This window comes from Oncorhynchus tshawytscha, linkage group LG07 (assembly GCF_018296145.1).
Source record: "Oncorhynchus tshawytscha isolate Ot180627B linkage group LG07, Otsh_v2.0, whole genome shotgun sequence".
Taxonomy (NCBI): Eukaryota; Metazoa; Chordata; class Actinopteri; order Salmoniformes; family Salmonidae; genus Oncorhynchus; species Oncorhynchus tshawytscha.
In genome coordinates this window covers 49,118,342-49,189,279 of record NC_056435.1, presented here as the reverse complement: position 1 = coordinate 49,189,279, position 70,938 = coordinate 49,118,342, and the positions used below count along the sequence as shown (strand labels likewise).

Below are 70,938 nucleotides of genomic sequence, written 5' to 3'. Positions count from 1 at the left end.
AAATATTATAGCCAGACAATAAATGTACCATTTCAGCAAAGATGCAACCCAAACTCCAGATGTCAACAGCTGTAGAGTAGTATTTGCAGCCCAAGAGAATTTCTGGAGCTCGGTACCATAGAGTTACCACCTGAGAAATGTTAATACATGTTAGTTTCCCTATCATGGGCTCAAAAATGATGAGATGCTCACAGGATTATAACACAAGTGAAACACTAATATTGCTAGACATTGACCATCTAAAAACCACACAGCAAAATACAGTGTGGTGTATGTATATTGTGTATGCCTCACCTCATGAGTGTAGGTGCGGACAGGCACACCGAAGGCCCTAGCCAGGCCGAAGTCAGCAAGCTTGATCTCCCCCTGGGCATTGATGAGCAGGTTCTGGGGCTTCAGATCCCGATGGAGAACCCTGTGGGAGTGACAGAAGGCCAGGCCCTGTAGCAGCTGGAACAGGTAACTCTGCAAACACACCATAATTAGATTCATAGGGAGACAGAGTCACACAACCTGATATGAAAACAATATGGTAGCCTTTCAGGTGACAAAATGTATGTAGCACTGCCATACAAAATCCAGAACAGAGTTATGCTACAACCTGGTAAAAAACAAAACCACAACATTACACATACAGAAACATTGTGTTAGTTGGTAAACAATCAAACAATTGCCATACATGTACTTTTTACTTGGGTTTTTCACCTTGATAACAATGCACAGTAGTTAGATGATATGCCCACCTGACAAAGACCCAAGTGGAATAGAAACATGTCTCAAATCACAGTGGGGGCACTGTTGTCCTGTATGGCTCAATTAAAGCATAGCACTTGCAATGTCAGGGTTGTGCATTCAATTCCTGGAGCCACCCAGAAAAAAAAGCTATGCTGGCGTGACTAAGTTGCTTTGGATAAAAGTGTCTGCTAAATGCATCACCTATTGTTTTTTTGGTCAGTCTAAACCAATTGCATGTGCAGTGCAGTCTGAATACCTTGACAAGTGGCAAAGCGATACCAGAGACAGAGGAGGAGTCCATGAACTTCTTGAGGTCCTGATGTAGGAACTCAAAAACCAGGTACAGTTTGTTCTCTGTGTGGATGACATCACGGAGCCTGTCGGTGTGAAAGTACAGAGATGTCAATGTAAGCACAATTTAACAGAGAAAGCTGGTGTTTAACATAAGTAGCTCAATGGTACATACTCAACAATATTTGGGTGGCTGAGCTCTTTGAGGAGTGATATCTCTCGGATGGCAGTGCTTGGTACACCCTCTGTTTCCCTAAGAAGGCATAATATCACACTATCATCCCATTCCTCACAAAGTCAGCCAAATTAATTTGAACATTGCATGGGGTCCATCCATTGTGTAATGTGTATAACATGGTGCAGTTAATAATACCTTTTTTTCTACATGTGTCTGGATGTGATTTCTAGTTCTAAATAGCTGGATCTACTTATGATAACGTTACAGTCCATGTGACCAATGCCATATGATAGCAATAGCTGTGAAGACAGTGACTTGTTTTGTCGTACAAAGCTTTAAAAGCTAACTAAGCTATCCAGGTAGTTAGCTATAAACTAGCATAACATGGGCTACTTTCAAGACTCACTGGTTATCAATTCAGGTCAAGTAACTAGGTAGCGACGGAGGAGCCAGCTACTTGCCAAGGTGACAATTAGCTGGCTAACGATAGCCAGCTAACCTAGCTGTCAGTCAGACACCACTTACGTGTCTAGTCTGATTTTCTTGAGGGCAACGGTCTCTCCAGTGACTTTGTTCTTTGCCTTGTACACCACTCCGTACGTCCCTTCGCCAATCTTTTCCACTTTCTGAAATGATTCCATGTCACACAAGTTCTGTTTTGGTTAGCTAGCTAGAGAGCTATCATCTAATACAAACCGCTGTATTTTTTAAAACAAAGAAAAACGTTAGCTAACAGCAGTAGCTGCCTCAAATTCAAGCTAACGTTAGAATGCGAACTAACTAAACTTTTGTGAATAAATCTGCAACTTTGTAACGTTGCCGCCAACGTGTTTCGCCAGGAACAACTTGGAGCGGGAGCCCATCAGGATTATCACACGATAAATAAAAGGAATCAGTTAAGCGGGTTGCAACACGTTCGACTCGAAACAAAAGTAACAGAACCCGCCAGTTCCCGCGTTGTTAATGCCACGCCTTGGATGAACTAGAGAACCGCCCAATTTTCAATATACGACCAATCACTGACAGCCCAATGATCAAAATATTACAACTGAGACGCACATTCAGGAAAGAAACAAACGATGAATGGATGGAACATTGGACCAAAGACAGTGCAGTATGAAGTTTGGCAGAAACTGCTTCTCCAATAGAAATACCCGATCACTCTTGTAGTAGACGATGTCATGGTGACGTTGGCTAGCTAAACTCATGAACAGAAACACTTAATCGGGTTTACACGTTCAATTCATTGTTGTAAATACGTATGCTTCCAATAACAAGTCAGGAAACGGTGTCTAACGCCCGTCTCGCGCCAAACTGCGCATGTGCAGGCCGTCAACACAAAGGCACTCCTTCGATATTAAGGTTGTGCCTTTAGATTTTGAGAAAATTAACAACTAATGAATGATGTTTCATGTCTCTCATCGACTTCTCAAGTCCCGGCCTGGTCTGTTTGGTCTCTTTCTTGAGCATTCCCGGAAGTCTTACGATGTTGCGCCTCTGGGTTTGGAAACTCTGTGATTGGACCCTGTTTTTCAGTGAGAGTCAGCTGGGTTTGTGCCATAGAGATCATATTAAATTACTAGAGAGGATATGTCACGATCCCTCAAAGTTCCAGAATGGGGCGAAAATGGGAGCTATCTTAGTCAGGGAGAAGTCCAAAACCAGTCTAATTGGAATGAATGGCAGTAGAGGCATAGGTAATGCATTTCCTGCATTTACTTGTCCAGCGAAATAAAAGGCATGTGATGTATCAGAATTTGTGTAATAGAATTATAGCCAAACTAAAATATAGTAATATAATAATTAATACAGTTTATACAGGCTTTCTACACATTTTCTGTACAAATAGCCTCTAAAATATGTGCAAACAGACCATTAATGTCTCCGATTTAGTTTTCTTGGGGTGTGTTCATAAATTCACTCTGGACTGCCAGAGTGCACGCAGAGTGCGGTCTGGGCTTTAGAAAATGTAATTACGTTTTTTTGCAGACTTTACTGACACCTGTCATACTCAACAGGTGTTGCACCTTCATAAATTCATTGGTTATTCTGCGCTCTGGCACGCTCAGACGAGAGTGGTCTGAAATCGGAGTAGACAGCAGAGTGAATTTAAGAATGCACCCTAGGAAAGCTGTGAATGCTTTTATATGATACAATATCAGTACATGTTGCATTTACAACTTTTCTGCATTGATTGAATGGAATTTGGCATATTGGCAGTTAATTAGAAACATGTATGGAATAATTTCTCTAAAATTGTCTGGCTAGCTAGCTAACTCACACACAGTGCAGATACATTCTTCACATTCATTGTTTTACACAATATCTTATCACAGCACTGGCAAAAAAATTACATTTGTCTTATTCATTGCTTTAACACACTACCCTGATGTCCTAGCCGTGTCTGAATCCTGGCTTAGGAAGGCCACCAAAAATCCTGAAATTTCCACCCCCAACTACAACATTTTCCATCAAGATAGAACTGCCAAAGGGGGCAGAGATAGCCTGCAGAGTTCTGTCATACTATCCAGGTCTGTGCCCAAACCGTTCAAGCTAATACTTTTGAAAATCCACCTTTCCAGAAATAAATCTCTCACTGTTGCTGCTTGTTATAGACCCCCCTCCGCCCCCAGCTGTGCCCTGGACACCATATATGAATTGATTGCCCCCATCTATCTTCAGTTTGTACTGTTAGGTGACCTAAACTGGGATATGTTTAGCACCCCGACCGTCCTACAATCTAAACTAGATGCCCTGAATCTCACACAAATTATCAAGGAACCTACCAGGTACAACCCTAAATCCGTAAACATGGGCACCCTCATATATATCATCCTGATCAACTTGCCCTCTAAATACACCTCTGCTGTCTTCAACCAGGATCTCAGCGTTGCCTGCGCCCATAATAGGCCAAACGACAACCCCTCATCACTGTCAAACACTCCCTAAAACACTTCAGCGAGCAGGCCTTTCTAATCGACCTGGCCCGGGTATCCTGGAAGGATATTGACCTCATCTCGTCAATAGAGGTGCCTGGATGTTCTTTAAAAGTGCTTTCCTCACCACCTTAAAAAAGCATGCCCCATTCAAAAAATGTCGAACCAAGAACAGATATAGCCCTTGGTTCACTCCAGACTTGATTGCCCTTGGCCAGCACAAAAACATCCTGTGGCTTACTGCGAAGGGGCATCGAATAGCCCCCGCGATATGCAACTTTTCAGGGAAGTTAGGAACCAATATACACAGTCAGTTAGGAAAGCTAAGGCTAGCTTTTTCAAACAGAAATGTACATCCTGTAGCACTAATTCCCCTCAAAATATGGGACACTGTAAAGTCCATGGAGAATAAGAGCATCTCATCCGAGCTGCCAACTGCACTGAGGCTAGAAAACACTGTCACCACCGATAAATCTACGATAATCAAGAATTTCAATAAGCATTTTTCTACGGTTGGCCATGCTTTCCACCTAGCTACCCCTACCCCAGCCAACAGCTCTGCACCCCCCGCAGCAACTTGCCCAAGCCCCCCTCTCCGCTTCTCCTTCACCCAAATGCAGATAGCTAATGCTCTGAAAGAACTGCAAAATCTGGATCGCTACAAATCAGCTGGGCTAGACAATCTGGACCCTCTCTTTCTAAAATTATTCACTGAAATTGTTGCAACCCCTATTACTAACCTGTTCAACCTCTCTTTCGTATCGTTCGAGATCCCTAAAGATTGGAAAGCTGCCGCAGTCATCCCCCTCTTCAAAGGGGGAGACACTCTAGACCCAAACTGTTACAGACCTATATCCATCCTGCCCTGCCTTTCTAAAGTCTTCAAAAGCCAAGTGAACAAACAGATCACTGACCATTTCGAATCCCACCATACCTTCTCCGCTATGCAATCTAGTTTCCAAGCTGGTCACGGGTGCACCTCAGCCATGCTCAAGGTCCTAAACGATATCATAACCGCCATCGATAAAAGACAGTACTGTGCAGCCGTCTTCATCGACCTGGTCAAGGCTTTCGACTCTGTCAATCACCGTATTCTTATCGGCAGACTCAACAGCCTTGATTTCTCTAATGACTGCCTCGCCTGGTTCACTAACTACTCTCAGATAGAGTTCAGTGTGTCAAATCGGAGGGCCTGTTGTCCAGACCCCTGGCAGTCTCTATGGGGGTGCCACAGGGTTCAATTCTTGGGCCGCTCTTGCCGCGGGTGATTCTTTGATCCACCTCTACGCAGACGACACCATTTTGTATACATCTGGCTCTTCTCTAGACACTGTGTTAACAAACCTCCAAACGAGCTTCAACTCCATACATCCCTCCTTCCACTCCAACTGCTCTTAAATGCTAGTCAAACTAAATGTATGCTCTTCAACTGATCGCTTCCCGCACCCGCCCGACCGACTAGCATCACTACTCTGGACAGTTCTGACTTGGAATATGTGGACAACTATAAATACCTAGGCGTCTGGCTAGACTGTAAACTCTCCTTCCAGACTCACTTTAAGCATCTCCAATCCAAAGTTAAATCTAGAATCTGCTTCCTATTTCGCAACAAAGCATCCTTCTCTCATGCTGCCAAACATACCCTCGTAAAACTGACTATCCAACCGATCCTTGACGTCGGCTATGCAATTTACAAAGTAACCTCCAACACTCTTCTCAGAAATTGGATGCAGTCTATCACAGTGCCATCGGTTTTGTCACCAAAGCCACATATACTACCCACCACTGCGACCTGTATGCTCTCGTTGGCTGGTCCTCGCTACATATTCGTTGCCAAACCCACTGGCTCCAGGTCATCTATAAGTCTTTGCTAGGTAAAGCTCCACCTTATCTCAGCTCTGCAGGTACATTTCACTGGTCATCCCCAAACCAACACCTCCTTTGGCCGCCTTTCCTTCCAGTTCTCTGCTGCCAATGACTGGAACGAATTGCAAAAATGACTGAAGCTGGAGACTTATATCTCCCTCACTAACTTTAAGCGTCAGCTGTCAGAGCAGCTTATACCCATCACTGTACTTGTACACAGCCTATCTGTAAATAGCACACCCAACTACCTCATCCCCATACTGTTATTTTTATTCTTTCTTTTTTGCACCCCGATATCTCTACTTGCACGTCATCGACTGCAATTCTATCACTCTAGCGTTAATGTTAAATTGTAATTATTTCTCCACTATGGCCTATTTATTGCCTTACATCCCTAACCTTACTACATTTGCACACACTGTACCTAGATTTTTCTATTGTGTTTTTGACTGTACATTTGTTTATCCCACGTGTAACTCTGTGTTGTTGTTTTTGTCGCACTCCTTTGCTTGATCAACAAATCAAATCAAATCAAATTTATTTATATTGCCCTTCGTACATCAGCTGATATCTCAAAGTGCTGTACAGAAACCCAGCCTAAAACCCCAAACAGCAAGCAATGCAGGTGTAGAAGCACAGTGGCTAGGAAAAACTCCCTAGAAAGGCCAAAACCTAGGAAGAAACCTAGAGAGGAACCAGGCTATGTGGGGTGGCCAGTCCTCTTCTGGCTGTGCTGGGTGGAGATAAAACAGAACATGGCCAAGATGTTCTAATGTTCATAAATGACCAGCATGGTACAATAATAATAAGGCAGAACAGTTGAAACTGGAGCAGCAGCATGGCCAGGTGGACTGGGGACAGCAAGGAGTCATCATGTCAGGTAGTCCTGGGGCATGGTCCTAGGGCTCAGGTCCTCCGAGAGAGAGAAAGAAAGAGAGAAAGAGAGAATTAGAGAGAGCACACTTAAATTCACACAGGACACCGAATAGGACAGGAGAAGTACTCCAGATATAACAAGCTGATCCTAGCCCCCCAACACATAAAATACTGCAGCATAAATACTGGAGGCTGAGACAGGAGGGGTCAAGAGACACTGTGGCCCCATCCGAGGACACCCCCTGACAGGGACAAACAGGAAGGATATAACCCCACCCACTCTGCCAAAGCACAGCCCCCACACCACTAGAGGGATATCTTCAACCACCAACTTACCATCCTGAGACAAGGCTGAGTATAGCCCACAAAGATCTCCGCCACGGCACAACCCAAGGGGGGGGGGCGCCAACCCAGACAGGATGACCACATCACTGACTCAACCCACTCAGGTGACGCATCCCTCCCAGGGACGGTATGAGAGAGCCCCAGTAAGCCAGTGACTCAGCCCCTGTAATAGGGTTAGAGGCAGAGAATCCCAGTGGAAAGAGGGGAACCGGCCAGGCAGAGACAGCAAGGGTGGTTCGTTGATCCAGAGCCTTTCCGTTCACCTTCCCACTTCTGGGCCATACTACACTCAATCATATGACCCACTGAAGAGATCTTCAGAGTCTTCAGTAAAGACTTAAAGGTTGAGACCGAGTTTGCGTCTCTGACATGGGTAGGCAGACCGTTCCATAAAAATGAAGTTCTATAGGAGAAAGCCCTGCCTCCAGCTGTTTGCTTAGAAATTCCAGGGACAATTAGGAGGCCTGCGTCTTGTGACCGTAGCGTACGTGTAGGTATGTACGGCATGACCAAATCAGAGAGATAGGTAGGAGCAAGCCCATGTAATGCTTTGTAGGTTAGCAGTAAAACCTTGAAATCAGCCCTTGCTTTGACAGGAAGCCTGTGTAGGGAGGCTAGCACTGGAGTAATATGATCAAATTCTTTGGTTCTAATCAGGATTCTAGCAGCCGTATTTAACACTAACTGAAGTTTATTTAGTGCTTTATCCGGGTAGCTGGAAAGTAGAGCATTACAGTAGTCTAACCTAGAAGTGACAAAAGCATGGATTAATTTTTCAGCATAATTTTTGGACAGAAAGTTTTTGATTTTTGCAATGTTACGTAGAAGGAAAAAAGCTGTCCTTGAAATGGTCTTGATATGTTCTTCAAAAGAGAGATCAGGGTCCAGAGTAACGCAGAGGTCCTTCACAGTTTTATTTGAGACGACTGTACAACCATTAAGATTAATTGTCAGATTCAACAGAAGATCTCTTTGTTTCTTGGGACCTAGAACAAGCATCTCTGTTTTGTCCGAGTTTAAAAGTAGAACGTTTGCAGCCATCCACTTCCTTATGTCTGAAACACATGCTTCTAGCGAGGGCAATGTTTCATTTAAATGTACAGCTGTGTGTCATCCGCATAGCAGTGAAAGTTAACATTATGTTTTCGAATGACATCCCCAAGAGGTAAAATATATAGTGAAAACAATAGTGGTCCTAAAACGGAACCTTGAGGAACACCGAAATTTACAGTTGACTTGTCAGAGGACAAACCATTCACAGAGACAAACTGTTATCTTTCCAACTGATAGATCTTAACCTAGGCCAGAACCTGTCCGTGTAGACCAATTTGGGTTTCCAATCTCTCCAAAAGAATGTGGTGATCGATGGTATCAAAAGCAGCACTAAGGTCTAGGAGCACGAGGACAGATGCAGAGCCTCGGTCTGATGCCATTAAAAGGTCATTTACCACCTTCACAAGTGCAGTCTCAGTGCTATGATGGGGTCTAAAACCAGACTGAAGCATTTCGTATACATTGTTTGTCTTCAGGAAGGCAGTGAGTTGCTGCGCAACAGCCTTTTCTAACATTTTTGAGAGGAATGGAAGATTCGATATAGGCCTTTTTTAGTTTTTTATATTTTCTGGGTCAAGGTTTGGCTTTTTCAAGAGAGGCTTTATTACTGCCACTTTTAGTGAGTTTGGTACACATCCGGTGGATAGAGAGCTGTTTGTTATTGTAAGGGTTTTCTTCTGGTGAAAGAGGGGCGGACCAAAACGCAGCGTGGTGGTTATTCATGTTTTTAATAAAGACGACTATACATGAACAGACTATACAAAACAAGAAACGTGAAAACCTAAACATTCCTATCTGGTGCAAACACAGAGACAGGAACAATCACCCACAAGACCCAACACAAAACAGGCTACCTAAATATGGTTCCCAATCAGAGACAATGACTAACACCTGCCTCTGATTGAGAACCATATCAGGCCAAACATAGAAATAGACAAACCAGACACACAACATAGAATGCCCACCCAGCTCACGTCCTGACCAACACTAAAACAAGGAAAACACATACGAACGATGGACAGAACGTGACAATTATGTTCAACATAGGAGGACCAAGCACAGGAAGCAGCTCTTTCAGTAGTTTAGTTGGAATAGGGTCCAGTATGCAGCTTGAAGGTTTAGAGGCCAGGATTATTTTCATCATTGTGTCAAGAGATATAGTACTAAAACACTTGAGCGTCTCTCTTGATCCTAGGTCTTGGCAGAGTTGTGCAGACTCAGGACAACTGAGCTTTGAAGGAATACGCAGATTTAAAGAGGAGTCCGTAATTTGCTTTCTAATAATCATGATATTTTCCTCAAAGAAGTTCATGTATTTATCACTGCTGAAGTGAAAGCCATCCTCTCTTGGGGAATGTTGCTTTTTAGTTAGCTTTGTGACAGTATCAAAAAGGAATTTCGGATTGTTCTTATTTTCCTCAATTAAGTTAGAAAAATAGGATGATCGAGCAGCAGTAAGGGCTCTTCGGTACTGCACGGTACTGTCTTTCCAAGCTAGTCGGAAGACTTCTAGTTTGGTGTGGCGCCATTTCCGTTCCAATTTTCTGGGAGCTTGCTTCAGAGCTCGGGTATTTTCTGTGTACCAGGGAGCTAGTTTCTTATGAGAAATGTTTTTAGTTTTTAGGGGTGCAACTGCATCTAGGGTATTGCGCAAGGTTAAATTGAGTTCCTCAGTTAGGTGGTTAACTGATTTTTGTCCTCTGGCGTCCTTGGGTAGACAGAGGGAATCTGGAAGGACATCAAGGAATCTTTGTGTTGTCTGTGAATTTATAGCACGACTTTTGATGTTCCTTGGTTGGGGTCTGAGCAGATTATTTGTTGCAATTGCAAACGTAATAAAATGGTGGTCCGATAGTCCAGGACTATGAGGAAAAACAATAAGATCCACAACATTTATTCCATGGGACAAAACTAGGTCCAGAGTATGACTGTGACAGTGAGTGGGTCCAGAGACATGTTGGACAAAACCCACTGAGTCGATGATGGCTCCGAAAGCCTTTTGGAGTGGGTCTGTGGACTTTTCCATGTGAATATTAAAATCACCAAAGATTAGAATATTATCTGCTATGACTACAAGGTCCGATAGGAATTCAGGGAACTCAATGAGGAACGCTGTATATGGCCCAGGAGGCCTGTAATCAGTAGCTATAAAAAGTGATTGAGTAGGCTGCATAGATTTCATGACTAGAAGCTCAAAAGACAAAAACGTCATTTTTTTTGTGTAAATTTAAATTTGCTATCGTAAATGTTAGCAACACCTCCTCCTTTGCGGGATGCACGGGGGATATGGTCACTAGTGTAGCCAGGAGGTGAGGCCTCATTTAACACAGTAAATTCATCAGGCTTAACCATGTTTCAGTCAGGCCAATCACATCAAGATTATGATCAGTGATTAGTTCATTGACTATAATTGCCTTTGAAGTAAGGGATCTAACATTAAGTAGCCCTATTTTGAGATGTGAGGTATCATGATCTCTTTCAATAATGACAGGAATGGAGGAGGTCTTTATCCTAGTGAGATTGCTAAGGCGAACACCACCATGTTTAGTTTTGCCCAACCTAGGTCGAGGCACAGACACGGTCTCAATGGTGATAGCTGAGCTGACTACACTGACTGTGCTAGTGGCAGACTCCACTATGCTGGCAGGCTGGCTAACAGCCTGCTGCCTGTCCTGCACCCATTTCATTGTGGAGCTAGAGGAGTTAGAGCCCTGTCTATGTTGGTAGATTAGATGAGAGCACCCCTCCAGCTAGGATGGAGTCCATCACTCCTGAGCAGGTCAGACTTGGTCCTGTTTGTGGGCGAGTCCCAGAAAGAGGGCCAATTATCTACAAATTCTATCTTTTGGGAGGGGCAGAAAACAGTTTTCAACCAGCGATTGAGTTGTGAGACTCTGCTGTAGAGCTCATCACTCCCCCTAACTGGGAGGGGGCCAGAGACAATTACTCGATGCCGACACATCTTTCTAGCTGATTTACACGCAGAAGCTATGTTGCGCTTGGTGATCTCTGACTGTTTCATCCTAACATCGTTGGTGCCGACGTGGATAACAATATCTTTATCTTGGTCAGGTCGCAGTTGTAAATGAGAACTTGTTCTCAACTGGACTACCTGGTCAAATAAAGGTGAAATAAAAATAAATAAATAAATAAAAACCATGGTTGACCAACTCGCTGACCAACATGGCTGACCTTTGGACCATCTTAATAAGGTTCATATCCATTCTAATTCCTAATTATATGATTTATACTGTGTTCATAACCAAGTAAGAAGCTGGTAATTACCAGTTGTGAAGTTCAAAATCAAATCACATGTTATTTGTCACAACAGGTGTAGGCTTTACTGTGAAATACTCACTTATGAGCCCTAAAGTAGTAACACAAGAGGAATGGAATACACAAGAATTAAGCAAGAATTAAAATACATAAGAATTAATCACTGTGCAGGAGTACATGGTATATAAGATAGATGTGTACATAAAGGCAGGGGTAAAGTTCCTCCCCCAATTGGTAGTTGGGGAGCTTAACCTGGAAGCCAACTGCAAACAATGTTCGGAGGAAACACTGTACTGCTGGCGACCTAAGTCAGCATGCATGCCCTGCCCGCCACAAGGAGTCGCTAGAGCACGATGGGACAAGGACATCCCAGTCAGCCATACCCTCCCCTAACAATGCTAGTCCAATTGTGCACCACCTCAAGGGTCTCCTGGTCGAGGCCGGCTGCAACACAGCCCGGGATCAAACCCGGGTCTGTTGTGATGCTTCTAGCACTGCGATGCAGTGCCTTAGACCGCTGCACCACTCGGGAGGCCAGGATAGATAATAATAAGAGTAAAATAAAGAACAGAGAAGCAGCTTTTTATGATGAGTGTGAAAGTATGTGTGTGTGGCGCGTGCTACATTTGCACACACTGTACATAGATTTTTCTATTGTGTTATTGACTGTACATTTGTTTATCCCATGTGTAACTCTGTGTTGTTGTTTTTGTAGCACTCCTTTGCTTTATCTTGGCGTGTGTGTGTGTGTGCTTATGTAGTGTATGTGTGTGTGTTTGTGTGTGTGGGTTTGTATGAAGTGTTAGTTTTGTGTGTGTGTGTGAGTGAGTGTATATACAGTTTAGTCTTGTAAATGTGCATAGAGTCAGTGCAAGAACGGGTCAATGCAGATCGTCCAGGTAAGCATTATTGCTTGGGGGTAGAAGCTGTCTCAGAGCCTGTTTGTCCAAGAGCCGATGCTCCGGTACCGTTTGCCGGACAGTAGCAGAGTCTGTCTTGGATCGCTGAAGTTCTTGGCAGTTTTTCAGGCATTCCTCTGACACCGCCTGATATAGAGGTCTTGGATGGCAGGGTGCTCAGCCCCAGTGATATACTGGGCCGTCCGCACCACACTCTGTATCGCTTTGCGGTCAAGGGCGGTGCAGTTGCCAAGTGGTGATGCAGCTAGTCAAGATGCTGCCAATGGTGCAGCTATATAACTTTTTGAGGATCGGAAGGCAAATGCCAAATCTTTTCAGCCTCCTGAGGGGTAAGAGGTGCTGTCGTGTCCTCTTTACGACTGCGCGGGTGTGTGTGGACCACATTAAGTCCTTAGTAGCCTATGCCGATTCCCCAACAACCGGATGTTCCAGTTTTCAGGGGAACTAGAAAGAGAGCCTGTGAGGTGACTTTTGCTTTTGGACATGAACAAGGTGACACCACTCTTAGCTCCTCCATTCTTTCCCCCTCGTCAAGACCAGTATGTAGGGGGGGATCTAGTTTCAGGCATTTATTTTACTTCTGCTATATTAGGTTAAGTCCTCAGTGATGTGGATGCAAGGAACCTCCAATACTCCCTGTTCAACCCGCTCCACTATAGCCCTCTCAATGTGGATGGGGGTGTGCTCTCCCCCCTATTTCCTGTAGTCCTCGATCAGCTCCTAAATCTGACTGACGTTGAGGGAGAGGTTGTACACTGCCAGGTCTCTGACCTCCTCCCAGTAGACCGTCTCATCACCATCGGTAATCAGGCCTACCACCATCGTGTCATCAGCAAACTTGATGATGGTGTCGGAGTCGTGCATGGCCATGCAGTTGTAGTTGAACAGGGAGTATTGGAGGGGACTAAGCACACACACCTGAGGGGCCCCCATGTTGAGGGTCAGCGTGGCGAAGGTGTTGTTGCCTACCCTCATCACCTGGGGCTGGCCCATCAGGACGTCCAGGATCCAGTTGCAGAGGGAAATGTTCAGTCCCAGTGTTCCAAGCTTGATGATGAGCTTGGAGGGGACTATGGTGTTGAACACTGATCTGAAGTCTATGAACAGCATTCTCACATAGCTATTTATACTCTTGTCCTGGTGGGAGAGAGCAGTGGGAAGTGCAATTGAGATTGCTTAATTTGTGAATCTGTTGGGGCAGTATGCAAATTGGAGTGGGTCCAGGGTGTCTGGGATGATGGTGTTGATGTGTGTCATGGCCAGCCTTTCAAAGCACTTCATAATTACAGCTGTGAGTGCTAAGGTACAATAGTCATGTGAGCAGGTTACTTTGGCGTTCTTGGGAACAGGGACAATGGTGGTCAGCTTGAAACATGTTGGGATTACAGTCTGGGACGTGCTTTGAACTTGTTGTGAAACGCAGATTGGCTAATGGCAAACAAGCTGCGTCAACCATGAACTAAAACTACAGCTTTCATGCTTGTAAACACATTATAGTGTTCAAAAAACATATTAATAGATATATCTTTGTATAGATAATGCTGTGTTATTTTTATCTGCCGGAAATTCTGTTATCGAGGTAATTTCCTGAGTAGTTGACGTCAGAGTTCAGCATGTGGGAGAAGTAAGAGCTCAGGGATGATAGACGTTAGTAATTATAAATTGGAGGGTCGTTCAACTGGATTTTTCAGTCATATGTGGTAAATACCACCTTCCCACTTGGTTATGAATGCAGCATTAGGCTTTTGAAAAGCTTCTTTACAGTCTGTCAGTCTGGCATTTCTGTGAAAAGTAAACATTTAAGGCGCCTATAATCACCTCCAGTTGAGATTCATATGTTGATTTTCCCTCAAGACATTTGTAAGTTACTGCTTTCAAGGAAGTAGCTAATGCTATATACTCTTCTGTGAACCTGTCCCATCTGCCTGTCCTACATCTGGCTGCTGCTTATGTCATCATTCCATTGGAAACTGGTAAATAATGATTGAATTGCCCTCCTCTTGCTCTCACAGGTTACTTTGTGACAATTGTCTGCACTCTGAGACATGTTGACTCATTATTCCTCTAGACTTTCACGCACAACCTTATTCCAATGATCAAACAAAAAGTCTCACGCTTTTTCCTGTTGATTTGATCCTATTTATGTTCAAATTCCAGACATGCCTCAGGTGTTGTTTGCTCATCCCCTTTGTTCTCCCAGAGTGGATCAACCTTTTGTCCTGTGTGTGTGTGTGTATGTGTGTGTGTGTGTGTCTGTCTGTCTGTCTGTCTGTGTGTGTGTGTGTGTGTGTGTGTGTGTCTGTCTGTCTGTCTGTGTGTTTGTGTGTGTGTGTGAGAGAGAGAGAGAGAGAGTGAGAGATAGTTAACAGTTACGGCCAGCAATGTGTGACCTGCATACAAAATTCTGGCCTACATCTAGTGCTGAATTTCATGTGCTGAAAATGAACCATTGTAGCCTTCATTTGTGTGTAAATGGTAATACTGTAACTGGAAAAAGCCAGGTTAGAGACAGTTTAATGCCTCTTCAGTTGAATGTGTCTTCAGAAACATTATTTTACCAAATTGAGAAAAACGTTTTTCTCACATCATAAACACACAGCTAGTTTCATTCTGGTTTGTGTGGGCTTTGTCTAAGCCAGTGTTCTATGGTGGCATCTTTACTGTGCTGTGCTGTGCTGTGCTGTGCAGTGTGGTCGGTCAGGTGCTCTGTGGGAAGAATTTAGTGAGCCATTAGCAATGTTGTTAGCACATGAGGGGTCACATGTAGTGCAGCTTGAACAATCTCACCACCAACCGTAAGGCAACTCAAATGGTAAGATCTGTCAGATCTGTCAGCTACATACATATTTCCCATTGAATGCACCTTGTGTAAAAAATAACACGTGGCTTCTATTTTAATCACCCCTTTTCTCTGTAAAATGAGAACTTCCAAGTATCAAGGATTTAAGAATGCAGAGGCCTACTCATACCTGTGTCCATACATAACTGAAGAATTTGTTGATTTGTTTTTTAACCTGATTTGAGTATATATTGAGTTGCATGCATGTTATTTTGTTTTATGGTGTTTTAGTACATTTGGTATTTTTCTTTATTGTATTGGAAGAATTGTACTCACTCAACCTTTAAACCTTTGAGCATACTGTAACAAAACAAGGGAGTAGCACGAGGTTCCAAGACAGGATTTGATCCCAGTACCCTAAGGTCCAGAGCCAGACACGTTACCACTGCTCCTAGAAAGCTAGCTCCCTTAGGATAATCGTGCTTATCAATCCCAGGGTCATTACAATACTATGTTTTCCCACACAAACCAAGGTTATGGTATTTTCATTGTGATCCGGTGTTCTCAACCATTGAGACCTTTGTATTTTTACCTCATTAGCTCAATAATGTCTCAGGGTTGTTTGACTGAAATGCTCTGGAATGCAGAAGAAGGACAATGAGCTTCCACAGTAATATAGAGCAAGCACGAGTGTTTCCCAGCGTGTGTGGACTGCTACGAGCGTAGATACTTTGACTTGGTATGAGGCTTAGGGCACTGAAAAGAGGATATGGGGAAAGAGAGGAGTAAAAGGATGCTATTGATTTGCCATCCCCACGCACTCATCTTGTGACCCCCATGCACACAGCATGGTTGGTCGGACGTCAGGGCAGGGATGCATGACTACAGCTGAGAGAATTCTTCCAGGCCTTCACATAAGGAACAGACATTACATACAGTACAGTAAATTACATTTGTTTAAAATCTCTGTCAGAATATGATAGATGGTGGTCATATTTAAAACGTGATATTGATGAGAAAAGTTATTAACTGAAGCGAAGTTAGATTAAGTGACATTAAAGCGTATGGTATAATGGTGGAGTCATGGAATCTGGCAGAAAATTGTCTTCCCAACATGTCTGGGGAAAATCATCAAAGGAACAAGTGTCAACTTTTGCATAGGAATTGCAAGATTAGAACAAACACATGAATGTAAACTTTAAACGGTCAGATAAGTAACGGTCAGATAAGTAACGGTCAGATAAGTAACAGTCAGATAAGTAACAGTCAGATAAGTAACGGTCAGATAAGTAACAGTCAGATAAGTAACGGTCAGATAAGTAACAGTCAGATAAGTAACGGTCAGATAAGTAACAGTCAGATAAGTAACGGTCAGATAAGTAACAGTCAGATAAGTAACGGTCAGATAAGTAACGGTCAGATAAGTAACGGTCAGATAAGTAACGGTCAGATAAGTAACGGTCAGATAAGTAACGGTCAGATAAGTAACGGTCAGATAAGTAACGGTCAGATAAGTAACATAAGAGTACAGAGGAAAAGTCTGTTGTTCCTTCATGGTCCTTTTTTTGTTCTCTTCTCCTGGTTACATGGCCAGTGGCCCAGCTTTTGACAGTTCCTATTGGGTATAAGGAACACCAATCCACCTCCAACAATTGTATTATGCTTAACAATACCTAACTATGACCTCATATCAAGGACACTACAGAATGGGTTACGTCCTAAAGAGTACACTCTTTCACTACTCGACAGAAATGTAAAAACATTGGATTGGTGTAGGAATGGGCTAGATAGTTTCAATATACAAGTTATTTCCTTTCAAATCCATGAAGGAATGTGAACCAAGTGTACACTTCGGGAGAAAGGAGAGATTATTGGGACACACAAATTCATTCAATTTCCTAAAGAGAGACCTTTGACCTTTGCAAACTCCATATGCTAGGACAACATCAGCAAAAAAACAGCCAGTCTGCTCAGTGCTCACAGGCTGTAGCAGAAAAGGATGTTCCAGCACTCAGGTAACGTGTGCCATAGGCCCCTCAGTTGCTGTGTATCCTCAGACAACACTCCAACACACTCATCATCCTTACTTTGTGAGCTATTGATTTTTTTTACACCACAACCACTAGGCCACTAATTCCAGAAGGTTCCCACTATCTGATGAAAATGGGAAACCTAAAGTTCTGTACTTGTTAGAGAAAATAATTTTTCCAAAATCTGATAATTTCTTCAGTTCTTCAAAATAAATGAAAGTGCGTCGTCAGTGGGAAGATGGCATTACTGATGATATTTTTAAATGCTTGTGGAAATATGTTTTCTGGATGGATGGTATCACTAAATTAAGGTTAATCCCTTTAGCTACTGTAACTATCCAGTTAAACATGTGAAAACATAATAGCATTGCTAACAAAGTGTGTGTCTGTCTATTCATGCAGTTGATTAGAGTGGGAGGGGCTGGTTTGAAGACTTCCTATGATGTCAGAGGTGAGAGGCAAGTTTATGGTAATTTATGGTCCAAGACTCTTTTATAGGGAATCGGACATCCTACCACAAATCTCTCCGGGTGGTGTGTTGTTGGGTTTTTAAGACTAGGACGAAGGTTAGGAACTGGGCAAAGAAGGACACACACAACCACGCACAATGAAGACTGTACTGATAGTACTAGTGTTGGCTCTCTTGTCAGCAGCTTTAGGAGCAAGTGAGTATATGGATTATTTTCTGCATGAAAATATCTACTTGATAAAACACAGGTTTCTTCATCCCATCTTTCTTGAATTATGTGCAGTGTTGGAGGAGAGATGGGGCTGAGGTGGGACAGATTGAAATAATGGAAGAGATTATCATTGAGCCTTGCTAAGTACTCACTGAGTAATTAGAAATAATTTAGAATGTCCACAGCTTTCCAGCTGCGTGTGAAATGACATTTGTGCTAACAATCCCCTTTAGTAGTGACATGTTTGTGTTGTTCTATATTTCCCCAAATATAAACTAATTGCATTTTTTGTATTCCATAAACTCGTACATTTGACTAATCAATACGTACAATATAACTTGTCTGATGATCCGTCAATCATCATGTTATTAATAAGAAACAATAATTAATTGTATAGTTGTTTAAACACTAATGGAACTTGGACAGGCTCAACTAACGTAATTATTCAGTAATAGTGAATAACAGTGGTCTCTCTCATATCGTTCAATTCTGTAATATCTTCAACTTAGTTTGAATGGTTTCTTTTATTCTCAGGGTCTGTGTAGAAACCTGAGCTCTAAAGCCGGAATTTTGGAACACTGTAGGATTAATAATAATCTATGCATTACTCCTCTATACACTGCATATATACTCTACAAATATCTGCATATAGTAAAGCGTTTCAATACCTGGTGAATATACAGGACTACCAGTGTCTGAAATTACAACATTTTCAAAGAGTATACCAGTACAATCTTCTACGTAATAACATCATTTGTGCAAAGAATTCCATAATGAAGATCCTGAGTAAATGCACACTAAGTTTTGACATGAGCTCATCATACAGTTCATTTTGGTATCACATATTACCAACAATTTGGTAGAACATTTGGTAATAATCATTCATCTCACCCCAGCAAGATTTCAAACACGGTGTTATATACAGTAAAATAGCATGTCCAAAAACGACTGACATAGTGTGACACAGATTACATGCTCGCAGTCAAGGATAGCGCAATCACATGCCAAGTTGTCTGCACTCCAAGCCCTAAAACTCTAATGTGTATCCTGGAGTTTCAAAAGGGGACACTTTATCTCAGCTCTCAACAATAAAATAGATTAACTATATTTTCCCCAGAGGGAACATCAATACTAATGTTCGAATTTCATTATCAATCATGCAGTTCAAAGTGTATTATTTTTTATCTAAGTTTATCTAGCAATGTGTTGCATCTGATGGATATCAAACCAAATCACAAACTGTAATTAACTTGGTAGGAGATATTGGTGTTTTCATCAGAAATCAGTTTGAAGTGTGACGATCTGATTAATGACTGCACACGATAATGGTATTATGGCTTGTCATTATGAATTAGAGCTTTTGGAATTTGCATTCCTGAGGTTGTTGAAGCTGAGTGTGACTGAACAGTATCATATGGGGAATACAAGGGGCTCACAATAACGGAAGATAATGTAGGTGTTGAGGTTTCCTAAATTCGTAACAAACTCGTGCACGCACGCACGCATGCGCGCGCGCACACACACACACACACACACACACACACACACACACACACACACACACACACACAGGAACAACAGTAGGAGAATAAGGCCGCCCTGATGTCTGAGCTCCACAGAGGCTCCCCTCATTTCAGCAGTTGGGATTACAGCTGCCTGCGCTCAGCTGACAGTCACATGAAAGGGATTGAGGGGGATTGCAGGGTCCGTGTGACTCACACCACCTGGAACCCCCACCTCGCCCCCCTTCCATAACCATCAAAGAAATACCTGAACTACTCACCACCGCTATCTACATGTCAAACTATTATTTTTGTCCTTCTTTCAGTAAAATGTTGGTAAATGTCTTTGTACACACCCCATCATACGCCCATATCCCAAACTGTAGTGTTATGATAATAACTTTTCCTCTACCCAGGGTAGGCAACAGGGCAGAGAACACTTCCCCGTATAATCATGTGGTCATAAAATAGAATAGCCACGGCTGTATTTTAGTAAGGAAGGGTCAGATACTGTAGATTTGGAGAACAGTAGAAATTGTCAACATTTTCAATAAGCATTTGTGTCGGTCTGAGTAGTAGATCTTCGCATGACATTCACCAAAAGACATTATAAAAATAAATGTTTTTTAATTAGCCTGGTAGGTAATGAGTTCTGGGTGCCAGGATCCTGATCCTGACCAATATCTAGACAAAGTCCTCCTAAAAGAGCATTTTCAACCTCAGATTTACATCTAGATTTAGTAGTGCAGTGGTCAACTGGTCTTACAAACAGATTTTCCGTTAGCGTTTTTGCTGATTCCTATTGGCAATACCTCATAATACCTACTGGAGATGCTAAATAACTGATAAAATCTCAATAATATGATTCATATGAATGGATAACATCTCATGTAGTAGTAGAAGTTCACTATGTCAAAGTCTGATCAACAAAAACAATTAGGAGAACGAGAGGAAAATTACCCTAAAACTAAAAACCCTTTTCTTTTTTTCAGAGCCTAAAACACGCTTTACACGCTACCGCTCATGGAACTCAGGAATATATCCAGTGTGGAAAGATGGGGACTCCCGATACAGAGACTGTTGGACTGGTGGGTTCTCACTTTATTGCACTTTTTTATAGATCAATCACTTAATATAGAAACATTAACCACTTTCTATTGATGTATTCATCACGTTCTGTCACCAGGTGGAGAAGTTACATTCGATGTGAAAAATGATGCACCCACCCTGACTGGTGCAAAGGCAACCTTTAACATCAACCTTCGCTTCCCATCAAACCAGACAGTGCTTCCTGATGGACAGGTGGTGTGGGCGCGTAACTGCACTGTCAATGGTGAGCTCTTCTTCCAAATTCAACCACTATACCATACCCCACTGACCCCACAGTTTTGTTGTTGGTCCTATAGGCCTACAGTCTTTTTCTGGTGTCCCTAACCTTTTATGTTGAACTGGGTGCGGTGTGCCTCTGCTACAGGAACACAGTACCGCCAAGGCCAGGCTGTGTATCCCGACCAGGTCTCTGGTCCTTCAGGAGAGTACAGCGGAGTCTTCCCTGATGGCACCCCCTTCACTGGGACCGCAGACAGGAAACCACACTATGTGTTTGTGTGGAAGACATGGGGTAAGGACAGCTCTTTCATTTACAGACATTCATGTGAGAAAATGCTAACACAATAACACAATGATTTCTGGTATTTACAGAGCTGTGCACAGTGTGCACTGTGAAATCATTCCTTTCATAAGAGGGTTGAAAGGACTAATGAAGCAGCTAATGTTCTTGGGAGTTTTGTCAACACAAGATTTGATCATCAGTCCGTTCATTTTTATAAGCGCTGCTAATTTTTCTAACTACTGCTGCTTTGTATCCCAGGACGTTACTGGCAGGTGGCGGATGGGACCTCCTCCTCTCTCACCATCGGCACAGACAATGTGCCCCTAGGCTCTTACAACATGGAAGTAGTCATCTACCACTGCCGTGGCAAGGACAAGTTCATCCCTCTGGGCTATGCCTCCACAACCTTCTCCATCACAGGTGGGCAGCTGGAACCACAAAATCTTATTTAAACCAAAATTCAATGAACCCTAATTTGACTTCAATTGATCATTTGAAATAATTTGAATTGACTCTCACAAACCTTCACAGCATTGATGTCACAACGCCTTTGCTTTGTGCCTCCCCAGACCAGATCCCCTTCGCAGTGTCACTGACTCAAATTAACGATGTGAACGAGGCTGACCAGAGCTTCATCCAGAATCGGGCCATTGCCTTTAGCATCAACCTCCACGACCCCAGCCAGTACCTCAGCGCCTCAGACGTCACTTTTAACTGGGACTTTGGTGACAACAGTGGCACCCTCATCTCCAGGGAGCACCAAGTCACACATACATACCTCAACACCGGCACATACAGGCCTCAGGTGGTCCTGATGGCAAGCATCCCCAACGGCTGTGACACACCTGCAGACCCCACCGCTGCCAGCCCCACTGGTGAGAGACATCGATTTTCTATTTTACAGCGAATCCATTTATTGGGTCCAATCTTCCCTTTACAAAAGTCAATGCTTATTCAGTGTATATAACAGTCATAACTGTTGCCTTTCTTCTTGTGTTTTCAACCAGTGATGCCTATGGATCCCTCCGGTGCTCCTGCCGTTGTTATGGTGGTCTCTACCCCAAGGGCAGCTCCAGCTGACATCGCCCTGGATGTGCCTGCCTCTGAAGTTGCCCCTGCTGAGGCTGCCGACACAGCTGCAGCTGACGCTGATGCCACAGACACAGATGCAACTGCAGCCGAAAACCCAGCCATAGCTGAAAGCACAGACTCAGCCGCAGCCGGAACTGCAGTCGAAGCCGGTGCCACAGCTGAAGCAGCACCCACAGCTGACGACGCAGCCGCAGAGGGAGTCGAGGTGGTTGCCTCAGCAGCAGATGCTCCAGCCGTCATCCCAGCAACAGAGGACCCTGCCTCTGTCCCTGCAGTAGAAGCCGATGCCACAGCAGAAGACACGGCTGCTGCAGCCATTGAGGTCCCTGCCCCTGTGCCAGCTGTGGAGGGAGCCACAGCTGCCTCCGTCACCCCAGCAACTGAAGAGGCAGCTGCTGTTGATACTGATGCAGCTGCCGAAACAGCAGTGGTAGATGCGACGGCTGCAGATGTGCCCGCCATCAACGCTGCTGCTTCAGTTGCTCCAGTTGCAGAGGCAGAAGAGGCCACAGTGGACCTGACGGCCACAGTCCTCCCAGAGGTCCCAGCTGTAGCCACCGTTACACCCGTGGAGGAGGCAACCGTAGTTGCCGATGCTGAGGTGGTGGCTGAGGTTGCGGCTGCAACAGAGGTGGCCCAGGTCGAGACGGTGGCCCCTGCTGCTAATGTCATTGTTCTTGCCGCCACGGAGGCTGCAGCTGTGGTGGAGGTGGTGCCAGCTGAACTTGCTCTTGAGGCCGAGGCAGAGCTAGAGGCAGAGGTCGTAGAGACAGTGAATGAGGTTGCAGCTGATGCCACTGCAGGTAATCAGTTACTTAGTTACTTAGTCATTCTGTATAGAAACAAAAACATGATTTTAGCCATTTCATAATATTATTAACATACTGTATTTTTGTTCCTCTTCAGCGCCAGCAGCAGTGACTGCTCCAGTGGAGAGTGAGGTAGCAGCAGAGGCTGAGATAGAGGCAGGCACAGAGACACAGGTGGCACTTGTTGTGGCTAAAAGACAGGCTCCTGAACTTACAGAGGCTGACAACTGTATGATATACCGCTACGGCTCCTTCTCGACCGCTGTGGACGTTGTCCGTAAGTCCACATATGTCCAGATACTGTAGTCACAATTGAGATGTAAAATGCAGGTGATGGTTGCTAATAATGATCTCTCAATCGATCTCATTTCTCAGAGGGTATTGAGAGTGTGGAGATCACCCAGGTGGCCAACGTGGTGTCTCTGGCCACTGAGGTTGTGCAGAATGCTGTGGACCTGACCATCACCTGCCAGGGGAGGTGAGTAGCCAACTAGCAGTGGAAACAGGACCCAAGGGACCGTGCACATTCCTATTGAAATGAGTATTTTGAACATTGCCATCACCTGCACTTTATATCTCCACCTTCTCTTTACATATTACATAGCCTGCCCAATGAAGTGTGCACCATCATCTCGGACGAAGACTGCATCACGCCTGTGGAGACCATCTGTAGCAACGTGACACCCTCCCCAGATTGTCAGATGATCCTTCGCCAGTTCTTCAACGACTCTGGAGTGTTCTGCATCAACGTGTCCCTGACCAATGATGTTAGTCTGGCTGTGGCCAGTGCTAAAGTTAGTGTGACTGTGGGTGAGTGAAATTAACGAACATGTACATAAAACTTCATGAACTGTAAAATCCTTTCCTTTTGACATTTCACTGATCGTGGAGTGTACCATACCTTCCTCGAAATGTGTTGTGGTTGCAGGCTCCAACTCCTCCTCAGCAGGCACTGTGGCCGCAGTTCTGGGTGTCATGGTCCTTGTCTGTGTTGCTGGTGCCATTGCTTTGACCTACAAGTGAGTGAAAGACAGTTCTAACCACCGTAAAAGTCAACAAAGTCACACACTTCCTGGTTCCAAATTGATAATTGATTTTTGATCCATAAAAACTAGTGGTCCACTGAAGATAATTCCACATTATATCCCATACCATTTCTATCTAAATAAATTATTCATTTTGAAATATTATGTGCGGTTTTATACAATATAATGCACATCGTATTTTTTAACTGTAGCATGAATGCCAGCTAACTTGTGTTTTTCAACCAGGCGGTTTAACCAATACCGTCCACTGAGGGAGGACTCAACTGGCGGCAGCATGGGAAGCTCTGGAAACACGTCTGTGCCGATGCTGCTGTGGAACCTTCTGAGCCGACAGTCACCAGGAGAAAGAAGCCCACTGCTTCAGGGAAGGGTGGTGTGAAAACTCATAACCATCTGCACTGATAAAGCACACACTCATGCATGCATGTTAACACTTAAATATCACTCAGACACACATATCCACTCAGTAACTCTGAAATACGCATATACATGTTAACACATTGCAGACTCAGACACACACAGCCACCCTAATGCAGAGACAAAATGCAACAAGAACAAGCAGTTGTATTCTGTATTGTTACACTGAAAGCAACTTTAATAAAAAACTATAATGTATTAGAAATGTATACATTTTCAACACAGAACAAAAAAGAAACCCCAAAAGCCAAAATAATGTGTTTGTTTCTGCCGTTGCATCACTTGTGACAAAATATTATATTTATTTTGACCCACATACTTTTTTATTTAAGAAAAGAAAAACTGATGAACGTTTACAAAAATGTAGCAATTTATGCTGTGCTTTTTCTGTTATTACTCACTCTTCCTTAGAATGTAATCATAATGACTGCCTCTTGTAACCTTCCAACACATTCATTTTCTTTGTTAACTGGTCTAATTTGAATTTCCCCAAAAATTACAGCACTGTGATATAACATATATAATGTCACCCCAAAAATAAGCATTAAAATGTAAATTATGTAAGAATCTTCAACCACCGGTATACCTTCACATTTTCCTAGTCCTATCTAAGCTTGCATTCTTGCTTTTGTCCTCCATGCCCTTACTAAACTAGCACTGATTTTCCTGTCCAAAGATCAAGAAATGTAAGCGCGTTGAGTGGTTTATTATTGATGTGAGTCTTGATGTCTATTCAGAATTGAACTGTTTTGGGTGTTATTGTTACATTGCCACCAATAAAGAGGAGGAACCCATTCCTGAAGCAGAACAGAGGTTTGGCCACAGGGTGGCATAGTAAAAGTACTGTAGCATTGAAAGGAATTGAGTGAAGTCTAAGGAAAATAGAGGTATTGAAGGAAAGTCCATGCAAATTATAGAGCTCTAATTGTCACCACAATCAATACTAAAGCTGTCGCTTCTTATTGTAAACCAGTTGATGTCAGAAGTAAGATATGATTTACATGATTAAATCTAAAGAATAAGCTATTGCTTTTACGTTATGTATTTCAGATAAAAAATGATATAAAAAGAACCATGGGGAAAATGCAATGATGTGTCGGTTTGAGATAAATAAAAAGAAAGGCACAACTCTATTCCATTAAAATGTTCATTTAATTTACTTTTGATTCTGTTGACATTGCTCAACATTTCTGTTGACATTTTCTGTAGAACTATGTAACAATATGTATGTATGTACATGGTTATTCCTCTGCAATAATAATAATCATAATTTATTATTGGGAAATACTGTGATAAGTCCTGGTGAGTAGCTGATGAAGATCCATTGAATTTAGTTGAAAATGTAAAAAAAATAATGTAAGTAATGTATTATATATCAAAGTCAGAAGAGGACAGAAAGTTGCAGTGTAAAACTGTAAAAAGTAAAACCATTGCAACACCATAACATTCCCTGAACACAACTACAGCATATTTCCTTAACCATTTTCGGTGCCAACGAACATCATGGCATTTACATTTTAGTCATTTAGCAGACCCTCTTTTCCAGAGCAATTAGGGTTAAGCGCCTTGCTCAAGGGCTCATTGACACATTTTCTTTCACCTGGTTGCTCTTAATCGCTAGGCTACCTGCCGCCCTATCATTGATGTGTGACAGTGCTTGCTAGCAATTTCCAACACTAATAAGGAAAGTTGAGCCATATTAACTTGTAACCAGTGATAAACTTGCTTGTGATTTGACTAGGGCGGCAGAGTAGCCTAGTGGTTAGTAACCGAAAGGTTGCAAGTTCGAATCCCTGACCAGGTACAAATCTGTCGTTCTGCACCTGAACAAGGCAATTAACCCACTGTTCCTTTTATTTTTTTATTTCACCTTTATTTAACCAGGTAGGCTAGTTGAGAACAAGTTCTCATTTGCAACTGCGACCTGGCCAAGATAAAGCATAGCAGTGTGAACAGACAACACAGAGTTACACATGGAGTAAACAATTAACAAGTCAATAACACAGTAGAAAAAAGGCCGTCATTGTAAATAAGAATTTGTTCTTAACTGACTTGCCTAGTTAAATAAAGGTAAAATAAAAAGGGTGAATCAATTCACTTTAATACTCCTCTCCCTCCTCCTCTCCCTCTCCCTCAATGGAATCGACACCCACCTCTTCATAATCTTTCTCCAGGGCAGCCATGTCCTCCCTGGCCTCAGAGAACTCTCCCTCCTCCATACCCTCACCTACATACCAGTGCACAAAAGCACGCTTGGCGTACATCAGGTCAAACTTGTGGTCAAGACGGGCCCAGGCCTCTGCCACTGCAGTGGTGTTGCTAAGCATGCACACTGCCCTCTGGACCTTGGCCAGATCTCCACCAGGTACCACAGTTGGTGGCTGGTAGTTGATACCAACCTTGAAACCAGTTGGGCACCAGTCTACAAACTGGATGGAGCGTTTTGTTTTGATGGTGGCAATGGCAGCATTGACATCTTTGGGCACAACGTCGCCACGGTACAGCAGACAGCAGGCCATGTACTTGCCGTGACGTGGGTCACATTTCACCATCTGATTTGCTGGCTCAAAGCAAGCATTTGTGATCTCAGACACTGAGAGCTGCTCATGGTAAGCCTTCTCTGCCGAGATCACTGGGGCATAGGTGGCCAGCGGGAAGTGGATACGGGGGTAGGGCACCAAGTTGGTCTGGAACTCTGTCAGATCAACATTGAGGGCACCATCGAATCGGAGGGATGCAGTGATGGAGGACACAATCTGACTGATCAACCTGTTAAGATTAGTGTAGGAGGGACGCTCGATATCAAGGTTCCTACGGCAGATGTCATAGATGGCCTCATTGTCTACCATGAAAGCACAATCAGAGTGCTCCAGGGTGGTGTGGGTGGTCAGGATGGCGTTGTAGGGCTCAACAACGGCTGTGGACACCTGGGGAGCTGGGTAGATGGAGAACTCAAGTTTGGACTTCTTGCCGTAGTCAACAGACAAGCGCTCCATCAACAGGGAGGTGAAACCAGAACCGGTGCCACCTCCGAAGCTGTGGAAGACCAGGAAGCCCTGGAGGCCAGTGCACTGGTCAGCCTGGAGAGAGAGGGAGGAGAGATGTTTCAGATCCTTATGGTTGGATAAAGATAGAGAATGTACAGAGATGCAGAGTGTATGTTAATAAGAGTGTCACCAGTTTGCGGGTCCTGTCCAGAACAAAGTCAATAATCTCTTTGCCGATGGTGTAATGCCCACGGGCGTAGTTGTTGGCTGCATCCTCCTTCCCAGTGATCAGCTGCTCAGGGTGGAAGAGCTGGCGGTAAGTTCCTGTGCGCACCTCATCTGGAGAAATAAATAGTTGTTAGCTTTTCCCAAGACTAAGGAGATAGACCAATGTTAACAGAATGTCATTGTTTCAAGACAAAGTGATCTTACCGATGACAGTGGGTTCCAGATCTACAAACACAGCCCTGGGGACGTGCTTGCCAGCTCCAGTCTCACTGAAGAAAGTGTTGAAGGAGTCGTCTCCTCCTCCAATGGTCTTGTCACTGGGCATCTGACCGTCCGGCTGGATCCCGTGCTCCAGACAGTAGAGCTCCCAGCAGGCATTGCCAATCTGGACACCAGCCTGACCCACGTGGATGGAGATACACTCACGCTAGAGAAAGAGGAGAGAGAGCAATTGAATTGGATCCCACTGCACACAATCAAGGTAAATGTTAATGATGTCACCAAAGCGTTCTCATGTGTATTTATAGCATCAAAATAGTATCCACTCTCCAAAATGTCTAATCCAATGCAAATTAGATTCTTGCACTCTTTTCATTTAGTATATTACTAATTTATTAGGATCCCCATTAGCTTTTGCTAAAGCGGAAGCTACTCTTCCTGAAGGGTGAACTGAAATTCAGTAAGGTTGCATTTTTACGCACTGCAGCTATTCCACACAATCATCCCCACTGTTCTGAGAGCATAAATGGCATTCAGAAAGTGGGAAAAATGGGAATTGTGCCATTTAAAGGTACTGCCCTGAGACTGAAGTCTGCAGGAGAGGGAGGATCAAAAGCTGCAGTATGGGCTGAACCATGATGAATCACGCAACCATCCCCCCTCCTCCCTCACACTCCTCCCCTTCCCCTCCTCCCTCCAGCTACACCCTACTGTTCCCAAGGGATTTTCTTGCATATCTCCGTTGCTAAGCTACTGGGCACTGACAGGAAACCGTTTGTGGTTTTGCAAAGGGGTGGTGGTTTGTGCACTTTCCATAAAAAAATTATGATTTAGATTTGTCTATAATGTTCATACACCTAGGGACACTCAACAGCTATGGCGCTCTATAATATCTATAGGTCATTGTACAGAACTACCTGCAGATATTTTCACCAATCCGTAGGCTATTTGATTTTGCTCTAGGGCAAATCACTCACATCTCATGTTGCAAAATGGAATACACTACAGTTTCTACAGTGCATAGATTTAACAGTAATGCCATTATAGAAATAGTAGCCTTTTATGTGCAGGGAGTACAATTCAACCGGCGACTGTTATATCAAATTTGCTTCTCTCTGGTTGGAAAGAAGCTGCCTGGAGAGCTAATCTAAACATGAACATGGAAAGACCAGGGTGCAGCGGGCTACAATGGCCTATACACAAATCCATGCGAAAAAGACCACCTCAGAGAAAGATCTTAACCCTTAGCCCTCCCCCTGTCAGGTGTCATTCTGGAGACCATATGCACCAGCAGAAATTAAGGATGAAAAAGCTCCCCACCAGCCCCCATTGATTAACTAATAAGGTCCACCTAAGTCTGTTATTTTCCTATATAGGCTACTTCCCTCCGAAAATAAAGAGTTAGATAATTTTAAATGGCCATTGGAACGTCAATATTGATTAAACTGTTCCACAGTAACTGTAATAGTTTGGTAACGTTGGTTTGTTTCTAGAACTGTTCGGTATATTTGATCAATGTGATCCCTTTTCTGCCTATTTCATTCTCATTGCCTTGTATCGCTTTAAGGCTAATGTATGCGCACCATTGGAAATTTGAGGGAGGCCAACAGAATGTGTAAACATCCACCGGTGCCTTCTAGTCAAAATCAAATTAACGCATCAAATTTACATAGAGTAGTTTATAGCACACCGCATATTATAGACTATAGCCTAACATTGATGGCTATAGTACTAGATATTAAACTACCAGAATGTGTCAAAATGCTAACTATCAGAATAAATCTCTTCTCAACGTAATAGTCTACATTTCAAGGTGGGCGCGCCTCACACGATCATGAAAATGCAGTCTATCAAGGCGACAAAGGTTTGGTTGATGAGATCTGGAATGTTGTTTTATCCCCGGTTCGTTAAAGTCAAACTTGAACTTAGTAGTATTTTATAATAGCAAATTATATTCAAATTACAATTAAGGCTAAGATAATTCGTCTGTATCGTCCTCGGTCCGTAGCCCGCCAAAGGTAACTGGAATCAATTCACGTCAATCACCCGAGCTTTCTTTTTCGCAAAGCACAATGTAACGTATTTTTCAATTGAATCGACATGAGCATCTTCACTACATGAATTTGTAATAAACATACAATTGAAAATAAGGTTCTATAGGCAATAGTGTGTTTCTTCGACAGTTTGAAGCATATCCTATCATATTATGGTGGTCAAATACATCAGTGACCACTTATTTCAGCCACAATATGAATGTAGCCATATACTCTATGAAACAAAATGTTAGGCAATGTAACGAGATTGATGGAGTGGATGAGTAGCTAGCACCACCATGAGTAAAATGAGAGATGAACACACAACATAAATAAATAAACAGACAACTTTCTAAATGTAAACTGTACTCACCATTTTTTAATGATAGATATGAGTTTTAGAGAAAAATAAAAAAAAGTTTAAATAATTTTCTATTTGGTTGAGAGAGAAGTTACTTTATCCGACAGTAAAGAGTCGATGTAGTAACTGATCTTAAACACTGTGGCGCGCTAGTATTTGTAGAATCGCAAGGGGGCTGAGCCAGCAGCATTAATAAATTAGGAAGAGGAGAGGATCTCGACAGCGTGCATGGTGAGAGAGATGCAAGCAGCAGACAGCCTTGTGAAAACAGTGCATTGGTCCTGTTTGTTGTTTTCACAAGATTTTGCCACATCATTTATTGCAGTGAAAGGAGTACCATTTGGAGTATGGTCAGCATATACAGTACCTTCAGAAACTATTCACCGGTTTTTACTTTTTCCACAGTTTGTTGTGTTACAGCCTTAATTTAAAATTGATTAAATTGAGATGTGTTGGTCACTGGCCAACACACCACCTAATGTCAAAGTGGAATTATGTTTTTGAAATTTTTACAAATTAATTTAAAAAATGTAAGCTAAAATGTCTTGAGTCAATAAGTATCCATCCCCTTTGTAATGACATGTCTAAATAAGTTGCATGGACTCACTCCCTCATCTCTATACAATTATCTGTAAGGTCCCTGAGTCGAGCAGTGAATTTCAAACACAGATTCAACCACAAAGACCAGGGAGGTTTTTCAATGCCTCACAAAGAAGGGCAACTATTGGTAGATGGGTAAAAATACATTGAATATCCATTTGAGTATGGTGAAATGATTAATTACACTTTGGTTGGTGTATCAATACACAGTCACTACAAAGATACAGGCATCCTTCCTAACTCAGTTACCAGAGTGGAAGGAGGCCTTTGGTGACTTTAAAACAGTTACAGAGTTTAACAGCTGTGAAAGAAGAAAACTGATAATGGATCAACAACATTGTAGTTACTCCTCAAGACTAACCCAATTGACAGAGTAAAAATAAGTAAGCCTGTACAGAATAAAAATATTCCAAAACATGCATCCTGTTAAAACATGCATCCTGTAAAAACATGCATCCTGTAAAATCCTAGAGGAAACCCTAGTTCAGTCTGCTTTCCAACAGACACTGGGTTACAAATTCACCTTTCAGCAGGACAATAACCTTAAACACAAGGCCAAATATACACTGGAGTTGCTTACGAAGAAGACAGTGAATGTTCCTGAGTGGCCAAGTTACAGTTTTGACTTAAATCTACTTGAAAATCTATGGCAATACCAGAAAATGGTTGTCTAGCAATGATCAACAACCAATTTGTCAAGAGCTTTGAGGAGCTTAATGGCAAATGTTGAACAATCAAGGTACCCAGAAAAACTCACAGCTGTAATCGCTACCAAAGGTGCTTCTACAAAGTATTGACTCAGGTGTGTGAACAAATGTATTGAACATGTATTTCATTTTCAATACATTTGCAAAAAATGATAAAAACATGTTTTCACTTTGTCATTACTGGGTATAGTTTGTAGATGGGTGAGGGGAATAAAGCAGTTACATCTATTTTGAATTAAGGCTGTAACCTAATGCTGAAAGAAAGAAATCATATTTCTCCACTCCTGTTCCCAATACAAAATAAACATTTGCTGTATAATTTTACTGCAAGAAATGCATAATACTGAGGGATTTATTATTATATAGTTATTATATTATGCTACACGTGAGAGGTTCTAGGCCTACTGTCTGTGTCCAGATTTCAGTTAATATTCCATTTAACCCATATGAACTTAAATTAGGAATATTCTGTTTATTCATGGATACAGGGATACTCTTGAGCGGGATATCAAAGGTGCATGTAAACAGCTTATCCCAAATAAGATTTTAAGCGGGATATGAGCTGCTATCCGGAATACTGTGTGTATGTAAACGTGGTCATTGACTAGGGTCTGGTTTCAATGATGGACTCTTTTGGCATAGAGGAACTACGTAACTGCCTATGTCGATAAGGGAAAATGTTTTATTCCGGTTACTCTTCCACCAAATCACGAGGCAGACATGTCAGAACCAATGTTGCTGGCAAAACCCTTGCAGAAGTTTTAATTAAGTTAGTTGGAAGCTACTTGCAAAATACCCTCATTAAAAATAAGCTTTATGGTCTCCATCTTCCTAGATACTATTTTGTATTTTATTCAAGCGAATAAAGTAGTGACGTAGGCAGTGATGTAGTTCTTCTATGCCAAAAGAGTCCATCATAGAAACCAGAGACTAGTCACTGTTGCCTGGGATCGGGTTTTCGAGACTAGCCTTTAAGCATCTTGCTGCAGAGTTAAGTAGGCTATATGGGTAAACGTAAATAACCAAGGGAAACCCAGCTTTTCTGGATCCCTGCTAAGCCATTAGAGAGCACCACATTCAACATTCAGGTTCTACTAGCAGATGTTACCAATTGCCCATTGTCTGCCACACACCCTGCAGAGCCTCACACAAAGCCATGCATAAACATCACTAGCCCACATTCACCATTATCACTCAGCTTGGTTTTTATATTGCCATGTGGATTGACTTCTGTCATATTTAGTGCCACCATAAATGCAGAGTTTCTCTTTGTTCAGCATTTATACACATACTAGGGCGGCACACAATTGGCCCAGTGTGGTCCGGGTTAGAGTTGTCACGGCCGGCAAATGACGTAGACCAAAGCGCAGCAAGGTGAGCGTACATATTCCTTTTTATTAGGATGATGCCGCCAAAAACAATAAACAATACAAAAACAACTGTGAAGCTTAAGGGCTATGTGCCACAAACAAAGTTAACTACCCACAAAGACAGGTGGGGAAAAAGTGCTGCCTAAGTATGGTTCCCAATCAGAGACAATGACAGACAGCTGTCCCTGATTGAGAACCATACAGGCCAAAACAAGGAAATACAAAACATAGAAAATAGAACATAGAATGCCCACCCCACATCACACCCTGACCTAACCAAATAGAGAAATAAAACGTCTCTCTAAGGTCAGGGCGTGACAAGACTTTGGCCGGGGTAGGCCGTCATTGTAAATAATATTTTTTTCTTAACTGGCTTGCCTAGTTAAATAAAGGTAAAAAAAACTGTTCCTGTCATATTCTCCCATAGATTATCATCAAAGCCTTGTGGTGGCAATAGATTAATTGTATAGGTCTCCTCATGTTTCAGGAGTAAAATATATATATATATTTTTCCCCCTCATAACAGCATACTTCCTGACGATAAATAAGATTGTCATGCACCTGCTAACATACACTAAGAGCAGTTAGGCTATTTATTTATTCATGCTCGACATCTTGATATTTTTTTTACAGGGTTTCATCTATGTTTTGGACAATCCTAAAGGGGAGGAAAGTGTAAGTGCTCCATCTGTCTGTAATTGCTGAGTTGGGATGGCATGCAAGTCAGGCAGATGGGCAGGGAGGGGCAGTCAGGACAATCTGATGCAGCTGTCTCTTTCAAACACAGCCCCCATCTCCTCCTTAATCCCTTTGCCCTCAGACCAATATTGTTGAAATGATGTGTGTGTGTGTGTGTGTGTGTGTGTGTGTGTGTGTGTGTGTGTGTGTGTGTGTGTGTGTGTGTGTGTGTGTGTGTGTGTGTGTGTGTGTGTGTGTGTGTGTGTGTGTGTGTGTGTGTGTCAATGGGTATTCCGGACACAGGGAGAGGAAAAGAAGTGACAAACAGCTGGGACAGGGAGAGGAGAAGGAAGACAGCTGAGGGGCCATGTGTTTGCTGGTAACTGAACACAGTGACACATCACCGGTCACTCGATCCACTGCAGAGGAGTGACGTCATTGCTGCAAAACCTTGAACAAAGAGGGGCGGAGGCTGGCTGCCTGGCAGACTAGGGGGGAAGCGGGGGTTAGAAGGAGGAGGTTGGTGCAGCCAAATCCATACTCTATTGTAATAGATGTAATGAACTCTGGCACTTCTAAATGTTCGGCCCTTAACATTTCTGTCAAGCATCTACACAACTTCTCATCTTTTCCATTTTTATTTTTATTTCGATAGAATTTTATTTTGTGACACTTTTTGCATTTTAAATATGCATATGTGAAATTGTCATGAATGGAAAAATAGGTATTTTGTGAGATTTTATACTGGTTTGCATCCTCTCCATCTCAATGAATTGACTGTGTTTGAATGACATCCAATTTAAACTCTTAAAATAAAGAAAGTCGCACACTCCATGTATAAACTCCCAGCAATTGAATGGCTATTTACGAACATTTGGGCATCACTGTGCCTTCCTCAGGGTCTGGGTGATGCCGAAACGTTAGTAAATACCCATTAAATTGCTGGGAGTTTATACATGGAGTGTGCGACTTTCTTTATTTTGATAGTTTATAGTTTATTTGACGTTAGTCAGCACCTCCACCAAACTATTATTTTGGGTGCGCGCCAGCTCATGTTTTTTGAATGACATCTAATGACAGAGGCAATATATAGGTCTAATGTAGTGCTAGATAGCCTACTCAGCATTTTAGCACAGGGCTGTATTGTTGACACAGAATTTAGTTCAGCACCCAAAGCTCAAGGAGATGTGGGACTAAATACTTCATTGACTTACAAAATAGAGTGCATGTGGCGCATGCAGTCTGTGTGTTTTGAAGGGGTAGATTTGATCATTCAGCACCAGTTTTTTTACATGTTATTTATCTCACATAGGCATATGCCCAGTGTCATGCAGCATAAGGCCCTCTATAAAAGGTGTGTCCATTGCTGCTATTTAGACCTCAGTAATGGCTTGTGAGACTACAGCACATAATGCTAACCCTGAATGTTTTTCCTCGACACTAAAACAATCATGTTCACATAATTAAATAATTGGTCAATACCAATTCACTTTATCTCACTCTCATTGAGTTATATTTGATCTACAGTGTGTATTACATAGGCCTGTTTCATTTCGACTTCCAAATTATAGTAATATAGTAATACAACTAAAAACAAGGTAATTATCTGCGAACATGGTTTGTATTTTGTCCGCGATTCTGGAGTGGACTGTGCCTGTGTGTCGCTGCCTGACTCATTCAATGAGAAAGCACCCCCCTCCTCCTCCCGCAATGGCCCGCGCCCTTCTCTGCTGCTTCTGGAAGAGAAGAGTGCACTCACTCACTGTACATCTTTTCGACGCCGCTATCATTTCTTTCCTCATAAAGGAATCAAAATGGTGAGCTGTTAATTTTGTTATAAAAAATAGTTGTAAATAATTGTTTTGCACACTTGGGTATAAAAATGGTGAGATGTTCTATAATGAGACAGTGGTTACATTTGCAATGAAATATTCGAAATGTTGATTATGGGCGGCTAGAAAGAATTCATTGGTATTGTAGGTCGTGCATGTTCTAGCATTCTTACAAGAAATGCGCGTTTAGTAGTAGAGAGTTTGATATTTTCCTAAGTTTCTGATGTTGTGTTTTGTTGAAAGATGGTTTTTAGGGTTCAAACCCACGTTTTTTATAGGAACATCCTAAATGAATCGAAAGGCATCTCTAACAAACTGCTCTGCGACACAAAGCAAGCCACTCCCTAAGAAAATTTGGTAAGGGTGTGAATTCAGTCATACAAAAGCAAAAGCATGTTTTGGCCAAATACAAACAGTTAATTTAGGCCTATGTGAAGGGATACAGTTGCAATAGAATTATGATAGGCTACTATGTGTAATTTATCAGATAAATAGTATTTTATAGAACAATTCTAAAATGTAAGATAAATTAATTTAAGGTAAATATGTATTATGGTGTAGAATATTATTTTCACTTACTTTAATTATTCATTTTGGACTCAGTGAGGTAAGCTAACATATGCCACACCATTTTAGCACACTGTAAATATATTGTTTGTCTCTCGGCATGTGATTGTCTGTGCAGAATGGCACCAAATCTGACTTGGCATTTCAAAAATGTATTTTTTTATGATATCAGCAGTTATGGCCCTAGGTGCTAGGCTATGATATTAAGAGTGACTGTGTAAAACACATTCTGACTTCAATGGCCAGTTTCCTGGACTCAGATTAAGCCTAGCCCTGGATTACTAAAGGTGGTCAATGGAGAATCTCCCTTGAAATACGTTTTTGTCCAGGACTAAAATGAATCTCTTTCCAGGAAATCGGACCAAAATAACATACTCAGACTTCAAAGGTCTCATTATGACTGGTTGTGATTTCCTATAAATTAATTTGGAAATTAATTGGAAAGTCATTTATTTTTTTAATGATTGATATACTTGTTTATTTTTTCAACCAGCGTGAGTGTATATCAGTTCAAGTAGGTCAGGCTGGAGTCCAGATGGGCAATGCATGCTGGGAACTCTACTGTCTGGAGCACGGGATCCAGATGCCCAGTGACAAGACCATCGGAGGAGAGGACGACTCCTTCAACACCTTCTTCAGTGAGACTGGAGCTGGCAAGCACGTCCCCAGGGCTGTGTTTGTAGATCTGGAGCCACTGTCATTGGTACGATCACTTTGTCTTGAAAAAATGATGATGACACTGCTATCTCAGTCTTGACTTCTTCAGCTAACAGGTCTTTCTTTGTTCCAGATGAGGTGCGCAAAGGAACTTACCGTCAGCTCTTCCACCCTGAGCAGCTGATCACTGGGAAGGAGGATGCAGCCAACAACTACGCCTGTGGGCATTACACCGTGATGCCTTATCTTACAGTCCGTATATTTATTATTGTTATCCAACCATGATGATCTGAAACATCTCTCCTCCCTCTCTCTCCAGGCTGACCAGTGCATTGGCCTCCAGGGCTTCCTGGTCTTCCACAGCTTCGGAGGTGGCACCGGTTCTGGTTTCACCTCCCTGTTGATGGAGCGCTTGTCTGTTGACTACGGCAAGAAGTCCAAACTTGAGTTCTCCATTTCTCCAGCTCCTCAGGTGTCCACAGCCATTGTTGAGCCCTACAATCCTGACCACCCACACCACCCTGAGGCACTCTGATTGTGCTTTCATGGTAGACAATGAGGCCATCTATGACATCTGCCGCAGGAACCTTGATATCGAGCGTCCCTCCTACACTAATCTTAACAGGTTGATCAGTCAGATTGTGTCCTCCATCACTGCTTCCCTCTGATTCGATGGTGCCTTCAATGTTGATCTGACAGAGTTCCCAGACCAACTTGGTGCCCTACCCCCTTATCCACACCGTATCCACCCCTGGCCACCTATGCCCCAGTGATCTCGGCAGAGAAGGCTTACCATGAGCAGCTCTCAGTGTCTGAGATCACAAATGTTTGCTTTGAGCCAGCAAATCAGATGGTGAAATGTGACCCACGTCACGGCAAGTACATGGCCTGCTGTCTGCTGTACCGTGGCGACGTTGTGCCCAAAGATGTCAATGCTGCCATTGCCACCATCAAAACAAAACGCTCCATCCAGTTTGTAGACTGGTGCCCAACTGGTTTCAAGGTTGGTATCAACTACCAGCCACCAACTGTGGTACCTGGTGGAGATCTGGCCAAGGTCCAGAGGGCAGTGTGCATGCTTAGCAACACCACTGCAGTGGCAGAGGCCTGGGCCCGTCTTGACCACAAGTTTGACCTGATGTACGCAAAGCGTGCTTTTGTGCACTGGTACGTAGGTGAGGGTATGGAGGAGGGAGAGTTCTCTGAGGCCAGGGAGGACATGGCTGCCCTGGAGAAAGATTATGAAGAGGTGGGCATCGACTCCATTGAGGGAGAGGGAGAGGAGGAGGGAGAGGAGTATTAAATATTTCTTAATTCCTATGCCAAATTCACACATCACTAGGTGAACCAGAGCTAAGAATGACTTAATTATTTTTGTCTATAATTCTGCCTTGAACAACCAGCATCATGAAGTAGCAGGGTGGTAAGGTGTAGCCCACAAGTCTTTTAAAATGTGCTCACTCACAAAGGCTGATGTCCTTGCTTCATCTGTGCATTTGGCGAGTGCCCAATAAAATCATCAACGAAGGTTATTCTGTTTCTTTGTTATTAATCCTGTAACAATGTTATGAATCACATCCAGATAAGTGAGCACGGAGTAAATTGATAACAGTATGTTCATATACCCAAGGAAAATACTTATTTTGCTAACGTTACTTTTATCTAGACTATACAGTATGTCTGTCTCTGTAATGTCCAATTATTTATTTTGCTTGCAGTATGTGGCAAAGCTCAGTTTTCATACTGATGAGACATTTGAAATGTTATATTCGCCTTAGCAGGAAATTTGACCAATTGTTATCCTTAGCAGTTTGCTAAGCTAGTTGGACTGGTGCAAGGCTTTATAAACAATATATTCACAATCAAAAACTATGGCTCTCTCCTGTGGTTTGGCATGGTTGTAGTATCTGCTGTTTCATGAGTAGGCCTACACTGTACCAGAAATACTCTACTGACAGATCACTGTCCATTTTTTGGCATATATTTCAAAAACAGTGATGCTATCCATTTTTCATGCCTTATGTAATCTAGCATTTTTAGGGCAAGGCCTATTCATTCTATGACCATTTATGGAGATCATGATAGTATTTCTTGTAAGCAGGTGTAGCACAAAACAACATGTTACATTTTCATTTCTAATATTATTTTTTATTTAATTTTTTATTTAACCTTTTTTTAACTAGGCAAGTCAGACGGCCTACACCGACCAAACCCGGCCAAAATATCATGCCTTCTGCTTCTGTTCTTCATGAATCACTGTGTAATAGCCCCCTTTAATGACTCAGCAAAGTGGCTGGTGTGCGTATGTGTGTGTATGTGTGGTGGAGCTAATGGCACATCCATTCATCTTTGGACTGAAAGATTGTGTAAAACCCACTTTAATGTTGCCATCAATGTTGGTATCTAATGTGTCCACTGTAGCTATTGCACTAAATGTTTGAGGTATTATACATCTTTGAATATAGAGGAAAAAACCTATAGGCTACAGCCTACTCCAGTTTTCCATGACATACCAGGTTACATTTTCTTATAGCCTACCAAACCAATAGGCTAATATTAGAAGTGCCTAAAACAGCCTAGGCCTATATTCATTCCTTTTCCCCAAAGTCTTGAGTCTTACATAAGCACCTATCCCAAGTGTCTTGTCTCAAAGAAGCTAGGGCAAAGTAAGTGTTTTCTGAGACCAGTAAAATGACAACAGTGTCCTCCAAATTACAGGCTACAAAGTCACCATAGAAAGATTCTCAGCTGCAAAATTACTAGCCATTAGCAAAAGCAGTTCCACAAAATATTTTAAAAAATATCTCAAAATATCTCAAAAATTAAATGTAAAGCAAAAACATAAGATAAATAAATCGAAGGATGGTGTAAAAATATGTTGGTTATTGTGTTAAGATTACTTTGTTATCGTTTTCAGTTATCTTATATCTAAAATAGTTTTAGAATATCGCTCTTGACTGTGTGACAGTAGCCTACTTTGTCATGCAATGGGAATTTGCTTATCCTAACTGCCTTGAACTTTGGTTGTAGCCTACATTATAAACCTAACGGATGCCTTCTTTCGTGTCATTGGCATCCACGTACGCCTACGTGTTCAAATGGTCCAATAGAACGATCAAGAACGCCTCTTTTAGCCTGATGGGTGGTAAATTTGTGTCCAAAGCCCGCCCGAATGTGGTGGACCGTCATAAGCAGTATAAAAAGCCCCACCCTGTCGCATTGCTTAAACTTCTCACATTAGACTCCTAAAGGTCCCTCTGTGAGAGTTGGTCGTAAATCTACGGTTTCTTATTTTATCTTTACTGCTCTTTTAAACACCTAATCTTAGACATGGTAAGTTTGAATATGAAAATGACTGAAATTATGATGTACTTTAAATGTGGTGTCATCATCGCGTAATACAATTTATGTTATGAAATACCAATCAAACATGACACCGTGAAACTTGCCTATATCTTTTAATGTCTTAAGAAACCGTTCTTTTGTATGATTATATTTGGGGGAATTCAGTGACCATCAGACATGATCCGATTTGACACGTATAGACGGCATAAAAATGCCATAATATTATTGTCTTTGTGTTAGCATATCAAAGTGACCTTTAACATATGTCGATTAAGTCTTCGTTAATTTCTACTGCTGCGCCACAGCTTCAGAGGCCTTCTATTCCTTATGTAGGGCGGCGCTTATTCTTCCTTCTCCTATCGCCTCGCTCGTTGACCATAGCGTTCTTGCTTTGTTACATTGTTGCATTGCGGAAAGTGGCACGCGGTCAACTAAAAGAGCAGGGCGGTTTCATTGTGTCAATGCGGTCATGGTCACAATCATAACTCTAGGCTACAGTGTAAAATCGGAAATCATCTCACAATTAGATGACTTAATCATGTGATTTACACAATCTCGCATTTTATAGATTAACGCCCGTGAAAGTTCTTGCGGTGGGAAATGTTATGAGCAGTACGAATTTATTCGAATGCCAGGGCGGGCAGGTGTCTGAACATTATACCAGAATAATCTGTGGAAATCAGACCACGTGTTTGCCCATGTTGTGTAGAGAAAGGAAAGTACGGCCTGATGTAGCCTATTTTATGATTCTAATCCATTTATGGGCCTATAGTAAACCCCCTATAGTCCAAATACCTGTATTACACATTTTATTTTGGTATTTCGTTTTGTAGAAGGCAGTACGAATTCAAATGCTATATTTGCCTCGATCTGCATCTCCATTGCTGCGATTTTTATTACACTTTCTTTTCTGCCCGTGGAAAATAACATCGTTACAATTGTGCCATATCATGGATTTTATACTCCTCCCTATACATCGCTAATCTTTGACATAATGACTCTAAATTGCATTTGCAACGAGGATTACCACAGACGACAGCAATAATCGCTCCCATTGTCAAGCGCACCGAATGGTGACTTCTTGTTAAAAGGATGACAAGCAGAGCAAGGACTTTGCCATAGCCTATAACACTGAAATCATTAGGAAATTCTTCGTCATTGTTTGGTTAGGCCAAATGTATATATTTAAATCCATTATTAGAGTGTGGTTGTAGCCTATGAAATACACTAATGGTCTGGAAGTGTCTCCTTAAATTTCTCAGTCTAAAGCTTGATTCAATTCAGAGGACCTGTTATCACTCAAGGCTAAACCCTTCAGTGATTCAGGGCTGTGAGTAGGCTATTCTACTCCAACACCTACTGCCTGCAAGTCATGTTCTTGCTCTGACACCAACAGGAGCAGGCCTTTATCCCCCATAGCTGCATGTAATCAGTGAGTCAGGTGACCTGGGTATGCTGGTGTTAGAGCCAAAGCTATGCATAACTTGAAAACACAGATGCACATAGGCCCACAGTCAAAATGGTGAATTCATGAAAAGGTGTTTCTCTTTCTATTAACTGAAATGCTTCTGTAGGGAAAAACTACCAATATCTCAGTACTCAATTTGACATGATTTTACCTTTTCCCACAGCGTGAGTGTATCTCTGTCCACGTGGGCCAGGCTGGTGTCCAGATCGGCAATGCATGCTGGGAGCTGTACTGTCTTGAGCATGGGATCCAGCCCGATGGCAAGATGCCCAGTGACAAGACAATTGGAGGAGGAGACGACTCCTTCAACACCTTCTTCAGTGAGACTGGAGCTGGAAAGCATGTCCCCAGGGCTGTGTTTGTAGATCTGGAGCCCACTGTCATCGGTAAGATTACTTTGTCTTGAAACAATGACGTTCTGTTACCATTGGGCGATCTCAGTGGTCTTAAACCTTTTCTTGCCTAGTGCCACCCAGCCAGGCAAATCGCCATCCCCATCAAATGTTAGCAATTTAAAAAATGTTAATGTCTTGTCATCAGGTGAATGACTGGCAAGGAGAATTTTAAAATGAATAGATTTGGGTTGTTTATATTAATTGACCTCCCTACGTTATAATTGGAAGTGTAAACTAAACTCTAACATTGTAGTTACCTTTCCAGCTAATAGACAGACATTTTTGTGTTTGCAAAGAAAGCTTACCAGTGGCACTTGCTGCGACTGGTACTCGTGGGTGCTTTGTCAAAGCCTATGGCACACACTTCAGTGAGTGTGTAATTCGCTCCAATGGGTGGAATTGACTCAATATTAGGAATTGAAGAAAAAAGTTGAAATCGTTAGAAAGATATTCTATTTTCCTGTAGTCATGTAATTAAAAATCTGTCTATTCTGTTGCTAGCAATATTCATAAAAACAATTAAATTAATTCCTATATATTTGTGGACCTACTGCAGTTTCTTTGCAGACCTATAGGGGGCCACTGACTCCCGGCTGAATACCCTTGATCTATCTCTTTATAGTCTTGGGAGAAGCTAACAGATATCTTTCTCCAGATGAGGTGCGTTCTGGAACTTACCGCCAGCTCTTCCACCCTGAGCAGCTGATCACTGGGAAGGAGGATGCAGCCAACAACTACGCCCGTGGGCATTACACCATCGGCAAAGAGATTATTGACTTGGTACTGGACAGGATCCGCAAACTGGTGAGAATCTCCAATAACCTTTTTTAGTGGTCTTGTACATCCTGCATACTTATTGTCTTCAATAATTACCTAAAATGTAAAATCTTCTCTCCTCCCTCTCTCTCCAGGCTGACCAGTGCACTGGCCTCCAGGGCTTCCTGGTCTTCCACAGCTTCGGAGGTGGCACCGGTTCTGGTTTCACCTCCCTGTTGATGGAGCGCTTGTCTGTTGACTACGGCAAGAAGTCCAAACTTGAGTTCTCCATCTACCCAGCTCCCCAGGTGTCCACAGCCGTTGTTGAGCCCTACAACGCCATCCTGACCACCCACACCACCCTGGAGCACTCTGATTGTGCTTTCATGGTAGACAATGAGGCCATCTATGACATCTGCCGTAGGAACCTTGATATCGAGCGTCCCTCCTACACTAATCTTAACAGGTTGATCAGTCAGATTGTGTCCTCCATCACTGCATCCCTCCGATTCGATGGTGCCCTCAATGTTGATCTGACAGAGTTCCAGACCAACTTGGTGCCCTACCCCCGTATCCACTTCCCGCTGGCCACCTATGCCCCAGTGATCTCGGCAGAGAAGGCTTACCATGAGCAGCTGACTGTTTCAGAGATCACAAACGCCTGTTTTGAGCCATGTAATCAGATGGTGAAATGTGACCCACGTCACGGCAAGTACATGGCCTGCTGTCTGCTGTACCGTGGCGACGTTGTGCCCAAAGATGTCAATGCTGCCATTGCCACCATCAAAACAAAACGCTCCATCCAGTTTGTAGACTGGTGCCCAACTGGTTTCAAGGTTGGTATCAACTACCAGCCACCAACTGTGGTACCTGGTGGAGATCTGGCCAAGGTCCAGAGGGCAGTGTGCATGCTTAGCAACACCACTGCAGTGGCAGAGGCCTGGGCCCGTCTTGACCACAAGTTTGACCTGATGTATGCCAAGCGTGCTTTTGTGCACTGGTACGTAGGTGAGGGTATGGAGGAGGGAGAGTTCTCTGAGGCCAGGGAGGACATGGCTGCCCTGGAGAAAGATTATGAAGAGGTGGGAGCAGATAGTGTGGAGGGGGAGGATGAGGGAGAAGAATACTAAACTATTAGGATAAGGAATTTTCAGCCTGTCAACACATTCAACCTTTTTCTTCAACATTCCTTCTAAAACCATTTTTTTGCTGTCCCTTTGTAACCTTGACTTTTAAATGTTGCTCTCTCCTTTAAGCAATAAAAGTCCATTTTAAATGTTTGGAAATGTGTTTGTGTTTATTGACCTGTGTATATTAAGTAATGTCTATAATACAAAATACAGCACTTGCTATGACTGCTCTGCTGTGTTGGCTATCGCAGCTTGCCCTGAATGAGGCTTAACGTTGGTGACCGTTTCTTATCTCATCAATTATGCAAATATAGTCAGAGTACAACTGAAAGTACCAGTGTATAGAAATGTGGGACAACACAATGAGTCTTGATCCCCTTCAATAAAATGACTGTTCTTGATTGAATTGACATTTGAAGCACTGGTTATAAAAGTTACATTTTTTGTGATACCCTTCATAAACATATTGACATATTACTGTTTTAAAATACAATTTCATTAACCATATTTGCTCAACCTTAAATTCAAACAGCATAGACACAACTTCAAATTCACTGAGTTCAGGCCGGTCTTCTCCCCAAGCAGAGCATGGAATTGGACAGCTGTAGCAGGGACCAGGGTCGTTGGTATTGTGTCAACTCCTCTCAAAGGGGCCTTATGGAGAATCTTTTTTGCTCAGAGGGTCTGAAGTCCCTGTGGTGGTTGGAAATTATTCAACTTGTGGCTCTCTACTCTTGTAATTAGCCATTGAAAGTCTGACCACATTTTAATATTCCAGACAGCAGTTGTGTGATCATGTACAAATATGGAGTCATCTGTGTATAAAATAACAATGGGGTCTCCCTACAACCATGGAATTTTCTTACCAATGGCTTACGATGCTGTTGTAACGCATTAATACTTTATGAATGATTTCAGATTTTTTTGTTCTAACTTTCAGACTTTAATGAACTTCAAGCTTGACTGAGGTTAGATATGCAGGGGGAGAATGTCAACCTACTGAGCGCATGTTGCCTCTAATGCCACCATGTGCTTCATGCCAAATTTCATGCTGTCATTACCTACCTGGTCTGACCTGTGTAGCCAGTGCTGCAGCCTTAGGTGAGTTGCTAGACACACGTCTTTGAAATGGCCGCTGCTTTGTACACGTCTGCTGGGAGGAGGTACTAATACAGGAAATATGAGGTCTGTACATTGGATGGTGACTGTGTCCTAGATTTTGCATCAGATAAGATAGCTTTGGTGTGTGTCTATACAAGTGTGTGCTTGTGTGTGTGTGAAGGGAGGCGATGCAGATAGACTCACGACACAGGAAACCTCAGCAGTGGTCATATGTGAATATTGGTCATTACATGACAGTAATTGCTGCAGTGTGTAGTCTTCCATTAAGGAAAGACAGAGGTATGGAGAGAGGAAGCAAAACAGCAAGTTCATTTATTATAAGGCAGGTTGATTCGATTGTGGTGCAAAGCCCAACAACAGGAAATTAATTACAGAGAAAGTCAGACACGGCAAGGACTATGTTTGGTTCAGATTTGGACCAATCATAGACATCCATGTTTCATGTTTGGACAGCACAGTACGGTTAGGGCTAGGCGAAATGTCCAAAATATCATATCACAGTATTTTACATTTTTTTTATGGTATGACGGTATTTTATGTTTTTGAATAAAAAAAGTTCAAAATGTGCTTTATGAGTAGTGTGTGAATCTACAGTGGCAACACATACTGTACATTCTAATTGATTTCAATGGGTCTTTCTCTATTCTAATTGTTTTATGCTGTTCAATTCAACTTCAACCAACATTGTTGCATGTCAAATCAAATCAAACGTATTGGTCACATACACATATTAGCAAATGTTATTGCGGGTGTAGCGAAATTATTTTATTCCTAGCTCCAACAGTGCAGTAGTATCTAACAATTCACAATACAAAAATATAAAAGTAAAATAATGAAATTAAGAAATATATAAATATTAGGACGAGCAATGTCGGAGTGGTATTGACAAAAATACAGTAGAATAGAATAAAGTATATACTGTACATATGAAATGAGTAAAGCAGTAAGTAAACATTATTAAAGTGACTAGTGTTCCATTATTAAAGTGGCCAGTGATTCCATGTCTATGTATATAGGGCAGCAGCCTCTAAGGTGCAGGGTTGAGTAACCAGGTGGTAGCCGGCTAGTGATGGCTATTTAACAGTTTGATGGCCTTGAGATAGAAGCTGTTTTTCAGTCTCTCGGTCCCAGCTTTGATGCACCTGTACTGACCTCGCCTTCTGGATGATAGCGGGTGAACAGGCCATGGTTGTCACTGACAATCTTTTTAGCCTTCCTGTGACATCGGGTGCTGTAGGTGTCCTGGAGGGCAGGTAGTGTGCCCCTGGTGTGCCCAGCCGTTGCGGGCGGTGCAGTTGCCATACCAGGCAATGATACAGCCCGACAGGATGCTCTCAATTGTGCATCTGAAAAAATTCTGATGGTCTTAAGGGCCAAGCCGAATTGCGCCTTCTTCACCACACTGTCTGTGTGGGTGGACCATTTCAGATTGTCAGTGATGTGTACGCCAAGGAACTTGAAGCTTTCCACCTCCACTGAGGTCCCATGGATGTGGATACGGGTGTGCACCCTCCGCTGTTTCCTGATGTCCCCGATCAGCTCCTTTGTTTTGTTGACATTGAGGGAGAGGTTATTTGCCTGGCACCACACCCAGAGGGCCCTCACCTCCTCCCTGTAGGCTTTCTCATCATTGTTGGTAATCAGGCCTACTGTTGTGTCATCTGCAAACCTGATGATTGAGTTGGAGGTGTGCATGGCCACACAGTCATGGTGAACAGGGAGTACAGGAGGGGGCTGAACACACACACGTGTGGGGCCCCTGTGTTGAGTATCAGCGAAGTGGAGGTGTTGTTTCCTACCTTCACCACCTGGGGGCGGCCCGTCAGGAAGTCCAGGACCCAGTTGCGCAGGGCAGGGTTCAGACCCAGGGCCCCAAGCTTAATGATGAGCTTGGAGGGTACTATGGTGTTGAAGGCTGAGCTATATTCAATGAACAGCATTCTGACATAGGTATTCTTCTTGTCCAGATGGGATAGGGCAGTGTGCAGTGCGATGGCAATTGCATCGTCTGTGGATCTATTGGGGCGGAAAGCAAATTGAAGTGGGTCTAGGGTGTCAAGTAAGGTGAAGGTGATATGATCCTTAATAACTAGACTTTCAAAGCACTTCATGATGGCAGAAGTGAGTGCTACGGGGCGATAGTCATTTAGCTCAGTTATCCTTTGCTTTCGTGGGTACAGGAACAATGGTGTACATCTTGAAGCAAGTGGGGACAGCAGACTGGGATAGGGAGAGATTGAATATGTTTGTAAACACTCCAGCCAGCTTGTCTGCACATGCTCTGTGGATGCGGCTAGGGATGCCGTCTTGCGAGGATTAACACGCTAAAATGTCTTACTAAGGTGTTTAGCTTGTCTGTGAGCAAGATGTCGGTGTCCGCGACGTGGCTCGTTTTCCCTTTGTAATCCGTGATTGTCTGTAGACCCTGCCACATAAGTCTCGTGTCTGAGCCGTTGAATTGCGACTCCACTGTCTCTGTACTGACGTTTTGCATATGCTGCATTGACCACGCAGACTGAAGGCAAGTGTCTTGTGGTCAAGCAACAACAAATGCGCTCCTTCAGTGACAGTGGGCAGTGCTAGGCCTGTGTGGAAAGCGGCATGGAGAGAGAGAGAGAGAGAGCGGAGAGGGATGACTCAAGTAGCTGTCTAAACTATAAAAATTGACATTACACATGGCATATCACATTTAACATTCAAATACTGTTATAGAAGTTAAAGTAAAAACCCAAACCTGTCCGTGCATCAACAGCGGTGTATAGTAAAATATGGTATACCACCCAGTCCTAAGTACGGTAGAGTGCAGCAGAGTACAGTACATTACATAATACTGTACACAGTACCTTAAAGAAAAGTAGAGTATAGTACAGTACGATACAGTACAGGGGACTACAATACAGTAGAGCACAGTAGAACACAGCAAAATAAATAAAAGTAAAGTATAGTGTGATGTATTGTACCCTACTTTACTCTAATATACTTTACTCTACTGAACTATACTAAACTGCACTGCATTGTACTGAACTCTACTGAATTAAACTCTACTGTACTCTACTGTACTAAACTATTCTGAATAAAACTCTACTATCCTGCACCGTATCATGCCATACCATACCGTACTGTACTTTACTGTACTGTGCTCTACTGTGCTGTTCAAACTTGTGAAACATCGCGTAGACATCTATGATCATTTCAGATTTGTCTATGGTCTGCACCGACCAAATGTTGACTTTCAAATAATACCCAGCATGCTTTGCAAGTGTCTAAGGGACTGCATCTCAGTGCAAGAGCATCACTACAGTACCTGGTTCGAATCCAGGCTGTATCACATCCGGCCGTGATTGGGAGTCCCCTAGGGCGGCGCACAATTGCCCCAGCGTCGTCTGGGTTTGGCTGGAGTATGTTGTCATTGTAAATAAGAATTCGTTCTTAACTATATTTGCCTAGTTAAATAAAAGTTACATTTAAAAACAAATAATAATAATTTTACATTTACATTTTGGTCACTCAGCAGACGCTCTTATCCGGAGCGACTTACAGTCAGTGCATTCAACTAAGATAGATAAAACAGCATATCACAGTCATAGCAAGAAAAAAATCTGTAACCATTACTGAGAATGTTATTGTAGTTGAAATGGTCTGTTGGTTTATTCTGTCGGTTAGACTTCATTAACATCATTGCTGCCAGTTTCAAAGCTTTTGAAAAAGCTAACAGTAAATGCATGTGACAGAAGTTGTCAATATTGTTCCAATCTTCAGTTGGCTTCTCGCCTATATTAAGAGGCTTGAAAGTTATTAATTTGATATAATGCTTATTTCATTGAGAATGTACACTCTCCGTGTTCGGGCGACATTCGGGGGTCGACGTCACCGGTCTTCTAGCCACCGTCGATCCACCTTTAATTTTCCATTTATTTTGTCTTGTTTTCCCGCACACCTGGTTTGCATTCCCTCATTACTCGTCTTGCATATAACCCTCTGTTTCCCCCCATGTCTGTGTGTGGAATTGTAATATGTAAATGTATGTGTACTCCAGGCTGGTTTGCGCCGGGTTATTGTAACCCGTGTGTGTTTAGTTTTCTGAGTGCCGTGTTTTGTTCGCCTCAATAAAGGGCTCCGTTTGCTACCCATTTCTGCTCTCCTGCGCCTGACTTCCCTGCAGCCAGTTACACACTCCTTTACAGAATTCCACACCTGAATTATGGAGTCAGCAGGAGCAGGTACCCCTGGTAGCAGAGTCGAGGAGCACTTCCAGGAGCACGCAGCGATGCTTCACCATCTCGGCGCCGCCATGGATCGCGTCGTTCAAACGATGGGCCGCTGGGAGAGACAGAGAGTCCCTCCAGCGCTCCCACCAGCACAACAGGGGTCTCCACTACTCACTCCCTCTGCACCCGGTTCCAGTGGGATTTGTCTCGCACTTCCCAGGGAGTAAGGATGGGACGGCCGCACGCTGCCAGGGTTTCCTGCTGCAGCTGGATTTATACCCAGCTCCCTCGGCTCCCCCTCGTCTTGTGCCTGGAGCTGGGAGGTGTGGGGAGAAGGAGATGCGCTGGACAGGGAGACCGGAGGAGGTTCCTTCCGCCTGAGGCGTGCACCATCTGTGGCTGCAGGAGACAGGGCCCTGATCACACTGCTGGTTTCGGTGTCGGGGCCTGGTTCCTCCTGGGGATAACCTGTCTGAGGCAGGTGCAGGCCGGAGGAGCACTCTCTGTGGCTGCAGAGGTCACCTGCTGGTCGGTGTGAGGCAGCAGGCGGCACCATTCTCACCCAGAGCACTCTGTTGCACACCTGTTTTTGCACGTTACTTTTCCTGAGTTCCCAGCATTAGGCACTCTTCAATTCAGGCATCGGCTGAGAATTTCATAGACAGATCATTCGCCCATAGTTTAGGGATCCCAATTGTTCCAGTGGCTATGCCCTTCCCAGTTCACGCCTTAGACAGTTGGCCAATAGAGTCAGGGATAATTAGGGAGGCCACCACTCTCCTGGGCATGGTGACGCAGGGGGGTCACAGGGAGAGAATCAGTCTCTTCCACATTAACTCTCCTGCCTTTCCCATGGTGCTAGGCCTACCCTGGTTAGCTTGTCATGACCCCACTTTCATGGCAACAGAGGGCTCTCATGGGGTGGTCGCGAGAGTGCTCGGGGAGGTGTTTAGGGGTTTCCGTTGATGCTACTACGGTGGAAAGTCGAGACCAGGTCTCCACCGTGTGCATTCCCCTCGAATATTCCGATTTGGTTCTCGCCTTCTCCAAGAGGAAGGTGACTCAATTATCACCGTCGGGGGGATTGTGCGATAAACCTCCAGATAGACGCCGCACTTCCTAGGAGTCACGTGTATCCCCTGTCACAGGTGGAGACGGCGGCTCTGGAGACATATGTCTCTGAATCTTTGCGTCAGGGGTACATTCGGTCCTCCACTTCACCCGCCTCCTCAAGTTTATTTTATGTGAAGAAGGAGGGAGGTCTGTGCCTGTGTATTGACTATTGAGCCCTAAATCAGATCACTGTGAAGTACAGTTACCCGCTACCTCTCATAGCCACAGCGATTGAGTCAATGCACGGGGCGCGGTTCTTCACAAAACTAGATCTCAGGAGCACTTAACACCTGGTGCGTATCCAGGAGGGAGACGAGTGGAAGACAGCGTTCAGTACCACCTCAGGGCATTGTGAGTACCTCGTCATGCCGTACGGGTTGATGAATGCTCCATCAGTCTTCCAAGCCTTTGTGGACAAGATTTTTTGGGACCTGCATGGGCAGGGTTTAGTGGTGTATATCGATGACATTCTGATATACTCCGCTGCACGCTCCGAGCATGTGTCCTTGGTGCGCAAGGTGTTTGGTTGACTGTTGGAGCATGACCTGTATGACAAGGTTGAGAAATTCCTGTTCTTCCAGCAGTCCGTCTCCTTCCTAGGATACCACATTTCCACCTCAGGGGTGGAGATGGAGAGTGACCGCATTTCAGCTGTGCGTAATTGGCCGACTCCCACCACGGTAAAGGAGGTACAGTGGTTTCTAGGGTTTGCCAATTACTACCGGAGGTTTATCCGGGGTTTTGGTCAGGTAGCGGCTCCCATTACCTCACTGCTAAAGGGGGGTCTGGTTCGGTTGCAGTGGTCACCTGAGGCAGATAGAGCTTTTGGTCACCTAAGGGCTCTCTTTACCTCGGCGCCCGTGCTGGCCCATCCAGATCCCTCTTTGGGGTTCACGGTGGAGGTGGGATAGGAGCTGTGCTCTATCAGCGCTCGGGCACGCCACCGAAGCTCCGCCCCTGTGCATTCTTCTCGAAGAAGCTCAGCCCGGCGGAGCGAAACTATGATGTGGGGGGACCAGGAGCTGTTGGCTGTCGTCAAGACGTTGAAAACATGGAGACATTGGCTTGAGGGGGCTAAACACCCTTTTCTCATCTGGACTGAACACAGCAACCTGGAGCACATCCAGGCAGCGAGGAGACTGAACCCTCGCCAGGCAAGGTAGGCCATGTTTTTCACCCGTTTTGTTTTCAACCTTTCTTACAGACCAGGATTCCAGAATGTGAAGGCAGATGCACTGTCCCGGCTGTAGGACACACAGGAGCGGCCCATGGATCCTACCTCCATACTCCCGGCCTCCTGCTCCTGCTCCCCTCCAGTATCCCGCTGGGCGTCTGTACATTCCGTCTGCAGTCCGTGACCGGCTGATCTATTGAGCTCACACGTCACCCTCCTCTGGTCATCCAGGGATCGGTCGGACAGTGCGCTGTTTGAGTGGGAAGTACTGGTGGTCCACCTTGGCTAAGGACATGAAGGTTTATGTTTCCTCCTGCTCGGTGTACGTCCAGTGTAAGGCTCCTAGGCACCTGCCCAGAGGTAAGCTACACCGATCTTCTTACCGATCTCCCCCCTCACAGGGTAACACCATGATCCTGGTCGTTGTGGACCGTTTCTCTAAGTCCTGCCGTCTCCTCCCTCTGCCCGGTCTCCCTATGGCCCTAAAGACTGCGGAGGCCTTGTTTACGCACGTCTTCTGGCACTACGGGGTGCTGATCTGATCGAGGTCCACAGTTCACTTCGAGGGTCTGGGGGTCTCGATCAGCCTTACCTCGAGAGTAATGGGCAGGTGGAGAGAGTGAACCAGGATGTGGGCAGGTTTCTGCGTTCTTATTGACAGGACTGGCGGGGGAGTGGGCGGCGTTCGTGCCCTGGGCCGAGATGGCTCAGAACTCGTTCCGCCACTCCTCCACTAACCTCTCCCCCTTCCAGTGCGTACTGGGGTACCAGCCTGTTCTGGCGCCTTGGCATCAGACTCAGACAGAGGCTCCTGTGGTGGACGACTAGTTCAGGCCGCGGAGGAGACATGGGACGCCGTCCATGTTTACCTCCTGCGGGCCGTGTTTTGTTCACCTCAATAAAGGGCTCTGTTTGCTACCCATTTCTGCTCTCCTGCGCCTGACTTCCCAGTTATGCCAGTTATGCACTCCATTACAGTCCTACAGTTGACAGTGCATGTCAGAGCAAATACCAAGCCATGAGCTCAAAGGATTTGTCCGTAGAACTTCAAGATAAGACTGTGTCGAAGAACAGATTCGGGGGAAGGGTAGAAAAAAAATGTCTGCAGCATTGAAGGTCCCCAAGAACACAGTAGCATCCATCATTCTTAAATGGAAGAAGTTTGGAACCACTCCTAGAGTTGACAGGCCAGCGAAACTGAGCAATCTGGGGAGAAGGGCCTTGGTCAGGGAGGTGACCAAGAAACCGATGGTCACTCTGACAGAGCTCCAGAGTTCCTCTGTGGAGATGGGAGAACCTTCCAGAAGGACACAATTTCTGCAGCACTCCACCTATCAGGCCTTTATGGTAGAGTGGCCAGACGGAAGTTGGAGTTTGCCAAAAGGCAGCAAAATTATTTTTATACCATGACAAACAAGATTCTCTGGTCTGATGAAAACAAGATTGTACTCTTTGACCTGAATACCAAGCGTCACATCTGGAGGAAACCTGGCAGTGAAGCATGGTGCCGGCAGCATCATGCTGTGGGGACATTTTTCAGCAGTAGGGACTGGGAGACTAGTCAGGATAGAGGGAATGATGAATTGAGCAAAGTACAAAGAGATCCTCGTTGAAAACCTGCTCCAGAGTGCTCAGGACTTCAGACTGATGCGAAGGTTCACCTTCCAACAGGACAACAACCCTATGCACACAGCCAAGACAATGCAGGAGTGGCTTCAGGACAAGTCTATGAATGTCCTTGAGTGGCCCAGCCAGGTCCTGTACCTGATCGAACATCTCTGGAGAGGCCTGAAAATAGCTGTGCAGCAGCTCTCCCCATCCAATCTGACAGAGCTTGAGAGGATCTGCGGAGAAGAATGGGAGAGACTCTCCAAATACAGGTGTGCCAAGCATGTAGCGTCATACCCAAGAAGACTCAAGGCTGTAATCGCTGCCAAAGGTGCTTCAAGAAAGTACTGAGTAAAGGGCCTGAATACTTATGTAAATGTGATATTTTCGTTTAAAAAATATATATTCTATGCCTGTTTTTGCTTTGTCATGATGGGACATATAAATCTGTAACGTTACAAAATGTGGAAAAATCAAGGGGTCTGAATACTTTCAGAATGCACTGTATATGCAGTTGAAATTTGGCTTGAGAATCAATGAATGATTTTCAACTTCCGGAACACTATATATTTTCACCTTACATTCATGAACCAAAAATGCACCTGATTTCAACTTCTGTAAAATACTTATTGTCACGTCCTGACCATAGAGAGCCCTTATTTTCTATGGTAGAGTAGGTCAGGGTGTGACTGGGAGGTTTTCTAGTTATTATTATCTATGTGGGGTTCTAGTTTAGATTTTCTATGTTGGTGTTTGGTATGATTCCCAATTAGAGGCAGCTGGCTATCGTTGTCTCTAATTGGGGATCATATTTAAGTAGCATTTTTTCCACCTGTGTTTTATGGGATATTGTTTTGAGTTAGTGTATGTTACACCTCTTAGTTAAGGTTTGTTGTTTGTTTTGTTCTTTCTTTGTTGTTTTGTAGATTTCTAATAAATAATACGTGGAAACCATATCGCGCTGCAGCTTGGTCCGATAATTATTCCAGCGAACGTGACAGAATATCCCATCAAACCAGGACCAAGCAGCGTGCCCAAAGAGTGAAGAAATTCTAGACATGGGAAGAAGTGATGGGGAGATGCGAAACCCTTCTATGGTGACAGACATAAAGGAGATTATGGAGGACAGCGACGATGACAGGGTTCGCGGCTACAGAAAGCCCAAGGACAACCCCAAGTCTTTTGGGGGGGAGCACATGGAGCTGGCGGCTGAGCAGAGGGAAGAGCCAGTGACTGTCAGGGAGGCAATGGCGAATTTGGGAGAGAGTGAGATGAGAGAGATGTTGTGCAAGTGTGTTCTGCTCAACATGCGACCAGAGGATCCGGTTAGCAGTCCGGTGCAACCTGTGACGGTTCCATGCTTCTGGCCTCAAGTGCACCTCTCCAGTCCGGTACGTCATGTGTCTCCTCGCACTCTCCCTGAAGTGCGTGTCCCCAGTCCGGTACGTCCTGTGCCTGCTCCTCGCACTCTCCCTGAAGTGCGTGTCCCCAGTCCGGTACGTCCTGTGCCTGCTCCTCGCTCTCTCCCTGAAGTGCATGTCCCCAGTCCGGTGTGTCCTGTGCCTGCTCCTTGCACTCTCCCTGAGGTGCGTGTCACCAGTCTGGTGCCACCTGTGCCGGCCACACGCATCAGGCCTCCAGTGCGCCTCCCCAGTCCAGAGCTTCCGGCGACGGTCCCCAGTCCAGAGCATCCAGCGACGGTCCCCAGTCCAGAGCTTCCGGCGACGGTCCCCAGTCCAGAGCATCCAGCGACGGTCCCCAGTCCAGAGCTTCCAGCGACGGTCCCCATTCCAGAGCTTCCAGCGACGGTCCCCAGTCCAGAGCTTCCAGCGACGGTTCACAGTCCAGAGCTTGTGGCGACGAGCAATAGTCCAGAGCTTCCAGCGACGGTTCACAGTCCAGAGCTTCCGGCAACGTTTCACAGTCCGGAACCTCCTGAGACGGTCACAGTCCGGAACCTCCTGAGACGGTCCACAGTCCGGAACCTCCTGAGACAGTCCACAGTCCGGAACCTCCTGAGACGGTCCATAGTCCGGAACCTCCTGAGACGGTCCACAGTTCGGAACCTCCTGAGACGGGCCACAGTCCGGAACCTCCTGAGACGATCCACAGTCCGGAACCTCCTGAGACGTTCCACAGTCCGGAACCTCCTGAGACGGTCCACAGTCCGGAACCTCCTGAGACGATCCACAGTCCGGAACCTCCTGAGACGTTCCACAGTCCGGAATCTCCTGAGACGGTCAACGGTCCAGAACCTCCTGCGACGGTCAACGGTCCGGAACCTCCAGCTCCAGGGCCGGAGCCTTCCCCTGCACCCCCCTCCCCAACATAAAACATATTTTCTCCTGACCCTCCTCTTGTCCTGTGAAATAAATTGAACACCCTCCCTCTCATAGAATTAACTCAAAATAATGTTTATCTTTTTAGGGATAGGGGGGAGTATTCTGAAATTCGGATGAATGACGTCCCCAAAGAAAACTGCCTGTTACTCAGGCCCAGAAGCTGGGATATGCATATAATAACATAGATTACTGAATCAAGTGCCCCAACTAAACTGACTTTTTTGGTATATAAAGAAGGACTTTATCGAACAAAACAACCATTTGTTATATAGCTGGGACCCTTGGGATTGCAAACAGACGAAGATCTTCAAAGGAAAGTGATTTATTTTATCGCTATATCTTACTTTTGTGACACCTCTGCTTGTTTGGAAAATATTTTTAAGGCTTTTGTATGCAGGGCGCTGTCCTCAGATAATCGCATGGTATGCTTTCGCCGTAAAGCCTTTTTGAAATCTGACAAAGTGGCTGGATTAAAAAGAAGTTAAGCTTTTAAACGATGTAACACACTACAATTTTTGTATTTTGAATTTCGTGCTCTTCAATTTCACCAGATGCTGTCGAGATGGTGTGATAGCGCCCCACCTTTCCAGCGCCCCAACTTAAGACCAAAAAACCCAATAACTATAGCGACCCTGTGTTTATAAACGTGGATATTGACTTTTCCACTTCAGCATGCATTCGATGCCATGCAGAGCTACGGGCCATAAGGTTGAGGATTCACCGACCACCACAGATGAGCTCACTCTCCCTTCATTACACTACGAGCAGCACCGGCTGCAGACGACGATCAGCGAGGGGGAAATCAATTTTCAACATTGTGATGCCATATTTATAATTATATAAAATATATGCAACCATTTTCTATGCCAATGCACCACACAACCAATAAACAAAGCATACCGACTTCGGGCACTTCGATATCATGGTTTGCGTTTTCAACACCACAATAAATAGACTGTCAATCCCTCCCTACCTTGTAGGCTTACCCAGTATCAAAGCTTGGCTTGATAATCTCTGAATGTTGTTAAACTTTTTGGGGGTTTGTAACAGATGTCTCTTTCCATTCGTCAATTGGCAGAATAAAGTTGGGGACTTATTTCCATTGTGGTCCCTATTGTTTTTTACATATACAGTGCCTTCGGAAAGTATTCAGACCCCTTGACTTTTTCCACATGCTGTTAGGTTACAGAATTATTCTGAAATTGATTAAATAGTTTCCCCCCCTCATCAATTTATACACAAAACCCCATAATGACAAAGCAAAAACAGGTTTTCCTAAATTGTTGCTAAAAAAACAAATACAAAAAACCCTGTTTACTCAGTACTTTGTTGAAGCACCTTTGGCAGCGATTACAGCCTTGAGTCTTCTTGGGAATGACGCTACAAGCTTGGCACACCTGTATTTGGGGAGTTTCTCCAATTATTCTCTGCAGACAGGACAATAATGGCGCCAGAGGGGATGGCTGCCATTTTACGTGCTCCTAACCAACTGTGCTATTTTGTTCGTTTTTTCACGTTATTTGTAATTTATTTTATTAACTTATTTTGTACATAATGTTGCTCCTACCGTCTCTTATGACCGAAAATGACTTCTGGACATCAGAACAGCGATTACTCACCTCGAACTGGACAAAGATGTTTTCTTTAACGAGTCCGACGCAAAGGATTTACTGTTTTCTCAGGAACGGGCCCAAATCCCTATCATTTGCATGAAGAAAAGATAGAGAAAAAGGGGTTGTCTTCTGAGAATTCGTAGGCGAGTGAGTAGTCGGAAGTTTACATACACCTTAGCCAAATACATTTAAACTCAGTTTTTCACAATTCCTGACATTTAATCCTGTCTTAGGTAAACATTCCCTGTCTTAGGTCAGTTAGGATCACCACTTTATTTTAAGAATGTGAAATGTCAAAATAATAGCAGAGAGAATGATTTATTTCAGCTATTATTTCATTCATCACATTCCAAGTGGGTCAGTAGTTTACATACTGTCACGTTCGTTATAAAGATGAGACCAAGGCGCAGCGTGAGTAGAGTTCTACATGTTTTTAATAAAACCGAAACTCAACAAAACAAAACAAACAAGCACAACCGTGAAGCTATATGAATAGTGCAGACAGGCAACTAAACATAGAACAAGATCCCACAAACACCAAAGGGAAATGGCTACCTAAATATGATCCCCAATCAGAGACAACGATAAACAGCTGTCTCTGATTGGGAACCATATCAGGCCAACATAGAATTACAAAAACCCCTAGACCTACAAAACCATAGACATACAAAAACGCTAGACTGTACTAAAAACACTAGAAAATACAAAACTAGCGTACCCACCCTAGTCACACCCTGACCTAACCAAAATATAAAGAAAACAGATATCTCAGGTCAGGGCGTGACACATACACTCAATTAGTAGTTGGTAGCATTGCCTTTAAATTGTTTAACTTGGGTCAAACGTAAGGGTAGCCTTCCACAAGCTTCCCACAATAAGTTGTGTGAATTTTGGCCTCCTCTTGATTCCTCCTGAAAGAGCTGGTGTAACTGAGTCAGGTTTGTAGGCCTCCTTGCTTGCACACGTTTTTTCAGTTCTGCCCACAAATGTTCTATAGGATTGAGGTCAGGGCTTTGTGATGGCCACTCCAATACCTTTACTTTGTTGTCCTTATGCCATTTTGCCACAACTTTGGAAGTATGCTTGGGGTCATTGTCCATTTGGAAGACACATTTGCGACCAAGCTTTAAATTCCTGACTGATGTCTTGAGATGTTGCTTCAATATATCCACATAATTTTCCTGCCTTATGATGCCATGTATTTTGTGAAGTGCACCAGTCCCACCTGCAGCAAACCACCCCCACAACATGATGCTGCCACCCCCGTGCTTCATGGTTGGGATGGTGTTCTTCGGCTTGCAAGCCTCCCCCTTTTTCCTCTAAACATAACGATGGTCATTATGGCCAAACAGTTCTATTTTGTTTCATCAGATCAGAGGACATTTCTCCAAAAAGTACGATCTTTGTCCCCATGTGCAGTTGCAAACTGTTGTCTGGCTTTCTTATGGCGGTTTTGGAGCAGTGGCTTCTTCTTTGCTGAGTGGCCTTTCAGGTTATGTCGATATAGGACTCGTTTTACTGTGGATATAGATACTCTTGTACCTGTTTCCTCCAGCATCTTCACAAGGTCCTTTGCTGTTGTTCTGGGATTGGTTTGCACTTTTCGCACCAAAGTACATTAATCTCTAGGAGACAGAACGCATCTCCTTCCTGAGCGGTATGACGGCTGCGTCGTCCCATGGTGTTTATACTTGCGTCCTATTGTTTGTACAGATGACTTTGGTACCTTCAGGCATTTGGAAATTGCTCCCAAGGCTGAACCCGACTTGTTTCATCAGACTAGAGAATCTTGTCTTTAGGTGCCTTTTGTCAAACTCCAAGCGGGCTATTATGTGCCTTTTACTGAGGAGTGGCTTCCATCTGGCCACTCTACCATAAAGGCCTGATTGGTGGAGTACTGCAGAGATGGTTGTCCTTCTGGAAGGTTATGCCATCTCCACAGAGGAACTCTGGAGCTCATTCAGAGTGACCATCAGGTGCTTGGTCACCTCCCTGACCAAGGCCCTTCTCCCCCGATTGCTCAGTTTGGCCAGGTGGCCAGCTCTAGGAAGAGTCTTGGTGGTTCCAAACTTCTTCCATTTAAGAATGTTGGAGGCCACTGTGTTCTTGGGGACCTTCAATGCTGCAAACATTTTTTGGTACCCTTCCCCAAACCTGTGCCTTGACACAATCCTGTCTCGGAGCTCTACGGACAATTCCTTGGACATCGTGGCTTGGTTTATGCACTGTCAATTGTGGGACCTTATATAGACAGTTGTGCCTTTCCACATCTTGTCCAATCAATTGAATTTAGCACAAGTGGACTCCAATCCAATTGTAGAAACATCTCAAGGATGATAAATGGAAACAGCACCTGAGCTCAATTTCCAGTCTCATGGCAAAGGGTCTGAATGCTTATGTAAATAAGGTATTTCTGTTTTTTATTTTTTTATACATTGATAAGAATTTCTAAAAAACTGTTTTTGCTTTGTTGTGTGTGGATTGATGATGATTTAAGAAAAATGTCATCCATTTAGAATAAGGCTGTAACGTAACAAAATGTGGTAAAAAGTCAAGGGGTCTGAATACTTTCTTAAATAGATTGTAGTCTCTAACTGCTCAACCTCCAGACGAATAGGAACTAGAGACAGAAAGGAGCACTGAAACAAATGCTAGACGTAACAAAACAAACTGGCAACAGACAAACAGAGAACACCGGTATAAATACACTGGGGATAATGAGGAAGATGGGCGGCACCTGGATGGGTGTGGAGACAAGCACAAAGACAGGTGAAATAGATTAGGTGTGACAATGTTGGCCACATTTACGTGCCCTTAAAAACAGCAATAACAAACTACAAAAACAGTATTCCTTGTGTTTCGAGGCTATTTCCCAAATTGATTGCATGCATAGGCCTATACAGCAGGCTTAGGTGTCCATTCTATGATATTGATATTTTAATATACAGTACCAGTCAAAAGTTTGGACACACTTACTCATTCAAGGGTTTTTATTTTTATTTTTTACTATTTTCTACATTTTAGAATAATAGTGAAGACATCAAAACTATGAAATAACACATATGGAATCATGTAGTAACCAAAAGAGTGTTAAACAAATCAAAATATATTTGAGATTCTTCAAAGTAGCCACCCTTTGCCTTGATGACAGCTTTGCACACTCTTGGCATTCTCTCAACCAGCTTCATGAGATAGTCACCTGGAATGCATTTCAATTAACAGGTGTGCCTTGTTAAAAGTTAATTTGTGGAATTTCTTTCCTTCTTAATGTGTTTGAGCCAATCAGTTGTGTTGTGACAAGGTAGGGGTGGTATACAGAAGATAGCCCTATTTGGTAAAAGACCAAGTCCATATTATGGCGAGAAAAGCTCAAATAAGCAAAGAGAAACGACAGTCCATTATTACTTTAAGACATGAAGGTCAGTCAATGCGGAAAATTTCAAGAACTTTGAATGTTTCTTCAAGTGAAGTCGCAAAAACCATCAAGCACTATGATGAAACTGGCTCTCATGAGGACCGCCACATAAAAGGAAGACCCAGAGTTACTTCTGCTGTAGAGAACAAGTTCATTAGAGTTACCAGTCTCTGAAATTGCTGCCCAAATAAATGGTTTGCGGAGTTCACGTAACAGACACATCTGAACATCAACTGTTCAGATGAGACTGTGTGAATCAGGCCTTCATGGTCGAATTGCTGCAAATAAACCATTACTAAAGGACACCAATAAGAAGAGACTTGCTTGGGCCAAGAAACACGAGCAATGGACATTAGACAGTGGAAATCTGTCCTTTGGTCTGAGTAGTCAAAATTTGAGATTTTTGGTTCCAACCACCGTGTCTTTGTGAGATGCAGAGTAGGTGAACGGATGATCTCCGCATGTGTGGTTCCCACCGTGAAGCATGGAGGAGGAGGTGTGATGGTGTGGGGTTGCAGTGCTGGTGACACTCTCTGTGATTTATTTAGAATTCAAGGCAAGCTTAACCAGCATGGCTACCATAGCATTCTGCAGCGATTCTCCATCCCATCTGGTTTGCGCTTAGTGGGACTATCATTTGTTTTTCAACAGAACAATGACCTAATACACCTCCAGGCTGTGTAAGGGCTATTTGACCAAGAAGGAGAGTGATGGAGTGCTGGCCTCCAAAATCACCTCAACCCTATTGAGATGGTTTGGGATGAGTTGGACTGCAGAATGAAGGAAAAGCAGCCAGCAAGTGCTCAGCATATGTGGGAACTCCTTCAAGACTGTTGGAAAAGCATTCCAGGTGAAGCTGCTTGAGAGAATGCCAAGAGTGTGCAAAGCTGTCGTCAAGACAAAGAGTGGCTTCTTTGAAGAATCTCAAATGTAAAATATATTTTGATTTGTTTAATCACTTTTTGGTTACTACATGAATCCATATGTGTTATTTCGTGGTTTTGATCTCTTCACTATTATTCTACAATGTAGAAAATATGAACGATAAAAACAAACTGGAATGAGTAGGTGTGTTCAAAACTTTTGACTGGTACTATATATATATATGTGTGTGTAGAGAAGCTTAGGCCTAACCCCAGAGAGAGTGATAGAGATACGCTGACGCTGACATGCATTTATTTATGTCAGATGCTACTGCATCTGCTATACAGATATAGACATACAGTAGGAGGCTAATTATATTGTTAGATTATACAGTCCCTGGTTCGAATCCAGGCTGAATCACATCTGGCTGTGATTGGGAGTCCCATAGGGCGGCGCACAATTGGCCCAGCGTTGTCCGGGTTTGGCCTTCCGGGTAGGCTGTCATTGTAAATAGGAATTTGTTCTTAACTGACTTGCCTAGTTAAATTAAGGTTAAATAAAAATTAAATAAAAAAAATAGGAGTAACTCTGGTAGGCCTGAAACAGAAGTCTTCTCCTCAAGTTCAACTGTCAGAGTCAGTTGGAGCACTGAGGCGCACTGCCTTCATATCATAGGCCTGCAATAGCTAAAGCTTAATTATAGCCACCCCATACCAAACCTTCACAAATGTTTCTAAACTTTATTAGGGTAGTATCAAAAGTAAGTCAAGCCATTGTTTATAGGGGAAATACGAGCAGAAAAGCGAATGTAAAACCAGGTAAGAAACGCACTACCTCCCCTGTGACCTATAAAAAAAACACACAACTCTTCACAAAGCAACAAAAAATGTTTGGACTACCCCTCCCCCAGTACATTTCGATCTGTCCCTTACTCAGTCCAGAATCTATCCATGTACTGTAGGTTAAGCATTATGTATTTTATTATTTTTGTTTCAATAAAAATATGATTTACCCAAAGTACCCACAAAAAAATGAAAATATAAAATGTTGATGTTGTCATTGTGTCTGGGCTCAGAGGACATGACTGGATCCACACAAAACAAAGTGTTCCTCTGAAATCTGTTCAGCTGCTGAGGAGATCTCGCCAAACCTAATTTCCAAAATAGGATTCAAACACAGATCACTCGATACCAGTCAGTGCACACTAGCCATGCGGGATAGAATTGCACCGTAGTTGCTCTGCCCTCGCCTCCCAGAATATCAATATAATATTCCATTACAGTGGAAATAAAGGGCCGAGAGAGCGAGGAAATACATTCAGCTCTGCAGTGATAACCAAATGAGCTTTGTCATATAAGAAACTGAATAATAAAGACATTTTTTGTTTTGGGATTTATTTGGACAAACTACTTTGTTGAACAACTTTAAAATGTCTTACATAATCACATTGATGATATCACTTATGTATTTCTACCATTACAGTAACAGTAAATTAAGAACATTAACAGTGAAAGAGAAGAGGATGGTGATAAGGAGTGGGACAGAGCAACAGGAGGAGATGTACTGATAAATCCAGAGAGGAAAAGTGGAGAAAAAATTGCAGGGAGCGGACACAGCATCCTACAGAGGATACACCGTCTCAGCTGTCAAGGTGAGGAGAGAGAGGAGGGCTTGGCGATGGAGACATCTTTAGAGATAGAGGCATTAACGTGGGAGACAGTTTGGCCTCCTGCCATGTGCTACGGATAAAAGGGAGGTGCAGATGGAAAATGAGAGAGAGCGAGAGAGAGCGAGAGAGAGAGAGCGAGAGAGAGAGAGCGAGAAAGAGCGAGAGAGAGAGAGACAGGGATAGAGGGGGATAGAGGGGAGGAGGGCCTGCTTACTGTAGGCCGGGGTGTGGCCTAAGACTGCATGTATGTTGAGGAGTGATGGATAACGGAAGGAGGCAGGGGATCTGGAGACTAGAAAAGAGGGAGGGAGGGTGGGGGTGAGGAGGAGCTGTTTGCAGAGAGGCAGCGGGGTGTGGGGGTGGGGGTGAGGAGGATGGGATATCGTGGGTATAAAAGCTCCGGCACTCCTCAGTAGGATGTCCTGTTGCTTTGCTCCCTGCTCCGAGACACCTTTGGCTCCAACAAACAGAGACAGCAAGAAGGAGAGCTAGACAGATAGATAGTAAGAATTAGAGACCACCAAACCTCAACCATGAGCCACCCTTCAATGATCCACCATTCAGGCCGCGCCTCCACTTCTTATCGCCGCACGTTCGGGGTCCCCAACCCCATCTCCATGTCCTCCTACTCTCCTTCCTACTCGTCTGTCAACTCCCGCAAGCCAATGTCCAGCGGGCACTACATGCGCTCCATGTCACCCGTGGTGTCCTCTCGCTCCTCCAACTACCACCACCAGCAGCGGCAGCGCTCCAGCACCCAGCTGCCCCGTCTCACCTACGAAAAGGTGGACTTCCAGCTGGCCGATGCGGTCAACGCCGAGTTCCTGGCCACCCGCAGCAACGAGAAGGTGGAGCTGCAGGACCTCAACGACCGCTTCGCCAGCTTCATTGACAAGGTGCACTACCTGGAGCAGCAGAACAGCGGGCTGCAGCAAGAGCTGAGCCAGTTCAAGGGCCAGCTGCAGGAGGGAAAGCCCAACCGGGCCACCGAGCTCTTCCAGGAGGAGTTGAGGGAGCTGAGGCGCCAGCTGGACCACGTGGGCAAGGAGAGGGACCAGTACCAGGTTGAGAGGGACAACCTGGCCGAAGACATGAACCTCCTCAAACAGAGGTGGGTGACACAGAGGAGGGAGAGGGAGGTTAGGATGGGGTGGGGTATGGAGGATGTTTGGGTAGATTTGGGAAGTGAGGGTTAGGGTAAGGAAGGTGGGGGGTTATAGTTGGGGATGTGCATGAGTGACGCAGATGCATTTTGGGTGGTAATGGTGTTTGGAAAGGGGGGTGTAACAATTGGAAGTGTATTTTAGAAAGTTGGCAGAGGTGGCAGGGGACTGGCTGTTTTTTGGGCTCTGATGTTGATTGACACATTCTGGGCAGAGCCTGTCGGGGAGGGGATATGGGCAGGGCGTGTGACTGTGGACAGTCTGTGACTTTCACCACATCCCCACCACTCTCCCCTCAGCAGTGGTTGTCTAGCTGGGGCGTGGCACTTTGGAAGGTTGGAAACAAAAGCACCGCAGCATTCTACCACACTGTGGTTTACTGCAGTGTGTGTATGTGTGTGTGTGTGTGTGTGTGTGTGTGTGTGTGTGTGTGTGTGTGTGTGTGTGTGCGCATGCTGAATGTCATGGCAATGGACAAGATCCAACAAAAAAAACAAGATGAAGTGCTTCAGCATATCATAACCAAGCAATGAATGGAACACCAAGGAAAACAAGGCATTGGATACAGTAACAGAACATTTGTACATTAGCCGAACATGTCTACATTGGCAGTATTTACAAACTTTCCCTGAACATCTCAGCATTTGTTGAGCATCTGTTTTATTAAATCAAGAAGTGTTATTAAAAGGAAGATGAAACTTCCTGCATGCATATTGGATGTAAGTATGGACACAGTACATTTGATTTGAAATGATGTTGAGTTCTGTCAGCCCTTTCATACCAAACCACAATACTTTGCTTTGAAACTTAAATTTGAGACAATTCAGACAACTTGTTATGTGAAACAGTATTTTTCTCCATTTGAGTTAGATTATCGGAAACAATTTCTGTAGACATACTAGTTACATATTAATACACAAACACACTCCCCATGTCTATTCCCAGCCCTAAAGAGAGAGAGAGAGAGATGACGGAAGAGGAGGATGGATAGACTGAGCTCAGGGTGGCGCCAGGAAAAAAGTAGGGAGGGGGATAAGAGAGGGAGGGGGCATAAGAGGAGGAAGAGGAGGAAGAAGAGGAGGAGAGGTTGGGAGAGGTTGTGTAGATGCAGAGAAAAATAGCATCTGGTTAAATCAATGTGATTGAATAAGAGTGGCTCCATTAGGGGGTGGGTGTTTAGTGTCTCCTTGTGTTGATGGGGCGGTGCCAGGGACACCATTGGGAAAAGAGGAATTCTGTGACACGGCATGAATTAAAGATGAGATGAGGCAGCAAACCCCCACATCCAGTACATGCAGTTTCATTAAATGAAACACATTTAATTAAAAGGAAGATGAAAGTCCCTGCATGCATGACATTTAAATATAGACACAATAACACATGACATTTAAATATAGACACAATAACACATGACATTTAAATATAGACACAATAACACATGACATTTAAATATAGACACAATAACACATGACATTTAAATATAGACACAATAACACATGTAATTTATATATAGACACAATAACACATGGAATTTAAATATAGACACAATAGCACATGGAATTCGAAATTACGCTACAGTTTCACCAGCCCTTTCAAACCAAATCACAATATTTAGCTTTGAAAGTTAACATTTAGAAGAATCAGACAACCAGTTATGGGAAACAGTATTTTTCCCCACTTGAGTTACAATTTCTGTAGACACACATTAGCTACATGTAAATACACATACACATCCCTGACCCAGAGAGAGAGAGAGAGATGACAGAAGAGGATGGATAGACTGTGCACAAGGTGGAGCCAGGAAAGAAGTAGGGAGAGTGATGAGAGAGGGAGGAGGCGGAAGAGAAGGAAGAGGAGGGGTCGGGAAATGGGGTGTAGGCGGGGAGAAAATTGTATCTGGAAAAATCTATGTGACTCAATGAAAGTGGCTCCATTAGGGGGTGGGTGTTCAGTGCCTCCTTGTGCTGATGGGACAGTGCCAGGGACCCCATTAGGGAAAAAGGACCCCTTCAACACGGCATAAATGAAAGATGAGATGAGGCAGCATAAAGCCTATTTCACGTTTGGGAAAGGGAAGACTTAGTCAGACCAGTCAGTATACTATAGGCTTACATAGTTATGTCTTTGGCGGCAGAATGCCCAGAGCTGTCAGGATTAAAACAGGGTGTGTGCAGTCCACATGACCTCTAACAAGTGATTTGCCAACATTTGTTTGGAGTAGCAGCTGCTGACCCCATTGGATATGCTAACCCTAACCCTTTTACAGGACTTGTGAATTACCAAATTGATCCAGAGGCTTCTTTTGCCTGCTGATGCTTCTTCCAGAGGAGGCCTATGATACCCAGTCAGACATTTTTGGTCTGTGTCCCAAATGACACCCTATTCCCTATATAATGCACTACTCTTGATCAGAGCCACATAGGGGATGCACTATATAGGGAATAGTGTGCCATTTGGGATGACACCTTGGATAGCACTTATGCAATTAGCACTGTGTTCAGCCCTGTCCCAATGCTTCAGCTTCCTTTGCCCAGAGCAGGACTTAACCTAGACTAAAGCTCAAGCATTGTAAACGATATAAAAAAGTTAGAGATACAGAGGATGTGTGTTTATTAACTACAAAATATATTGTCTTATATATTTCATGTAATGTATATTTATTTTCCATTAATGTATTTATTTATTCTAATGAGTCCCCTAAATAGATAACATGAATTTACAACAGTAGGCCTATGCATGATTGTAATATATATGTTCTCCTTGTATGTGTGACCACACCCTAACCCCCCACCCTCTTCATACAGGCTGGATGAGGAGAATCAGAAGAGGGCTGAGGCTGAGAGTAACCTGATTGTCTTCCGCAAAGTAAACACACCCTAGACTCAAACCATCACACTGTACACCAAATCAATATTTTGGGCAGCGAGTCGATAGTTGACTGTAAAAGTCTGATTGAATCACACACCAGTTATGATGTCAGGGCCCAACCCAAAGCATATTTTTCCTCATAGCCCTGCATAACAGTGACATCTTCTGGTTCGCTGAGATAGAGCTGATTATTATGATAACTTGGCAGCTCTGAGAACCCGGAAATCAGGGGTATATTCACTAAGAACCAAACAGAAACAAACAGGCTGAAACGGTGAGGAACTAATCTGAACTTCTCCAATAAGAAATGCTTGTTTTCAATGCAAAACATTATTCTATGGTTTGCACGAATGAATTACAACCCAGGATACTTCCCACTGTGCACACACTGGTTGAATCAACATCGTTTCCACGTCATTTCACTGAAATGACATTGAACCAACGTGGAATAGACGTTGAATTGATGTCTGTGCCCAGTGGGTTATAGCAATGACAAAAGACAATATTGATAGCACTGCATTGTTGATATATTACCATATGCAACCTACCCACTGTTGAGTGTTATCTAACCAAGACAACAACATTTGTTTACCTGTTTGGGGGTTGATGAATTGCTTACAAATAGTACTTTGATCTAAAACCAGGACGTGGATGATGCAACTCTGTCTCGCCTGGAGCTGGAGAGGAAGATCGAGTCTCTGATGGATGAGATTGAGTTCCTCAAAAAGCTGCATGAAGAGGTAGATGCCGCTGCTGAGACGGTCGAGCACAAATCATGATCTTTGTGATGGCCCATTATAGTCCACTATGATCCTTATGAATAACAATCAAACTGTGGTCCTGATGGTCATGTTATGGTCCTGGTGTATTACCTGTCATTTGGTATGCTGATCTGCTCCTACTTGCATTTAGTTTTGTACATATTTTTGTGAATAGTTCACTAAAGTTTATTTGCATCATACCTTTCTGGATTGTACCTGCCATTTAGAGGACTTTTTTCCCACTAAACTTCTCACTTGCTCTGCGGTCTTTTCAGGAGATCCAGGACGTGCAGGTGAGTGTCCAGACCCAGCAGATGAAGATGGAGGTGGAACAGACTGCCAGGCCTGACCTGGCTGCTGCCCTCAAGGACATCAGGGCCCAGTACGAGAACATTGCCTCCAAGAACATGCATGAGTCTGAGGAGTGGTACAAGTCCAAGGTGAGGGGGGAACAATACACAGACACACACACACACTCATGCATGCACACACAGAGTAACACCTATCCTTATTTGTGTTTTTTCTGTGCTCCCGGAGTTTGCTGACCTGACGGACTCTGCCAAGCGTAACACTGATGCTCTGAGGCAGGCCAAGCAGGAGCAAAATGAGCATAGGAGGCAGATGCAGTCCCTCAACTGTGAGATCGATGCACTGAAGAGCACGGTGAGGCCTCACAGAACCTTCCTATTTATTTGTAATCACCCCCAGTTTACACTGGCTGAGTGAGGAACTAGAGTACATTGATCTCAGGCTTAGCCCAAAATGGCTGCCAGCCATGAATCACCCAAGTGGGTCATGCATGTAAGTAGAGGATGATGCGAGTGAGCAAAATCCCTCCCCCCAAAATCTCCCACAGAATCTTCCCCCAACAATTGTCCTCATATGTACAGTATGTATGTATTTTTCAGAACGAGGCTCTGCTGAGGCAGATGCGTGAGATGGAAGGCCAGTTTGGCGTGGAGGCCAATAACTACCAGGACAACGTGGGTCGCCTGGAGGAGGAGATGCACCACCTGAAGGACGAGATGGCCCGCCACCTGAGGGAGTACCAGGACCTGCTCAATGTCAAGATGGCCCTGGACATAGAGATCGCCACTTACCGCAAGCTGCTGGAGGGAGAGGAGAGCAGGTGAGGAGGATAAGGGTCAGGACATCATTATTTGTGTTTGATTATGAATATGTTCCTGAGCTAACATCCTTTTGCTTAATTTCTCTTTAGGATTATTGTTCCCATGCATCCCTCCCAGTACGGCCGTAGTGGTGATAGGGGTGAGATACATCATATTGCCAATAATACTAGTATTTTTTTCTCTCTCATCTACTATTACTTTATTTCCTTCTCCAAGCAAATACACAGATACTTGTCAGTATCATCTTTAGATTTAACATATCCATAATTGATTCAATTGATATAAATGATCATGCACAGTATCAATGTTACTAAATCAGACTTATCCCCTCATAGCCTATGACCACACCCCAGACACCCCTAAAAGGAAGCCTGTGGTGATTAAGACAGTGGAGACTCGTGATGGAGAGGTAAACATTCTAAACATTTTCTGGTATCAAGAAAATGTGTTCCATACTTTCCATGTCCCCATGATGATATTCACTATACAGTGTAATTTCACTATACAGCATTTGCTGGAAGTGATGTAATTTGACTGAGGTCTGTTTCGCTTATTCTCTTCCTCCAGGTGGTGAAGGAGTCAAAGACGGAGAAGGAGAGGAGCGAGATGGATGGCAGCCATGGCAGGAATGAAAGGGACCATGATAGGAATGGCAGGGATGACTAGAATAGTTAGGTACCAATCGCCTGTTCCAGATTTAGATGTAACAATACAACACAAAAGATGGAAACAAGAAAAGCAAGAAGTAAAATAAATAGTTTAAAGCTCCTTAATTGCTTCTGACCTTTCACCCTTTAGATATTTTCTGTTGAGCAGAGAGCCTGTAGTAGATATTTGTGCAATGTTAAAACTTGAAGAAATCTCTTAGATAGCAAACTTAGTCACAGGATGTGACCGTGGGATTACTTTTAATAACCGATCATTCCTCATTGAAGAAAAAAGACAAAGACAGCCTTACATGAGCATACACAGACACGATAGTACTATCAAGCAGGGAATGAACGCAAACTTGAGTGGCTCCTGCTGCAAATCAAACATTTTTATTGATACATCACTTGAGGCCTTAATTTACATTGAAATCACTTACATAACATGTTTTGTAGCTGAACTTATCATTCACCAAGGGGAAATAGAAAGTGGCGTAACAAAGCAACAAGGTTTTAGTGATCCCTCTCTGACACATTCTCTCCAGAAGAAGGACACAATCAGATGTAGCTTTGAGAGACAGTGGACATCAATAAGGAACCGTTTGAAAGGGAAAATGTCTCTGTATAGAGCTATGGAACTCTCAATGTCAAATATCAGGCCAGAGAGGGACCACCAATGGGATTGATGGGTGAATACTGCCCTTGCTGCACCACATACTCTGCACATTGCCCTCTGCTCAAAATACAAAAAGCTGACAGGGAAATGTGCTATGCAAACATATGAGAATGTGTGTTTCTGACAGCTATAGACAATTAAAAAAATAGAAATGCAATTAAAGTCAACTGGAACAGAGCTATGGAGTTTGTCTTGTGATTCATGTGTATTCCTCTCATACTACTACCCATGGGCAGCTCCAAGGAGGGGCGAGACAATGCTGAAGCCCCCTCTAGAATAGGCCCCTCCAAGAAAGATTTTATTAGTACATCCACACGTCTTCACTGACATTTCCAACCTCTCCCTGACCCAGTCTGTAATACCTACATATTTCAAGCAGACCACCATAGTCCCTGTGCCCAAGAACGCCAAGGTAACCTGTCAAATTGACTATCGCCTCGTAGCACTCGCGTCTGTAGCCATGAAATGCTTTGAAATGCTGGTCATGGCTCACATCAACACCATCATCCCAGACACTCTGGACCCACTCCAATACGCAAACCGCCCCAACAGATCCACAGATGACGCAATCTCTATTGCACTCCACACTGCCCTTCCCCACCTGGACAAATGGAACTCAGCATTCAACACCATAGTGCCCTTCAAATGCATCACTAAACTAAGAACCCTGGGACAGACTCACACATACTACACTGACACTTCAACACACACATACACTCACACAATACATAAACTCTCACACACATGCACATGCATATTGACGTCACACACACACACACACACACACAC

The 70,938-nt window shown here is 43.7% G+C and overlaps 5 protein-coding genes, 1 long non-coding RNA gene and 1 pseudogene across 6 annotated transcripts in view; 5 read left to right on the top strand and 2 right to left on the bottom strand.

Moving 5' to 3' along the window:
- The window catches only part of cdk2 (cyclin-dependent kinase 2), a 3,411-nt gene extending 929 nt beyond the window's left edge, over nucleotides 1-2,482 (bottom strand). The window contains exons 1-5 of the mRNA XM_024427494.2: nucleotides 1,730-2,482; nucleotides 1,202-1,279; nucleotides 992-1,112; nucleotides 295-465; nucleotides 29-130 (exon numbers count right to left, since the gene is read on the bottom strand). Of these exons, the coding sequence (XP_024283262.1) occupies nucleotides 29-130; nucleotides 295-465; nucleotides 992-1,112; nucleotides 1,202-1,279; nucleotides 1,730-1,845 (588 nt within the window). The 5' untranslated portion in view covers nucleotides 1,846-2,482. The remainder of the gene's footprint in view (nucleotides 1-28; nucleotides 131-294; nucleotides 466-991; nucleotides 1,113-1,201; nucleotides 1,280-1,729) is intronic.
- Nucleotides 2,483-17,812: 15,330 nt separating this feature from the next.
- Nucleotides 17,813-25,602, top strand: pmela (premelanosome protein a). Its single transcript, XM_024427492.2, has 12 exons — nucleotides 17,813-17,950; nucleotides 20,460-20,555; nucleotides 20,654-20,800; nucleotides 20,942-21,088; nucleotides 21,338-21,499; nucleotides 21,649-21,954; nucleotides 22,087-22,974; nucleotides 23,078-23,257; nucleotides 23,356-23,458; nucleotides 23,585-23,790; nucleotides 23,909-23,999; nucleotides 24,252-25,602. Exons 1-12 carry the CDS (start codon nucleotides 17,893-17,895, stop codon nucleotides 24,403-24,405), a joined length of 2,538 nt encoding a protein of 845 aa, XP_024283260.1. The 5' UTR covers nucleotides 17,813-17,892; the 3' UTR covers nucleotides 24,406-25,602.
- Nucleotides 25,603-26,470: 868 nt separating this feature from the next.
- Nucleotides 26,471-30,391, bottom strand: LOC112254709 (tubulin alpha chain). Its single transcript, XM_024427493.2, has 4 exons — nucleotides 30,284-30,391; nucleotides 27,863-28,085; nucleotides 27,621-27,769; nucleotides 26,471-27,523 (listed from the first exon to the last, which is right to left on the bottom strand). Exons 1-4 carry the CDS (start codon nucleotides 30,284-30,286, stop codon nucleotides 26,543-26,545), a joined length of 1,356 nt encoding a protein of 451 aa, XP_024283261.1. The 5' UTR covers nucleotides 30,287-30,391; the 3' UTR covers nucleotides 26,471-26,542.
- A 4,920-nt stretch (nucleotides 30,392-35,311) lies between these two features.
- Nucleotides 35,312-36,538, top strand: LOC112254707. The gene is made up of 3 exons (XR_002954190.1): nucleotides 35,312-35,443; nucleotides 35,702-35,815; nucleotides 36,519-36,538. It is a non-coding gene; the product is annotated as an uncharacterized LOC112254707 (long non-coding RNA).
- Nucleotides 36,539-36,604: 66 nt separating this feature from the next.
- On the top strand, nucleotides 36,605-38,214 carry LOC112254706 (annotated as a pseudogene).
- Nucleotides 38,215-39,870: 1,656 nt separating this feature from the next.
- Nucleotides 39,871-43,926, top strand: LOC112254705 (tubulin alpha-1C chain-like). The gene is made up of 4 exons (XM_042324564.1): nucleotides 39,871-40,015; nucleotides 41,659-41,881; nucleotides 42,546-42,694; nucleotides 42,802-43,926. The coding sequence occupies exons 1-4, from the start codon at nucleotides 40,013-40,015 to the stop codon at nucleotides 43,774-43,776; spliced, it is 1,350 nt and encodes a 449-aa protein (XP_042180498.1). The 5' UTR covers nucleotides 39,871-40,012; the 3' UTR covers nucleotides 43,777-43,926.
- Nucleotides 43,927-63,318: 19,392 nt separating this feature from the next.
- Nucleotides 63,319-70,326, top strand: prph (peripherin). The gene is made up of 9 exons (XM_024427491.1): nucleotides 63,319-64,015; nucleotides 66,872-66,932; nucleotides 67,580-67,675; nucleotides 67,972-68,136; nucleotides 68,234-68,359; nucleotides 68,605-68,825; nucleotides 68,916-68,965; nucleotides 69,162-69,235; nucleotides 69,394-70,326. Exons 1-9 carry the CDS (start codon nucleotides 63,438-63,440, stop codon nucleotides 69,490-69,492), a joined length of 1,470 nt encoding a protein of 489 aa, XP_024283259.1. The 5' UTR covers nucleotides 63,319-63,437; the 3' UTR covers nucleotides 69,493-70,326.
- The last annotated feature ends 612 nt before the right edge of the window (nucleotides 70,327-70,938 follow it).

Coding starts and splice junctions, on each gene's coding strand:
- pmela (XM_024427492.2), top strand. CDS start 17,893: ATGAAGACTGTACTGATAGTACTAGTGTTGGCTCTCTTGTCAGCAGCT. Junction 20,801..20,941: donor GCGTAACTGCACTGTCAATG/GTGAGCTCTTCT, acceptor CCTCTGCTACAG/GAACACAGTACCGCCAAGGC. Junction 23,791..23,908: donor TAAAGTTAGTGTGACTGTGG/GTGAGTGAAATT, acceptor TTGTGGTTGCAG/GCTCCAACTCCTCCTCAGCA.
- LOC112254709 (XM_024427493.2), bottom strand. Junction 27,770..27,862: donor TCTGGAACCCACTGTCATCG/GTAAGATCACTT, acceptor TTATTTCTCCAG/ATGAGGTGCGCACAGGAACT. Junction 27,524..27,620: donor TGGACAGGACCCGCAAACTG/GTGACACTCTTA, acceptor CTCTCTCTCCAG/GCTGACCAGTGCACTGGCCT.
- LOC112254705 (XM_042324564.1), top strand. Junction 41,882..42,545: donor TCTGGAGCCCACTGTCATCG/GTAAGATTACTT, acceptor ATCTTTCTCCAG/ATGAGGTGCGTTCTGGAACT. Junction 42,695..42,801: donor TGGACAGGATCCGCAAACTG/GTGAGAATCTCC, acceptor CTCTCTCTCCAG/GCTGACCAGTGCACTGGCCT.
- prph (XM_024427491.1), top strand. CDS start 63,438: ATGAGCCACCCTTCAATGATCCACCATTCAGGCCGCGCCTCCACTTCT. Junction 64,016..66,871: donor ATGAACCTCCTCAAACAGAG/GTGGGTGACACA, acceptor CTCTTCATACAG/GCTGGATGAGGAGAATCAGA. Junction 68,826..68,915: donor CTGGAGGGAGAGGAGAGCAG/GTGAGGAGGATA, acceptor ATTTCTCTTTAG/GATTATTGTTCCCATGCATC.